The 72,089-nt window shown below is 33.8% G+C and overlaps 4 protein-coding genes across 6 annotated transcripts in view; 3 read left to right on the forward strand and 1 right to left on the reverse strand.

Moving 5' to 3' along the window:
• Positions 1-5,026: 5,026 nt before the first annotated feature.
• On the forward strand, positions 5,027-5,608 carry LOC116142582 (Werner Syndrome-like exonuclease). Its single transcript, XM_031428016.1, has one exon. The coding sequence runs from the start codon at positions 5,027-5,029 to the stop codon at positions 5,606-5,608; it is 582 nt and encodes a 193-aa protein (XP_031283876.1).
• Positions 5,609-11,150: 5,542 nt separating this feature from the next.
• LOC116142541 (inositol phosphorylceramide glucuronosyltransferase 1) lies at positions 11,151-30,714 on the forward strand. 2 transcript variants are annotated; one of them, XM_031427975.1, is made up of 10 exons: positions 11,151-11,569; positions 11,877-11,997; positions 27,107-27,292; positions 27,932-28,095; positions 28,642-28,749; positions 29,074-29,211; positions 29,319-29,456; positions 29,633-29,918; positions 30,063-30,186; positions 30,437-30,714. In XM_031427975.1, exons 1-10 carry the CDS (start codon positions 11,333-11,335, stop codon positions 30,576-30,578), a joined length of 1,644 nt encoding a protein of 547 aa, XP_031283835.1. In that variant the 5' UTR covers positions 11,151-11,332; the 3' UTR covers positions 30,579-30,714. The 2 variants fall into 2 exon arrangements, with proteins under 2 accessions (XP_031283835.1, XP_031283836.1); XM_031427976.1 differs by having other exon boundaries at positions 29,367-29,456.
• Positions 30,715-41,680: 10,966 nt separating this feature from the next.
• On the reverse strand, positions 41,681-47,889 carry LOC116142540 (bifunctional TH2 protein, mitochondrial-like). 2 transcript variants are annotated; one of them, XM_031427974.1, is made up of 7 exons: positions 47,473-47,889; positions 46,135-46,243; positions 45,258-45,548; positions 44,706-45,120; positions 44,352-44,618; positions 42,086-42,725; positions 41,681-41,983 (listed from the first exon to the last, which is right to left on the reverse strand). In XM_031427974.1, exons 1-6 carry the CDS (start codon positions 47,835-47,837, stop codon positions 42,313-42,315), a joined length of 1,860 nt encoding a protein of 619 aa, XP_031283834.1. In that variant the 5' UTR covers positions 47,838-47,889; the 3' UTR covers positions 41,681-41,983; positions 42,086-42,312. The 2 variants fall into 2 exon arrangements, with proteins under 2 accessions (XP_031283834.1, XP_031283833.1); XM_031427973.1 differs by having other exon boundaries at positions 42,086-42,728.
• Positions 47,890-70,086: 22,197 nt separating this feature from the next.
• LOC116142596 (B3 domain-containing transcription factor VRN1-like) overlaps positions 70,087-72,089 on the forward strand; it is a 2,150-nt gene continuing 147 nt past the window's right edge. The window contains exons 1-3 of the mRNA XM_031428025.1: positions 70,087-70,222; positions 71,092-71,697; positions 71,802-72,089. The exon at positions 71,802-72,089 is cut by the window's right edge and continues 147 nt beyond it. Coding sequence (XP_031283885.1) covers positions 70,139-70,222; positions 71,092-71,697; positions 71,802-72,053 — 942 coding nt within the window. The 5' untranslated portion in view covers positions 70,087-70,138 and the 3' untranslated portion in view covers positions 72,054-72,089. The remainder of the gene's footprint in view (positions 70,223-71,091; positions 71,698-71,801) is intronic.

The raw sequence follows: 72,089 nt of genomic DNA on the forward strand, positions 1-72,089 counted from the left end.
TAAATAAGAATAAATTCCACATGGTAATAAGTTATAATATTTCTAATTCTCGTTTTAAGGAAAGTTGTCTCCACATAGTAATAACTATTTGTATATTGTAAAAAAATATATGTTATATTATATTAAAGGTTTAAAATGAAATAAAATATTTATTTAAAGTTGTTTGGGACAATGATTTATACTTTAGAGTTGATACCACACCTTTTAACTTATGAGTACATTACTCGCTAGCATAAACATCTTCTTGTTGAAGCCAAAATATTTCTAATGTCTTAAGTATGTTTAGAGCTTTTTGGCACGAAATTTTTTGTATCCCCATACTATTATACTCATGATTATTTCCTTCTAATTGTAGTAATGATTTCTTCTTCAAATAAAACATATATGACTTGTTGTTTATTTGGATGATTGATAAACATATTAATATCCATTCGATTAGTGTGGTGAAGTTGTCGAATATAATCACTCAATTCTACTATGACTCTTTGATTCTCCTCTTCCATTTAATTTATAACTTGTAATTCATTGACATCAAGGGTCCTAATTTTGCAATGTTTAAAACAATTGGTAATTGTCTATAACTTCACATCAATTGACCATGCAACAACTAAATTTAATATTCTATTAAGGACATTTATATTTGCTAATTCCAAGACATGATCTTCTATCATTTATAAGAGTAGGCAATTAAAGCACTAAATTTGAAATCATAATACTATTAAAACATGAATTTAAATCCTAATACTACTAAAACATGAATTATAAAATAAAAAATTTTGGTAACTACACCTCTATTAAGTAATAACCTCATTATAGTAATAAAATTTATTAGTCACACCATTATGATTATAGAGAGGTTTTACTATAATTAGATTTAATAGGGCTAGATTAGATTTTGATTTCTTATATATAGACACACACTATTGATAAGATAAATAATATATATTCTTTAACCTTATAATAAATCAATATAACTTATAAACAAAATGAAAGCACTGTAGATCTTCCACACAAATGGCAAACGTGTAGATCTCATTGATAATTTGCTATATTCAAACTCACTTGGAAACCCTAAACCATTTCGTTTATCATAACAAACAGCCGCGCTCATTTTTTTAACACTAATCACCATCACAAGAGGCCACTTCCAAAAATTAGAGATTGAACAAGAGTTTCTTGTTCGCAATCACTTGACTCGGAATTGATTTATCTAGCGGAACCACGCCATAAAACAAAGTTGAGCACAAGGGAGACTCATGCAACCACCAGACCAACCAGACCAACCAGATCCACAAGCCCCACCAATCCCACTTCCCCCAGCCCCCCCACCCCGCCCCCCACTCCGCCCCCATGCCGCCCTCACAAACTACGGTGATAATGTTCCAGGTTCGTTAATAATGATTTAACTTTTATGACTCTCATCTCCGATATCTATGATCTTTTTGAGTTATTCTTATATATTTCCATTATTATCACTTGTTTTAAACATTCCCCATTATCATCTTGGGAAATTAGCATCCTTTCCCCTTAAATCATACATAAAGATAGTAGAAAACATAGCTTTACCAATAATTTTCATTCTTATTGATTCAATGTTACAACGTTATAACTTACCCCATTGAACACCATTAATTAGATCAGCCTTAAGAAAATGGATTTGATAAAATAGTGTAAGGGTCAGTTTGGTATTGATATAACTTATAAAACAATCACGGTTAACTGTGCTCAAGGAATAATCAGCTGTCATTGGGACAAAAATAATTCCAAACCAGTCTTTAGATGGAGGCCATGATTCAACAAAATTAGTATCTATAGTGTTAGTATCATCATTTTTTTTTTTTTTGGGTAATTTCTCTAAATTATTGTAGTATATATTCTTTTTTCATAAATTTGCTGGAGATTTCAACTCTCTTTTAATTTCCGCCATAAGGAACGGAGGACCAGATATATAAATTTTTAATGAAGGATGGAACAATGATGACGACGGAGATGATTTATAGCTCAAGTTGCAGAGAATTTTGGCTGAAAGAGTTTCTGTTGCCCATGTACAAACATGGTGACATGATTGTTGGTTTTGATACAGAATGGTCACTGAAACATTCCATAGATACTGGTGCCAACGAAACACAAGTTGTTTTGCTGAAGTTATGCAATCAAGCTTACTGTTTGCTGATAAAACTCGATATGTCTTCGACGTCGATTATCGAAGAACTCAGCCGGTTGCTCGTTAACAAGGATTTACTTTTTGCTGGTGTTAACATTCAAAAGGATCTTGAATTGCTGCGAAAAGGGTATGGGCTTGAAATTAAGAGCTATTTGGAGTTGAGTGAATTGGCAGCTCAGATAGTTCACCACCCGCCTCAGCCTCAAATGTTTAACCAGGCGCTGAAATTTTGTACCTACAGTATCAGAGGTTTGGCAAGTGAAATTTTGTCTCAGCCGCTGAGGCCAAGGCCGTTGTGCGTGGCGGAAGCGGACTGGTCTGGGAGTACTCTTACAGAGGAACAGATTGAGTATGCAACAGGTGATGCCTATTTCACATACAAGATTGCGAAGAAGTTACTGATAAATATTGGACTTAAATATTAGTGTTAAGCTTTTTACCACTCGATCGTAGTATTGAAGTCAAAGTCTTAAGTTTTTGAATCCTTACATTTCAATTGAATAAAGAAGAGCATCCAAATTTTATGTGAGAAGGTTTATTGGACTTTTTATTTTTTAAGTAATGATTGGGGGTGTCTAAATTAAATTACGCGTACCTTAATTAATTCCTAGGAACTTTGGAATTACCAACCGAGTAAGGGCTCTAATGATCATCTCTATTAGATATCGATGAGGGACTCGAACTTAAGATATCTTAAGTAATATACTTAAGAGTCTCTATCGAACCACTCAGTCACACAGAGTTTCGTTTATTGGACTTAAAACTTACTAGTTTAAGTTTTTAAGTCAATTAATAACTTTACAATAAGTTATCAGGAGAGGTAAAAAAAAAAAGCTTTATGATATATATTTCATTTCATGCTTGTTTGGAGATTAAATATCTGCATGTATATTGTGATCTTTTGGAATAATATTATGAAAATAATGGAGAACATGTATGGTGATTCCATTTTGAACTTGTTTTCAGTCCACTAGCCTTTGTTATGGATTATTTTGTTGAAGAGTAAAAGATGTGTTGAGCTAGAATTGTTAGAAATGATTATTTGAAATAAATATTGAATCTATATAAAGATATAAATTATTTGAGTTAACGACTTTTTCTCATCCAAGGTTGGCCTTAATTAACAACACTTTTCCACCTAAAAGGTTTCAAACTATCACTTTCTCACCCAAAGTTTATATTCCATTAACACTCAAAACACATTTTATTTTCTAAGCCGGTGTTTAGCAAGTTACCAGGAGTTATGGTTAGAGGAGTTTTGTAAAGTAGAGGTCGATAGATCGAATGGTGTGACCGATTGAATATTCGCTATCAGAATATATCGAAAATCAGATAAGAATAGGAAACCCTAGTTTTGCGGTGACCAACAATCGATAAAAAATCAAGTGTCACAATGAGATGAGTTTTGTAGAGAGGAGACCAGAGTTTCAAATGGTGATAATAGAGAAAATTTTCACCGTCGAAATCGGCTTTAAGTAGTAATGAAATATTATTTTGGGTGGAAAAGTGGTATTTTAAAACTTTTTGGATGAGATAGTGTCATTAAGGCAAACCTTGGGTGGGAAAAAGTCGTTTACTCAAATTATTTTGTACATGTTTTATATGCATGACAAGAGTTTTACATATAGGATATAATCATGAGATCCTTTTAACTCTATATTTGTATGTTTACAATGCTTTAATTTGAAGTTGAACCTTGGTCATCAAAATAAAACATTTGAATTAGTTTTTTAGTGCCTTTAAAATAAATTGATACCTATTAATACCATATTATCCTTACCAATTACCACAACACAACGTAATACACAGAGAAAGTTGAGGTAAAAAAAGAGCCACAGTCCTCTGAAATAGATATGTATTACATTGTAAATTCAAATTTAGATTGACTAATGTAAATGCATGCTTAGTAAATTGAAGCAATATGCATTAATCAGAGTTGGATAATCGAGGCTGACTCCAAGCATGCATGCTTAATTAATTAAAGCAGTAAAGGCACAACTTGTTGGAAAATCAGAATATGTTGTGATACTATGCTGAAAATCAGAAGAGTAAAAAAAAAAAAAACATTAAAATAAAGAACAAGAACAAAACAACTTGCAAAGGCACACGATATATTTAGTTTGGCATAACTTGTCTACATCCACGGATGAGAGTGTTTTCACTATAATAATATGAATATGATACAAATGTTTCATCATACCATCAACTTAATACCTTTACTTAGGTGTATATCTTATTCCTATGGTGTTTAATATCTATGTGGTATTTTCCCAATATCCTGTGGTACCCTTACATAAAAACCCTTTGTATTCTCACATTCTCTCATTCTTTACTTCTCTCTCATAACCTTGAATTGGTTCTAACTCTCCTATTTATAGGTAAAATAGGGCATTCTTATTCAACTAGAATTCATATTTCTATTCCTAATAAAACTTCTCTAATTTAAATCATTCTTCTATTTTAACTCAAATAAAGTCCTAAATCAATTATTCTTTCCTAATACATCTCACAATAAAAAAGGAAAACAATTATTCCCAATTATAAATTCTTAAACTAGAAATTTGCTTAAAACCTAATTTTTTTTCTTTCTTTTTGTTTGCCTTTTATTCCTGCTTGCCTTTTCTCTTTGATTTCCTTTTCTTCGTTAATTACCAAAAAAAAAAAAAAAAATGTTCATATTCCAACACAACTAAATATGAAGAGACAGACAAACAGACTGGTTTAGCATGAAAAGGAGAGACTCTTAAGCAGATCAATCGTTACTAATTCCATATAAATACTGAATGGTTTGTCTCATTAAATCACTACCTACAATACTGTCCTTCCTTCGTAATGATTAAAATTTTCGTTTTGGATCATAACATGGAACATACTTCTTTTTTGAATGAGGATGGTATAAAGATAGAGACAACAGTATTTTATGATGATAATAGCATCCCAGAAAGCTGCCTCAAAAGGATTTTTCAGAATATGTGTGAAAGCGGTGACATGATTATTGGGTTTGGCACAAAATGGTCGCATATGGAACCTCGTGTTGTCTTACTGAAGCTTTGCACTCAGGTTGGTTGTGTGCTAGTGCGGCTTTCAAGATACAATAGCGGTCCATCATACCTGAAACATTTCCTCAGTAACGAGGACATAGTTTTTGCCGGTGTTCATATAAAAAAAGACATCAAAAAGCTGCAAAAAGACTATGGGATTGACATTAAAAATGTTGTAGATTTAAGCGAATTGGCAGCTTCTGTACTTCACCAGCCCCGCCTACTTGCTTATAGTGTGAGAGGCTTGGCAAGTGAAGTTTTGTTACAACCATGGAAGCCAAGATCCTGGAATATGGTAAAGGCTGCTTGGTACGCAGTACCACTAATTGATCATGAGATGATTCAGTGTGCGACAGTTGATGTCTATGTTGCATATAAGATTGCCAAGAAGTTGATAGGTTGATTGTGGTTGAAGAAATGTTCACTATATTATGTCTCTATTGCCTTAATTTTTGTGTAACCTGCAGTCCATGTTTAAAGAGAAGCATTTTATTTTGTCATTGTTTTTACTAGTGTTCAGTGTTATTATGATTTTCTTTTTGCAATTTTCATAGTATCTCAAGCTGGCACATCATAGAAGTTGAGTTTTGTTATAACCTTTTCTCGTCACTTCTTTTTTTATTTGCATTTGGGTTCAATAATTAAAGATGTATATTTGGGGCTCACTAGCCAATTGAAATTGTGAATTTCAGCAGTAAAACGAAAAAAAAAACAAAGAAAATCATGCTCTTTTAGCTGTGGTACATGCATGTTCTTTAGAATTTATTCTTCAGAATATATTTCTCTTCAAGGAAAATAAGAACTTAGCTTTGCATTTTTTTCAACCATCTAATAGTTACTAGATATTATCTTAATTTTAATGGAAAATAATTAATAAATTAATAGCAATATATTTTCCATTTACCCTTCCATTAATTACCCTAACAACATAAAACAACATTATAATTTATATTAGATCTTGGGGTAGATGTTTGTATTAAGTTCTAAGAAGTCAAAATTACTCAATATTGATAATTAAGGAAAATGATAATAATTTGAAAAGTACTCTGGCTAGGTCAAACTTTAAATCTAAGTTGAGTTTACTGATTAAAAGAGTTAAACGAATTTTTTCCACCCAAATAATGGCCTAATAACATTTTTTCACCTACCGACTTTTAAAATACCACTTTATTATCAAAGTTTATATTCCGATGACTAATAGAGAGCAAACTCGGTCCAGACTATTAGGACTTTTAAAGAGGGGAGACCGATGAGTATTTTGATAGTGGAAGGTTGAATTTTGGTGGTTGAGATTGATCGAAATTTGAATTGGGAGGGGTGACTGTGTTAACCTTAATCACTTGATTATCGGCAATTAGCAGAGTCGAAGGGAGTAGGGTTTGAAAGGTTTTGGTGAGTGATGATCATGAAAAGAATAGCAGTGACGTGAAATTGCAACTATGCCGAAATCATAAATAGAATATAAATAGTAAGAAGTGTTTTAAAAGTCAATGGGCAAGAAAGGGTTATTAAGTCATTATTTGCGTGCAAAAAAGTCGTTTACTCGTGATTAAAATAATTGGATGCCACTGGGGCATGCATGAATCACAAGCAATATTATTAACATTGGATAACATCACTTTCCCACCCGAGGTTTGGTGAGACGACACTTTCCCACCTATTAAGTTTCAAAATAACACTTTCCCACCCTTTATCAGGTTCTGTTAGTATTTTTTATTAATATTTAACTAAAAAAATGAAAATAACATTAAATATTCTATTTCTTAATAGCTTCTTGGCTACTCTTTCATAATCTATTAAGATTTTCTATTTAATTAGTAAAAATGAAAAACATTATATTCTGAAAAACATTATAAATTTAGTAGATTATTGAATAATAATGATGAGATATTGATGACATTATTAATAAATAACTATTAACGTCATTTAACTTTAATCCATAACATTACTCTTAACTTTTTAGTTAGGGTTAACTATTTTTTCTTTTTTAACTTTTTAATATCAAACTTTTTGCTAATTAAAAAATAATAAATATTTAAAGGTATTTTCATCTTTTCAGTCAGATATTAACATAAACATAATAGAACTTGATGAAAGGTGGGAAAATATCATTTTGAAATTTAACGGATGAGAAAGTGTCATTTTGCCAAACCTTAGGTGGGAAAATGTCGTTCTCCCTACTAACATCCAGGAAAACATTCTATTTCTTTCCTATATGATTTTGATATATATTATTTGAAGAGTTAGAAGGGCTATGTACAATACTTGAGATTTAGGACCAGATAACAATGAGAATTTATATATATTGGACGGTCAGCTTGATCAAATCAGTTGATGCTTAGAAATGCATTTTTTCAACAAAATAATAATAATAATAATAATAAAAAAATCAAAGCTGTATTATTGGAATGGAAGCCACACGTTCATGATTCATGGAGCAAGAAAAACTTTGGAACAATGGAACATTGGGAATCAGCTAGATTTAATTAATGAGAGGCACTGCGATTGCAGTTCCCGGAAAGGAAAAGAATCCCAATAGTTAAAAACTCTGTATAAATATTAAGTTGTATATTATAGTCTCACCAGATCAAAGCTTTCAAGGCATTAACCTTCTTCCTACTTGATAAAAATGGCAACGCCAATTCATATTTATGAGTTTTTAATGGAGGATGGTACAATGCTATCGACTGAAATTTTTTACGATCAACCTAATGATTGGAATAGCAGCAAAAGCCGCCTCAATCTATGGTTGAAGCATATGTATGAGCAGGGTGAGATGATAGTAGCTAGGATTTGACACAGAATGGACGTTTAAGCATTCTGATATTTGTTATAAAATAGGAGTGAAAGTTGCCTTATTGAAGCTCTGCACTCAAGCTGATTGTGCGCTAATAAAGCTTCGGGATGACCTTGATACGAGATTACCCCTTAAAAATTTCCTGATTAACAAGGACACAGTGATTGCTGGTGTTCATATCAAGGAAGACATTAACAACCTGCAGTCAGATTTCGGGACTTACATAAGAAATGCTGTAGATTTGAGCGACTTGGCGGAAACTGTGCTTCACCAGCCGCGCCTCACTGCCTATGGTGTGAGAGGCCTGGCAAGTGAAGTTTTGTTAGAACCATGGAAACCGAGACCTTTTAACATGGCGAATGCTGATTGGTGCGCAACTCCTCTCTCAGACGAGCAGATTAATGCATATGCTGCATACAAAATTGCGAAAAAGTTACTCTCTTAGTTGCAGGTCAAGAAATGTATTTATGTTACAGAGAGAGTATTGTATCCAGCTAGCTTGCAGATGTTCAAAAATGGTTCTTGTCACATTTTGATCACTTCTCTCATTAGTGAATAACTATTTTCATTGAAAGATGGAGGCACGTCTTGCTGTCTAATGGTGCTTTTTTTTTTTTTTTTAATCTTTATCGTTGTTTTACCAATCTAATTATCCATTATTTTGATCTTCTTTCTGACTGCATATATATATCAAAATTCATTTTCAAGTGATATTTATTAACATTATGTCAGTTTATTCTTTTTTCCTTTTTCATTTTTTTTATGGGTAATAATTAAGAGGTGTATATCTCAGTGCCCACTAATTGAACTTGCGCGATTCAGCATTAAATTAAGATATAAAAAAAATCATGTGATTTTCATCTGTAGTATCTCTTTTAGAACTTAATTATTCCTTCATTTTTATGTTTCTTTATCACCTGGTTTCATGCACAATCATGGATCCCACAGATGTGGTTGAGGAAAAATTAACAAAAATAAAAAATAAAAAGGGGTTCCTGATGGAGGATGTTTACAACTTTAAACCTGCATGCATTGAGAATGATGCGAATTTCAGAGAAGATTTGGATCTTTTTGCTCCTAATCATAAACAATACGATGGGTTTACATATCCCAACCCTCTGATAATTGATTTGATAAATATTTTTTATTATAGACGATAGATATAGTGAATTAATTCCTCAATTCAACTGTCATACTATTACTCTGAAATCAGCATTTTAAAACCCGCCCAGCCGTTTGAACCAGTTGAACTAGGAATTGGGATTTGGGGCCTTCATCGGGCCATTACCAATTTTGATTATTTGTGACAAACCCTATAGATTAGGATGACGATTGCGAACAATTGTTGGTTGCGATGTTGGGGGTTTTAAAGAGGAAGGGCTGGTGAGTCGAAAGGTGGTGACGGGGTCATTTCCGATAAGTGAAACGATCTAAAATTAAAAAAACCGATCAGTGGTAACAACAAGCTATTGTCGACGATTGACGAGTTGAACGGGGGGTGGGTAGATGGGTTTTGGTCAGGAGCTAAGGTGAGTTTTTGTGATGATGGGGTGTGTTGTTAACGTTGGAACATGCCCTATTTGGCCAAGATTGTTTCCGCTGACGATGTAATTTGGGGTGTTTTGTGGGATTTCAAACCCTTGGACATGCTGACATCATCAATTTGACCAAGTTCAATCATTCAACCCTGAGACCCAACCATAGAATTTAAATTCAGAGTCTGAATTTAAAGGTCTATAGAATTTTTATGGAGGTCTAAGCACATGCATATTCTTAGGTTCCAATTCCATATTCTTTTCTTTTAAAACGCATTCAATCATGCAACTCACATGCAAAAGTAAGACACTTTAATTATGGATAACAAAAATAATTAAAATAATATAAGCTTTATTTGAAGCCTTTCAAACAAGATAAATGTTTAAATTTACTTCAAAAATTCAATTAAACTTTATTTTCTAGATTCTTACACTTCTTAAAACTTTATATAGGTCCGAGTTCTCATACAACAAAACAAAGAATAACAATTTCCCAACCCAAGGTTTAGCGTAATTAATTTTCCACCCAAAAAGTTTGAAATTTTTTCCATCTATCATTATTAATTAAGATCTATCTATTACTCTGTTAAGTTTTAACTGCAAAGGACAAAATGGTAAATTGATAAACCCAAACCTTTTTATTTTTGGGATCGACATGATGTATTGTTTTTCTTTAACAACTGACTGCGATGGACACAGCCACACCCGATAGGAACAATCTTGATCGAGACATTCTCACCTCAATAAGAGAATAGAACAAAACAGCTACAAGCTGACCACTTTTTTCTGAAACAAACAGTTGAGTTGCAAAAATGTTACAAGACGATGATATCTTAAAAGGCCTATTGGAACAACTACAAATCCCCCCACAAAACTCAATCCAAAGAATCCCCCAATGGTAACAATAAGTCACTCTCACTCTCTCCCCAACCCCAAAAACGACACTGAATCCTGCATTTCCCCTCCTGTTAACCACGAAAATCTCCAAATCCTATTACACAACACCCATCATCAAAATCGTCGTCACCTCCACCGCCGTCTTTGTCACTATCGTCGTGTTATTTGAGTTCTGAGAAGGTCGAGAATGGGTGGTTAGATTATGGGCTTTGAGGTTTTATGGGCCGAGATTTGTAGTTTCATTTCTTTGTTTGGGAATAAAGACGGTGCGAGTAAAGAAGCGTTTTGGACATTCGATCGAGTTGCGTGCATAGCTGTCTTGGTGATATGGTGGTGGTTGTGCCGACGGCGGCAGAATCAGAGAGAGAGAGAGAGAAAGGGTAGTAGAGCACTTGCAGTTGATTATCAGAGAAAAATGAGGTCAGGGTTAATTGGGTTATTATCATCTTTAAGGTTATTTTCTTCTTTACAGATTATACCATCTCAATTACCAACCGGAGGAAATTATTTTTCACAAACTGTTTGGGTGGAAAATAACTATGCCAAACCTTGGGTGGGAAATTGTTATTCCCCCCTACAACAAAATTCTTTTAAATCTAAAACTAGTGGGTTTCTGATAACGTGTCAACAGATCGTGGTGCCTTCCAGCAGTTTATATTATACGCGACCGCACTAGATCAGCATTTTTTTTTTTCACAGTGCAAAGCAAACGACGGCTAACGAAACTGAGGCGATCAAATACGACACACAACACTTTTGAAGAAGAAATTTCAAAACTTAAAACCTCTTTCAACTCAATAAATTATTTTTAAATTTAAAAAAAAAAAAAAGAGGACAAAAAGATCCTGATTTTCTCAAGAAAAATTTATTTATTTTCTCGAGAATTTGTGCAATTATAATGAAATTGACGCCATATTTTTCCAGTTTCTTACTGATCTTATTGCTCTCGGTTCAATTTCGGGCTTCGTTCGGATTGCACTCGACCGACCAGGCCTATGTGACGCTACTGTACGGCGATGAGTTTCTATTGGGTGTTAGGGTTTTGGGGAAGTCAATACGCGATACTGGATCCACGAAAGACATGGTTGTTTTGGTCTCTGATGGTGTCTCCGGTTACGCTAAGAAGCTTCTTCAGGTAATTTAATCAAGTGAATTTGAAAGTCGGGACTTTTTTGTTGATTAAAATGGGAAGTCGAAGGAAAGTTATTGATTTATTTCAAGATAGAGTGGCAATTTTTAATCTTTATCTGCATTTAAACTAGTTAAGGACTTTTTTTAACCAATTGATATTACTTATACTCTTTAACTTTCATTTTTTTTTTTTGTGGGATTTATTAATGAAGTTAATAATTTAGTTGGCTGATAAGTCAGTTATTAGAAAAATATTACTTGAAATTTAAGTTCTGAGCTTTTAACATATTACTTGGTGGAGAATTTTGCAGGCAGATGGGTGGAAGGTGGAGGAGATAAGTTTATTGACGAATCCAAATCAAGTGCGTCCGAAAAGGTTTTGGGGCGTCTATACTAAGCTTAAGATTTTCAATATGACTAACTACAGAAAAGGTATGGTTTTGTTTGTTTTCATGGGAATAATTGTGTGTCTGGTCTGTAGATGTAAAGTTAGAAAATAGGCTTTAGTTATAGGTTGTATGTGTTGTGATTGGATTTGCTTTGTTAGAATTTTCATTTACATATGAGTAGCTTGTACATAAATGGGAATAATGAGGAACCAGTGTTCTGTACAATGCCACTTGATATGACCACTGGACAGTCCCTTTAAATGTAATGTGTTCCTTTTTCCAAGAATCATTTGGATACTAGAACGCTGGATAATGGTCTGGCGGCGGGAGATCATTTTATTTGAAAAACTTCTATTTCTGTGGACTACTCTTTTTGGATTCCTTGTCTTACCTGGTAAAGTGATTACGATGTGTGGATTGTTTGGAGCATGTTCTCTTTATTTTGTTTTTCTGGGAGAAAGTTATTTTTCCTTAGTTTCTTTGTTCTATGAAAGAATAAGAGCATGAGCTGTTGTGTTTTACTGGATTTTTAAATTAAAGCATTTTGTTGATGCATGTAATTCAGTTTTCTTCTATGTTTATGATGGGTCTAGCATTTAGATTGTTATATATGAGGCTTTTCCCACATTCTTTCAGCAAAGAAATATTAGCTTTTTAATTTCTGCAATTTAAGTTTGAGTTCATCTATCTTTTTTACTTTTAACCAATGAGGTTTTTGTTTATGCAGTTGTTACTTGATGCTGATAATATTGTGGTCAAGAACATGAGGATCTTTTCAGATGTCGAAAATTCTGTGCTAACCTGAAGCATTCTGAGAGGCTAAATTCAGGGGTCATGGTTGTTGAACCGTCAGAAACAGTTTTCAATGAATAGATGAGCAAAGTGAACACGTTCATTCATACACTGGAGGTAAGGCATTTCTTGGGTGTTGTTGTGGTTATAATCCACTGCCTCTCTCTTTCTAGCAAATTTATGCTTTCATCCAATTTGTTTGGGATGGTTATTCATTAATTGGTTAATTAACCTTTTAATCTTTGTGTTTTTGCATTAAGAAAAAGCCTAAAAAATGTTGTAAAGTTACGAATTGACATTTAAAATATCTATGTGTAGCCAGAGTTTCCCAATTTAATTAGGAGGAAGAAATTCTGGTGAAACCTACGTGGTAACAGCAGTTATGGTGGTTATGTCAGCTGTATCCATTTAAGACAAAGCGAGTTGCAATATTTGTGTTTCCAGAATGTTTTCTAATGTATTTGTAATTGGGTTTGCATGATAATAATGTATTGTCAGTATCCTGATATTGAGCTTCACTATGTGTTAGTGTACGTTATGCAAATAACATATAGAATGAGTAAATATCAGATTACCATGGGTCTAGCTGTGTTCGTATTCAAAGTTGGCTATGGTATCCCAATTCGAACGTGTTGGTTGCCATTGCTTAACTTTGATGAAATGAAAGCTTGTGGTTGTTTGAGTTCATATTGAACAGTCTCTTTCTCTCTCTGTTTCTCTCTAATGTTCTATTGCAGGTGATCAGGGTTTCTAAATTCATATTCCCTGATTTTCCCAATGCACATGTTTTTGAGCCAAATTTATCCCCTGAGATGTTGAAGTCAGACCTGTTCCTGATATGGAGCGACTCTCTACTCTATACAATGCAGATGTTGGCCTACATGCTTGCAAATAAGGTATGAAAATTATAGATGTTAGGATGACTTATGTCATGATGCTGGTATAGTTGAAATATTTGATGCCATCATAGTAATGACTATTTCTCTTGCACTTTGATCTCATGTTTAAAAGCAAGTTAAGAGATGGGTGCAATTTCAGAAATGTTGATGACTTGTTTATTTTTTTAGGGTTTTTTTTTTTTTTTTTTTTAATTTATTATTATTTTTTAATTCTTTAACATTTTATCTCTATAATGGGCTTTCATATTCATAAATCATTGAAAATTTTGATTAAGCGTAGATAACCTATTAGCATGTAAGGATAAATTACTTCATACTTATAACTGGACACCAAGATCACGGAAGAAACTTAGTTTGAATGCTGAATAAACACTAACCTGTTTATGAAATTTCCTATATTTAAATTGTGAAGATCTTTCTGTTTCCGTTGTTGGTTGTTTATTATGGCATTCGTTAAATTAATAAAGCGAGGAATATATCTATTTCATTTACTTTTCTGATTAAAATATCCTTATACTTTTATTGAATTGTATATGCAGTGGATGGTAAATGGACTGACTCCGTGTTTATCACTATACACTCTGGTCGCTTAAACCTTGGGACTGGTGGACATCTTGGCTATTAAAACCTGTTGATGTCTGGCAGGTATTTCTCTCTACTGCTTTACCTATAATTGTGCAATTTTTAATATGTTTTTTTTTTTATCTGCTTGGTGTTTGTTGGGAAGAGAGGATTGGAGGCTGTTGCATTGTGGTTTATATAGGTTGCGTGCAGTTCTTACGTGATCATTACTGTTTTATTTTATGGTGCTAGTACTAACTAAGTCTGTATCTTTGTGTAATAGTATCGAGGTAGAAGTTTATGTTGTCTTTTAGTTTTATGAAATAAAAAGATACGTCTAATCAGTGCAGTTTCCTCCAATTTTATGATTCAACCTTAGTTTTTAATGCTGTAGGACGTCGAAATAAGGCTGAGGAAACTCGTCCTGGAACGGGAGGGGGTGGAAATCCAAATGATGATGTTTTGGTCAAAGTCCTTTTCCTGTTACCGCTTTGTGCTCTGCTTTTCTGTTACTACCGTTCTTTCCTTCAGGTTAGTGCTTACAGTTCTTTTTTTTTCCAGACATAAGCCAGTAAAATGTTGTCTTTTCGATCTCAAAAAAAAAAAAAAAAAAAAAAATATTTGGTGCAGATACGGGAGCACTTCAGCTCACTTTGTAGAAGTTCACTATGTGATCAGATTAGGCTACTTTACTTCAAAATCGATCTTGTGGAGCACTGGTATAGCAGTGTGTCGTCATCATCTGCTAATAATTCCAACCACCATGTTAGTTCCTCTTCCCCTAAGTAATTTTAGTTCATATTGCTTTAAGTTCTTTTAGTCAAATGATGTGCTCGTGACATTTTCAGTTTTGCATGTTGGATGGCCTCAGTAATTCTAAATATTGAATCTCAGTTTTAGTATGCTGAAACTCTTTATTGTGATGTATACAGTTTTCTAATGGTGCACAGTTGAAGGTGCCTGGCTATCGGGTGGAATTTCAATCTTCGTGTGCTTTATGGTTGCCCTGTTGTCCCTTGGCCTGTCTTTTGCAATGTGCCTCGGCAAGTGATGCCATGGACTGGTTTGCTGTTGGTATATGAGTGGACTTTCACACTCTTCTTTCTTTTATTTGGAGGTTTTCTCCATTTGATTACAATGGGGAAGGACAGTGGCATTCCAAGCAGGATCCTTCTCTTTCATAGAGACTCTTTTGAGATGACTCTGGAAAAGGTGTGTAATTTTCACTATGTACGAGGGGGGGTTATTGGGGGTATGGAATAAAAGATGCCAGTGCTTTTGAATGAAATACACACTGTGGTTCCTTCGTTTTTGTCTTAACTAGAAGTTGTTACTTTTGTATGTGTTTCAGGTCATCAGCGGCAGGCATCGGCTTGTGATTTTGTTACATGGTATTACGGAATCGGGATGGCATTTTTGGCTGTAGCTGTCCCTTCTTTACCATTTTATTTGGAACACGCTTTGTTTTTGAGGATTTTGCTTTGATAATGGTTTGCATTGTGATCTGAGTGTATGATTTTGTTGTTGTGGTTTGTTTAAACAATTGGAATTTGGAAGAAAACAAAATGTTGCAGGTTGCAGCATTGATTCCTGTAACTTGCTTGTGATAATGATTTCAGTGGGATGAAAACTTAAGTTAGGGTACTTTCTTTGGTCTTGTTTGATAGATTAAAGAGAACAAGAACTAAGAAAAGGTATTATGTCCATTTGAGCAGGTTAGGATTGATGGTTGCGGGAGGCATAGTTTTGGCATTTCATGACATACGCTTCAGAGCACTTGCAATTAGGTCATTTTTTAGAGGCTCGAAGACCGGGACTCCACACGACCAGGGATTGCATGTTTCTTATGCTGACAAAAGGTTCAAAGTGATTATGTAAGTTAAATGCAATGTATTTTTCCTGTAATTCATTAACATGTAAAATATTGCCGAATAATTTCAGTTAGATTGCCTTATTTCATCAGGGTTTTTTTTGTACTTTTCTAGAACAATTTTTTTTTTTTTTTTTTTTTCCCCCACAATCTCAGTTTTCCCTCAAAGAGTTTTTATTGTCCTTGTGAGTAGAATAGAATAGGTTAAGGTTGGTTATGATGAATTGATAAATGGGGTCAAATCATAGTGGGTGCACGCCTAGATTATTCCAATTGAAAGAAACTCCATGGAAAAAAAAAACAAAGAATGAATCATATGGAGTTGTTTGTGTCAGGTAACGTGACACTTTAATTGTGAAAACTACTAGCTGTTTTGGAAACCGACAATGGCTGCTTGTCTTTGGAGTTTTGTCAATGATATGCTTTGAAAGGATCAAATATAACGTGACATTTTTGTTTGTTCTTTATAAGCTTTTGGGCGTATGACCCTACCCATTGTTGTAAGAGTAGAAGCTTGGAAAGAGACTTCCAAAATCAAAAGCATTCTGAACAATAAATATCGGTAAATAATCTAATCTTATAAGTTTTTTCTCACAACTTCAACATGACAGTAACAGTCAATTAGATAAGAGGGATTTATTGTGAGCAAATGAGATCTAATTGTAAGTTAATCAATTGTGAGATATTACGTTAGAGTTATAAGAAAAAATTTGAGATTGGGTTGTAAGTGTAGTATTGTCCCATTCCAAAAAGATACTTACATTATACAGTATTATTCACACTTTTTGGCCTCCCATTTTAAACATTCAGCAAGGCACATCATTTCAAAATATAATCTTAACTTTGTTAACTATCGGATTAATATTTGAACATTTTAGGTTCTAATCAGTGGCGGATCCAGCCACTCATGGCCCACCTTCAATTTTTTTTTTTTAATATTAATATGTAAATTTATATATTTTGGCCTACCCTAAAAAAAAATTAATGGACAAAAATAGTAATATATAATAAATTTTTATTTTGGCCCACTCTAAAAGAAATTCCTGGATCCGCTACTGGTTCTAATCCTCAAATTCTTTACAAAATTAGGTTCATTAGCATATATAACCCTTCTCTATTATGCAAGTGTCATTCTCGGCCACCATTGGGTGGTATGATAATAAAAGAGCAAAGGGAGGTTTTTATGAGCTTTTGAGTTTGAGTTTTCTCATCCTTAACCAGTAATAGAGGTGGTCAGTGGCTATTGGGACTCTTATTTGACCAGTAGTTTTAACTTTCAAGACCTTGAAAGATTAGTTGAGGTATGCGTAAGTTGGCTTGAACAGCTCAAGTGATCAATCATTCTCAAATTTTATTACAATGTCTTATTGACAAATTACAAGTATATCACGTTATTTGTATTTGATACGATAAAACTATATAAAATTATAGATGCATTAATACCTGATATATGAGTAATGTTACAGTTACCGAAAGGAGCGTACCAAATTTATGCATTGAATGACGTGATGTAATTTTGACCATTGATTAATATTAATTCATAATTAATCAACGGTCAGAATTGTGTCACGTCATTCGATGCACTACTTTCTATGACTGTATTATTTTCCCAAATTATATAACCTCACAATCAATTGACCATCCAACTTAGCCAATAGCCACCACACTGGTGAAGTCAATGGAGGATGATAATTATTCTGTTGGTAACAGAATAAACGGATATAAAAAGCTTTCGGGTCACCTCCCTTTTTGCTTTACAAAATCAATAAAAAAACAGCAGCCTCCTCCTCCATTAGCAGCAATGCATGCACCCATATATTAAAGATTCAAAGTTTCTTCACAAACCCAATTTACCAAATTTTTTTAATCAATATTTTAGAAGGCAACGGCAACCCACAGCAAAAGAAAATAAATAATTAAAAATCCTAAAGTGATATCACCATTTCCACTAGTACTAAGTCAAAACTTTAAGTGGGTATCTAATTTTTCTTCGAAATCTTCTTTTTTATTTTTTTTATTTTGTTTATTTTATGATCTGGATATCCAAACCAGTTCATACATATTTTAACTAATCACCTGGGATAGTGGAACTATCGGTTAGGTGCGAGTTTTAGTGTCACCCTTAGTAGCAACTGTGGAAACCAATTTATGCATACTTTAACTAATCATCTGAGATACTGAAATTATCGGTTGGGTACGAGCTTTAGTGCCACCTCTAATAGCATCTGCGAAAACTCGAACTCGAGAGACCATGTTAAATTCTACTCTTGCTCTTTTACCCTCAATAAAATTTAAATTTGGGATATTATATTATATCATCCTCTTCCTCTTTTACTATTAGACCACCATTGATGGTTAAAATCTTTTTCTTCTTCTTCAGTTTCTGGTGAACTGTCGCTTGAACGAATCCGCACAATAGTGTTAAGACGCTTGAACGAATCCACCATTTTGTAGAATACTATTAACTTTGGTCTTTGATGAGTCATGAACCAATAGAAAATTACTAATTGATGATGTTAATTTTGTATTCTACTTTTTCTTTTTGAGTTGGACGTCGTTTTCCCACTGAACAAAGAAGACACATGTCAACTAACTCAAGTTGGATTAATTATCAAAAGAAAAAAAAGGAGACGATGAAAGTTGGACTTTAGTGAGNGAACGAATCCACCATTTTGTAGAATACTATTAACTTTGGTCTTTGATGAGTCATGAACCAATAGAAAATTACTAATTGATGATGTTAATTTTGTATTCTACTTTTTCTTTTTGAGTTGCACGTCGTTTTCCCACTGAACAAAGAAGACACATGTCAACTAACTCAAGTTGGATTAATTATCAAAAGAAAAAAAAAAAAAAAAGGAGACGATGAAAGTTGGACTTTAGTGAGCCCTCATCCTTATCCTGATGAAAAGATAATTGCAGAGAGCTACAAATTTGTACCTGTATTCAAGCTCCTTTTTTACATTGGGAAAAAAGATTCCATTGAAAAAACTTCATTTCTTCTATATATTCAAGGGGCAGATGTCCCCATTTGTTGACCAACTATGTCACAAACATGAATTATCTTCGAGTAAACGACTTTTCCCCACTCAAGGTTTGCTTTAATAAACTTTTGCACCCAAAAAGTTTCAATATATCATTTCTTCACCCAAAGTTTATATTCCATTAATACTCAAAATACATTTCACTTTCTCAGTCGATGTTCAGCGAGTTGTCAAGAGCCAAGTTAAGAGAGGTTTTGTAGAGTAGAGGTTAATGGATTGAGTGGTGGTGACCATTGAATATTCGTCACCGGAATCAATAGAAAATCAACTAAGAATAGGAAACCCTAACTTTGTAGTGACTGACAATTGGCGAGAAATTAGGTATCGAAGTGAAAGGGGTTTTGTAGGGAGAAGACCGGAGGTTCAATGGTGGTGTCGAAGAGAATTTTTGCCATCGAAATCGGCTTTGGGTATTAACAGAATATAAACTTTAAGTGGAAAAATGGTATTTTAAAACTTTTTGGGTGGGAAAATGTCATTGAGGCAAACCTTGGGAGGACAAAAGTCGTTTTACTTATTTTCTTCATCGTAATCTCTCTCTGCTTGCTTCATTGCCACTGCAACTACACAACACATAAAAATGATCACTTGATCATCAATTTGACTACCTTTTTGTTCAATCTCTAGCTAAGGTTATATAAGAAGGTAAATTAATGAGGATTTTAATACATTATCCCATAGATTTTCTCCCTAAGTATTTGGAGTCTGGGCCGCAGAAACCCGCCTTTAAGAGCAAGACACTTGTAATTTTCCAGGATACCGATGGAATTATCAGATATCACACTGCCCAGTTTCCCATTGGAGCATGAAAATTTGAAGTACCAATGAGAAAACGCACTTAAAAAAGAAAGTTACATATGTAATTCTGATACTTAGAGAAATCTTGAAGTTGACTTTTAATAGATGCTTAGATTCACCAATAAAAGATTTGGATAAAGAATATTTGCAGACTCCATAACATTAAGTTTTATTATCTGGATTGATGAGCTAGCCTTAAAACTTTTTTTTCCATACTTTTCAGAAGTCAGAACCCGCATATATTCTTCTACTGTTATTATTCTCCCCATATGAAATCTCTTACTTGTGCAGTTTTTTATAAACATTCCCATTTCAGGTTTTCAACTCTTTCCACTCAGACACCAAACTGGCAAAACAATTATGAGAGACAGCTAATTTGTAGATATATAGTTGAACTTTTTAAATTGCAAATTAATGCTCATGAATGTCGATTATCTTATGCAGCTGCCAGATAGATCAGGCGCTATTGTTCCCTCAAACAATTCCCACTGAAATAACTATAGCTAGCATTTACTTATACTTACCTACCAGCCAGAAACTAAACATCTTTGCTTTGTTATTTAAGAAAAAATGAAAGAAACCATGAGGTGTGGTCAGCTGGTAACTGGAGTCCAAGTGGGGTGAACTTACCAGCAATGTCAGGGGTTCAAACCACGCACTAGAAGCACCTTGTAGAAAGGGCCTTGGGGTACTTACCTGAGCCCTGATCGGGATTAGCCTCATACCTTCGGATATGGGGAAACTTGAGGCTTTCACCCAAAAAAATGACAGAAATTTAAAGATATATAACAAGAAAGTTAATGAATCTAAAGTAATAAATCTAAATGAACAAGGAAGAAAATTACCCTTATGTTTTACAAAGATATTGTAATTTCGTGTCTTACAATGTCGGAGCACAAAAGCTATAGAGCACTCAAAGAAAATCAATTTGTTTGGTTGCCCATATTAATATACTAACACACAAATATGGAAAAGAAAGAGAAATCCTGCAACTATAGAAATGGATTTCAAGATTCCATACCTTATTCTAATTAGTCTTATATCCTCCATGCATTTTCTTGGCTACCAAACAAGTTCTAAAGGGGAAAAAAAAGGGAAAAGGGAAAGAAAATGAATTAAAAAGGAGGATAACTGAAAGCCAAGCATCAGACTTGCCTAGAGATTAAACTTCTCTCCTGAATATTATTCAGGATAACCTTTGATTATTTCAGGCCATGGCTCCAAATTCTTCACCATGGAAGAAATTTCGCCATGAAATAATAATCTTCTTCTTCTTCCTTCAAACTCCGAACATGCCATGGATGTCATCTTCATGATCTTCTTCTTCTTCTTCTTCTTCTTCTTCTTCTTCTTCTTCTGCTCCACCGCTTAAACAAACAGCATGAGAACCACCATGCATATTTATATAAAACAAACAATATCAAGAAATTAAAAGAAGAAGAAAAAAACAATATTCAGAAACTTGAAAATAAAGGAAAAGAAGAAGAAGAAGAAGTGAAATATTATGGAGTTGTCGGTAACATATATAATGTAATGAGACTTATAACATTGCTTTGTTCTTGGAATTTTTTGATGGATTAAACAAGAATTACACAAAATAATAATCATTACTAATAAATATTAATATTAATATTAATAAAAGTTTACGTACATGGCAGGGCCTACTTTTACATATTTATATATACATTTAGATTAAGAAAAAATTTAAGATAAGAGTGGGAATCTAAGTTGAAACATCTAATTGTAGGGTCCATTAAACAAAAGATTAACAAATAATATTAGTGATTATAATGGGATTAGTTTACAAGTATTCAATTATTAATTAATCGGACATGTGGCCGACGATTAGGTCATACTTAATTTATTTTGCATCAAATGAGTTGTATAATCTAGAGAGATGGATGGTGATTTAGTTGTTAAGTATGATTATCCAGAAAATGAAAAAGTAAAGGTAAAGGTAGATGAGAAAAAAGGAAAAAGAAAATGAGATGAAAGAAAAAGAAAAGAAAAAACTTTGCAGGAACTTTTATGAATGCTGGATTGCTTAAATTGTTGGGGAAAGAAATCAATGTAACTTTAATTTTAAAATTAAACCATCTTCTGGGATAATTATGAGGTTGAACATGAGTCAATTTATCTTATGCGTTTTCTAAAAATGGATTTGATGTTTTCAAGATCAAATTCTAAACTACCTCTGAGTGATCGATTGTGATTCGATAGGGGTACTAACGTTCTTTCCTTCAGGTTAGTGTCAGTTCTTTTTTTTTCCAGACATCAAGCCAGTAAAATAGTTGTCTTTTCGATCTCCAAAAAAAAAAAAAAAAAAAAAAAATTGGTGCAGAACGGGAGCACTTCAGCTCACTTTGTAGAAGTTCACTATGTGATCAGATTAGGCTACTTTACTTCAAAATCAGATCTTTGGAGCACTGGTTTACCAGGTGTCGTCATCATCTGCTCTAATTCCAACCACCATGTTAGTTCCTCTCCCTAAGTATTTTATGTTCAATTGCTTTAAGTTCTTTTAGTCAAATGATGTGCTGTGACATTTTCAGTTTTGCTATGTTGGATGGCCTCCAGTAATTCTAAATATTGAATTCCAGTTTTCTATGTATGCTGAAACTCTTATTGTGATGTTATACAGTTTTCTAATGGTGCACAGTTGAAGGTGCCGGCTATCTGGGTGGAATTTCAATCTTCGTGTGCTTTATGGTTGCTCGTGTGTCCTGGCCTGTCTTTTGCAATTGTGCCTCGCAAGTGATGCCATGGACTGGTTTGCTGTTGGTATATGAGTGGACTTCACACTCTTCTTTCTTTTATTTGGAGGTTTTCTCCATTTGATTATCAATGGGGAAGGACGTGGCATTCCAAGCAGGATCCTTCTCTTCTCATAGAGCCTTTTGATGATGACTCTGGAAAGGTGTGTTAATTTTCACTTGTACGAGGGGTGGTTTAGTGGGTTAGAATAAAAGATGCCAGTGCTTTTGAATGAAATACACACTGTGGTTCCTTTCGTTTTTGTCTTAACTAGAGTTGTTACTTTTTGTATGGTTTCAGGTCATCAGCGGCAGGCATCGGCTTGTGATTTTGTTACATGGTATTACGGAATGGGATGGCATTTTTGGCTGTAGCTGTCCCTTCTTTACCATTTTTATTGGAATCACAGCTCTGTTTTGAGGTAATTTTGCTTTGAAATGGTTTGCATTGTGATGGTAATGTGATGATTTTGTTGTTGTGGTTTTTAAACAAATGGAATTTGGAAGACAACAAAATGTGCAGGTTGCAGCATTGATTCCTGTAACTTGCTTGTGATAATGATTTCAGTGGGAATTGAAAACTTAAGTTAGGTGACATTTCTTTGGTCTTGTTTGATAGATTAAAGAGAACAAGAACTAAGAAAAGGTATTATGTCCATTTGAGCAGGTTAGGATGATGTTGCGGGAGGCATAGTTTTGGCATCTTTCATGACATACGCTTCAGAGCACCTTGCAATTAGGTCATTTTTTAGAGGCTCGAAGACCGGGACTCACACGACCAGGGATGCATGTTTTATGCTGACAAAGGCTTCAAAGTGATATGTAAGTTAAAGCAATGTATTTTCTGTAATTCATTTAAATGTAAAATATTGCAGAATAATTTTCAGTTAGATTGCCTTATTCATCAGGTTTTTTTGTATATTCTTTAGAATCAAATTTTTTTTTTTTTTTTTTTTTTCACAATCAGTTTTCCTCAAGAGTTTTATTGTCCTTGTGAGTAGAATAGAATAGGTTAAGGTTGGTTATGATGAATTGAAAATGGGGTCAAATAAGTGGGTGCACGCCTAGATTATTCCAATTGAAAGAAACTCCATGGAAAAAAAAACAAAGAATGAATCATATGGAGTTGTTTGTGTCAGGAACGTGACACTTTAATGTTGAAATACTAGCTGTTTTGGAAACCGACAATGGCTGCTTGTCTTTGGAGTTTGTCAATGATGCTGAAAGGACAATATAACGTGACATTTTTGTTTGTCTTATAAGCTTTTGGGCGTATGACCTACCCATTGTTGTAAGAGTAGAAGCTTGGAAAGAGACTTCCAAAATCAAAAGCATTCTGAACAATAAATATCGGTAAATAATCTAATCTTTAAGTTTTTTCTCAAAACTTCAACATGACAGTAACAGAATTAGATAAGAGGGATTTATTGGGAGCAATGAGATCTAATGTAAGTAATCAATTGTGAGTATACGTTAGGAGTTATAAGAAAAAATTTGAGATTGGGTTGTAAGTGTAGTATTGTCCATTCCAAAAGATACTAATATACAGTATATTCACACTTTTTGGCCTCCCATTTTAAACATTCAGCAAGGCACATCATTTCAAAATATAATCTTACTTTGTAACTATCGGATTAATATTGAACATTTTAGGTTCTAATCAGTGGCGGATCCAGCCACTTGGCCCACCTTCAATTTTTTTTTTTTTATATTATATTAAATGTAAATTAATATTTTGGCCTACCCTAAAAAAAAATAATGGACAAAAATAGTAATATATAATAAATTTTTTTTTGGCCCACCTAAAAGAAATTCCTGGATCCGCTACTGGTTCTAATCCCAAATTCTTTACAAAATTAGGTTCATTAGCATAATAAACCTTCTCTATATGCAAGTGTCATTCTCGGCCACCATTGGGTGGTATGATAATAAAAGAGCAAAGGGAGGTTTTATGAGCTTTTGAGTTTGAGTTTTCTCATCTTAACCAGTAATAGAGGTGGTCAGTGGCTATTGGGACTTTTGACCAGTAGTTTTAACTTTCAAGACCTTGAAAGATTGTGAGGTATGCGTAAGTTGGCTTGAACAGCTCAAGTGATCATCATTCTCAAATTTTATTACAATGTTTATTGACAAATTACAAGTATTCACGTTATTTGTATTTGATACGATAAAATATTAAAATTATAGAGCATTAATACCGATATATGAGTAATGTTACAGTTACCGAAAGGAGCGTACCAATTTATGCATGAATGACGTGATGTAATTTGACCATGATTAATATTAATTCATAATTAATCAACGGAGAATTGTGTCACGTCACTTCGATGCACTACTTTCTATTGAAGTATTATTTTCCCAAATTATTAAACTCACAACAATTGACCATCCAACTTAGCCAATAGCCACCACACTGGTGAAGTCAATGGAGGATGATAATTTTCTGTTGGTAACAGAATAACGGATTAAAAAGCTTTCGGGTCACCTCCCTTTTTGCTTTACAAAATCAATAAAAAAACAGCAGCCTCCTCTCCATTAGCAGCAATGCATGCACCCATATATTAAAGATTCAAAGTTTCTTCACAAAAACCAATTAACCTAATTTTTTTAACATATTAGAAGGACGGCAACCCACAGCAAAAAGAAATAAATAATTAAAAATCTAAAGTGGATATCACCATTTCCACTAGTACTAATATCCAAGTCAAAAGCCAGTGGGTATCAAATTTCTCTTGAAAATCTTTTCTATTTATTTATTTTATGATCTGGATATCCAAACCGTTCTACATATTTTAACTAATCACTGGGATAGTGGAACTATCGTTAGGTGCGAGTTTATGTCACCCTTAGTAGAACTGTGGAAACCATTATGCAACTTAACTAATCATCGAGATACTGAAATATCGGTTGGGTACGAGCTTTAGTGCCACCTCTAATAGCATCTGCGAAAACTCGAACTCGAGAGACCATGTTAAATTCTTCTTGCTCTTTTACCCTCAATAAAATTAAATTTGGGATATTATATTATATCATCCTCTTCCTTTTACTATAGACCACCATTGATGGTTAAAATCTTTTTCTTCTTCTTCAGTTTCTGGTGAACTGTCGCTTGAACGAATCCGCACAATAGTGTTAAGACGCTTGAGAATCCACCATTTTGTAGAATAGTATTAACTTTGGTCTTTGATGAGTCATGAACCAATAGAAAAATACTAATTGATGTGTTAATTTTGTATTCTACTTTTTCTTTTTGAGTTGACGTCGTTTTCCCACTGAAAAAAGAAGACACATGTCAACTAACTCAAGTTGGATTAATTATCAAAAGAAAAAAAAAAGGAGACGATGAAAGTTGGACTTTAGTGAGTCCTCATCCTTATCCTGATGAAAGATAATTGCAGAGAGCTACAAATTTGTACCTGTATTCAAGCTCCTTTTTTACATTGGGAAAAAAGATTCCATTGAAAAAACTTCATTTCTTCTATATATTCAAGGGGCAGATGTCCCCATTTGTTGACCAACTATGTCACAAACATGATATCTTCGAGTAAACGACTTTTCCCCATCAAGGTTTGTTAATAAACTTTTGCACCCAAAAGTTCAATATATCATTTCTTACCCAAAGTTTATATTCCATAATACTCAAAATACATTTCACTTTTCAGTCGATGTTCAGCAGAGTTGTCAAGAGCCAAGTTAAGAGAGGTTTTGTAGAGTAGAGGTTAATGGATTGAGTGGTGGGACCATTGAATATGTCACCGGAATCAATAGAAATCAACTAAGAATAGGAAACCCTAACTTTGTAGTGACTGACAATTGCGAGAAATTAGGTATCGAAGTGAAAGGGGTTTTGTAGGGAGAAGACCGGAGGTTCAATGGTGGTGGCGAAGAGAATTTTTGCATCGAAACGGCTTGGGTATTAACAGAATATAAAATTTAAGTGGAAAAATGGTATTTTAAAACTTTTTGGGGGGAAAATGTCATTGAGGCAAACCTTGGGAGGACAAAAGTGTTTTACTTATTTTCTGCGGCGGGAGATCATTTTATTTGAAAAACTTCTATTTCTGTGGACTACTCTTTTTGGATTCCTTGTCTTACCTGGTAAAGTGATTACGATGTGTGGATTGTTTGGAGCATGTTCTCTTTATTTTGTTTTTCTGGGAGAAAGTTTTTTTCCTTAGTTTCTTTGTTCTATGAAAGAATAAGAGCATGAGCTGTTGTGTTTTACTGGATTTTTAAATTAAAGCTCATTTTGTTGATGCATGTAATTTCAGTTTTCTTCTATGTTATATGATGTGTCTAGCATTTAGATTGTTATATATGAGGCTTTTCCCACATTCTTTCAGCAAAGAAATATTAGCTTTTTAATTTCTGCAATTTAAGTTTGAGTTCATCTATCTTTTTTACTTTTAACCAATGAGGTTTTTGTTTTATGCAGTTGTATATCTTGATGCTGATACTATTGTGGTCAAGAACATTGAGGATCTTTTCAGATGTCGAAAATTCTGTGCTAACCTGAAGCATTCTGAGAGGCTAAATTCAGGGGTCATGGTTGTTGAACCGTCAGAAACAGTTTTCAATGATATGATGAGCAAAGTGAACACGTTACATTCATACACTGGAGGTAAGGCATCTATTGTGTGTTGTTGTGGTTATAATCCACTGCCTCTCTCTTTCTAGCAAATTTATGCTTTCATCCAATTTGTTTGGGATGGTTATTCATTAATTGGTTAATTTAACCTTTTAATCTTTGTGTTTTTGCATTAAGAAAAAGCCTAAAAAATGTTGTAAAGTTAAGAATTGACATTTAAAATATCTATGTGTAGCCATGAGTTTCCCAATTTAATTAGTAGGAAAGAAATTCTGGTGAAACCTACGTGGTAACAGCAGTAATGGTGGTTATGTCAGCTGTTTCCATTTAAGAACAAAGCGAGTTGCAATATTTGTGTTTCCAGAATGTTTTCTATTGTATTTGTAATTGGGTTTGCATGAATAATTAATGTTAATTGTCAGTATCCTTGATATTTGAGCTTCACTATGTGTTAGTTACGTTATGCAAATAACATATAGAATGAGTAAAATTATCAGATTACCATGGGTCTAGCTGATGTTCGTATTCAGAAGTTGGACTATGGTATTCCAATTCGAACATGTTGGTTGCCATTGCTTAACCTGTGATGAAATGAACGCTTGTGGTTGTTTGAGTTCATATTGAACAGTCTCTTTCTCTCTTTGTTTCTCTCTAATGTTTCTTATATGGCAGGTGATCAGGGATTTCTAAATTCATATTACCCTGATTTTCCCAATGCACATGTTTTTGAGCCAAATTTATCCCCTGAGATGTTGAAGTCTAGACCTGTTCCTGATATGGAGCGACTCTCTACTCTATACAATGCAGATGTTGGTCTTTACATGCTTGCAAATAAGGTATGAAAATTATAGATGTTAGGATGATTTATGTCATGATGCTGGTATAGTTGAACTATTTTGATGCCATCATAGTAATGACTATATTCTCTTGCACTTTGATCTTCATGTTTAAAAGCAAGTTAAGAGATGGGTGCTATTTCAGAAATGTTGATGACTTGTTTATTTTTGAGGGTTTATTTTTTTTAATTTATTATTATTTTTTTAATTCTTTAACAATTTTTATCTCTATGATGGGCTTTCATATTCATAAATCATTGAAAATTTTGATTAAGCGTAGATAACCTATTAGCATGTAAGGATAAATCACTTACATTACTTATAACTGGACACCAAGATCACGGAAGAAACTTAGTTTGAATACTGAAATAAACACTAACCTGTTTTATGGAATTTCCTATATTTAAATTGTGAAGATCTTTCTTGTTTCCGTTGTTTGGTTGTTATTTATGGCATTCCCTTAAATTAATAAAGCGAGGAATATATCTATTTCATTTACTTTTCTGATTAAAATATCCTTATACTTTTATTGAATTATATATGCAGTGGATGGTAAATGAGACTGAACTCCGTGTTATTCACTATACACTTGGTCCGCTTAAACCTTGGGACTGGTGGACATCTTGGCTATTAAAACCTGTTGATGTCTGGCAGGTATTTCTCTCTACTGCTTTACCTATAATCTGTGCAATTTTTTAATATGCTTTTTCTTTTTATCTGCTTGGTGTTTGTTGGGAAGAGAGAGGATCTGGAGGCTGTTGCATTTTGGTTTATATTGGTTGCGCTGCATGTTCTTATTGTGATCATTACTGTTTTTATTTTATGGTGCTAGTACTGAACTAAGTCTGTATCTTTGTGTAATAGTATCTGAGGTAGAAGTTTATGTTGTCTTTTATTGTTTTATGAAATAAAAAGATACGTCTAATCAGTGCAGTTTCCTCCAATTTTATGATTCAACCTTAGTTTTTAATGCTGTAGGACGTCAGAATAAGGCTTGAGGAAACTCGTCCTGGAACGGGAGGGGGTGGAAATCCAAATGATGATGTTTTGGTCAAAGTCCTTTTCCTGTTACCGCTTTGTGCTCTGCTTTTCTGTTACTACCGTTCTTTCCTTCAGGTTAGTGCTTGCAGTTCATTTTTTTTTTTTTCCAGACATCAAGCCAGTAAAATAGTTGTCTTTTCGATCTCAAAAAAAAAAAAAAAAAAAAAAATAATTTGGTGCAGATACGGGAGCACTTCAGCTCACTTTGTAGAAGTTCACTATGTGATCAGATTAGGCTACTTTACTTCAAAATCAGATCTTGTGGAGCACTGGCTTATAGCAGTGTGTCGTCATCATCTGCTACTAATTCCAACCACCATGTTAGTTCCTCTTCCCCTAAGTAATTTTATGTTCATTATTGCTTTAAGTTCTTTTAGTCAAATGATGTGCTCTTGACATTTCCAGTTTTGCTATGTTGGATGGCCTCCAGTAATTCTAAATATTGAATTCTCAGTTTTCTATGTATGCTGAAACTCTTTATTGTGATGTTATACAGTTTTCTAATGGTGCACAGTTGAAGGTGCCTGGCTATCTGGGTGGAATTTCAATCTTCGTGTGCTTTATGGTTGCTCTGTTGTCCCTTGGCCTGTCTTTTGCAATTGTGCCTCGGCAAGTGATGCCATGGACTGGTTTGCTGTTGGTATATGAGTGGACTTTCACACTCTTCTTTCTTTTATTTGGAGGTTTTCTCCATTTGATTTATCAATGGGGAAGGACTGTGGCATTCCAAGCAGGATCCTCCTCTTCTCATGGAGACTCTTTTGATGATGACTCTGGAAAAGGTGTGTTAATTTTCACTGTGTACGAGGGGTGGTTTATGTGGGTTAACGGAATAAAAGATGCCAGTGCTTTTGAATGAAATACACACTGTGGTTCCTTTCGTTTTTGTCTTAACTAGAAGTTGTTACTTTTTGTATGTGTTTCAGGTCATCAGCGGCAGGCATCGGCTTGTGATTTTGTTACATGGTATTACGGAATCGGGATGGCATTTTTGGCTGTAGCTGTCCCTTCTTTACCATTTTTATTTGGAATCACAGCTCTGTTTTTGAGGTAATTTTGCTTTGATAATGGTTTGCATTGTGATGCTAATGTGATGATTTTGTTGTTGTGGTTTGTTTAAACAATTGGAATTTGGAAGACAACAAAATGTTGCAGGTTGCAGCATTGATTCCTGTAACTTGCTTGTGATAATGATTTCAGTGGGAATTGAAAACTTAAGTTATGGTTACATTTCTTTGGTCTTGTTTGATAGATTAAAGAGAACAAGAACTAAGAAAAGGTATTATGTCCATTTGAGCAGGTTAGGATTGATGGTTGCGGGAGGCATAGTTTTGGCATCTTTCATGACATACGCTTCAGAGCACCTTGCAATCAGGTCATTTTTGAGAGGCCTTGAAGACCGGGACTCCACACGACCAGGGATTGCATGTTTCTTATGCTGACAAAAGGCTTCAAAGTGATTATGTAAGTTAAAAGCAATGTATTTTTCCTTGTAATTCATTTAACATGTAAAATATTGCAGAATAATTTTTCAGTTTAGATTGCCTTATTTCCATGAGGTTTTTTTGTAATATTCTTTCTAGAATCAAATTTTTTTTTTTTTTTTTTTTTCCCCCACAATCTCAGTTTTCCCTCAAAGAGTTTTTATTGTCCTTGTGAGTAAAATAGAATAGGTTAAGGTTGGTCATGATGAATTGATAAATGGGGTCCAATAATAGTGGGTGCACGCCTAGATTATTCCAATTGAAAGAAACTCCATGGAAAAAAAACAAAGAATGAATCATATGGAGTTGTTTGTGTCAGGTAACGTGACACTTTAATTGTGAAAACTACTAGCTGTTTTGGAAACCGACAATGGCTGCTTGTCTTTGGAGTTTTGTCAATGATATGCTTTGAAAGGATCAAATATAACGTGACATTTTTGTTTGTTCTTTATAAGCTTTTGGGCGTATGACCCTACCCATTGTTGTAAGAGTAGAAGGTTGGAAAGAGACTTCCAAAATCAAAAGCATTCTGACCAATAAATATCGGTAAATAATCTAATCTTATAAGTTTTTTCTCACAACTTCAACATGACAGTAACAGTCAATTAGATAAGAGGGATTTATTGTGAGCAAATGAGATCTAATTGTAAGTTAATCAATTGTGAGATATTACGTTAGAGTTATAAGAAAAAATTTGAGATTGGGTTGTAAGTGTAGTATTGTCCCATTCCAAAAAGATACTTACATTTACAGTATTATTCACACCTTTTTGGCCTCCATTTTACATTCAGCAAGGCACATCATTTCAAAATAATCTTAACTTTGTTAACTATCGGATTAATATTGAACATTTTAGGTTCAATCAGTGGCGGATCCAGCCACTCATGGCCCACCTTCAATTTTTTTTTTTTAATATTAATATGTAAATTATAATTTTGGCCTACCCTAAAAAAAAAATTAATGGACAAAAATAGTAAATATAATAATAAATTTTTTTTTGGCCCACTCTAAAAGAAATTCCTGGATCGCTACTGGTTCTAATCTCAAATTCTTTACAAAATTAGGTTCATTAGATATATAACCCTTCTCTATTATGCAAGTGTCATTCTCCCACCATTGGGTGGTATGATAATAAAAGAGCAAAGGGAGGTTTTATGAGCTTTTGAGTTTGAGTTTTCTCATCCTTAACCAGTAATAGAGGTGGCAGTGGCTATTGGGATCTATTTGACCAGTAGTTTTAACTTTCAAGACCTTGAGATTAGTTGAGGTATGCGTAAGTGGCTGAACAGCTCAAGTGATCAATCATTCTCAAATTTTATTACAATGTTTATTGACAAATACAAGTATATCACGTTATTTGTATTGATACGATAAAACTATATAAAATTAGATGCATTAATACCTGATATATGATAATTTACAGTTATCAAAAGGAGCGTACCAAATTTATCAGAATGACGTGGTAATTTTGACCATGATTAATATTAATTCAAATAATCAACGGTCAGAATTGTGTCACGTCATTCGATGCATACTTCTTAGACTGTATTATTTCCCATATATATAACCTCACAATCAATGTTACCATCAAACAACTTAGCCAATAGCCACCACATGGTGAAGTCAATGGAGGATGATAATTATTCTGTTGGTAACAGATACGATAAAAAGCTTTCGGGTCACCTCCTTTTTGCTTTACAAAATCAATAAAAAAACAGCAGCTCCTCCTCCATTAGCAGCAATGCATGCACCCATATATTAAAGATTCAAAGTTTCTTCACAAACCCAATTACCTAATTTTTTAATCAATATTTAGAAGGCAACGGCAACCCACACAAAAGAAAATAAAAATTAAAAATCCTAAAGTGATATCACCTTCCATAGTCTAGTTACAACAAAACTGCATGGTATCTAAATTTCTTTGAAAATCTTTTCTTATTTATTTGTTTATTTATGACTGATATCCAAAACGTTATAATATTTTAAATAATCACCTGGGATAGTGGAACTATCGGTTAGGTGCGAGTTTTAGTGTCACCTTAGTAGCAACTGGGAAACCAATTATGCATACTTAACTAATCATCGAGATACTGAATATATAGGTGGGTACGAGCTTTAGTGCCACCTCTAATACGATCGCGAAAACTCGAACTCGAGGACCATGTTAAATTCTACTCTTCTCTTTTACCTCAAAAAATTTAAATTTGGGATATTATATTATATCTCCTCTTCCTTTTACTATGACACCATTGATGGTTAAAATCTTTTCTTCTCTTCAGTTTCTGGTGAACTGTCGCTGAACGAATCGACATGTTAAGACGCTGAACGATCCACCATTTTGAGAATAGTATTAACTTGGTTTGATGAGTCATGAACAATAGAAAAATCTATTGATGATGTTAATTTTGTATTCTACTTTTTCTTTTTGAGTTGACGTCGTTTTCCCACTGAACAAAGAAGACACATGTCAACTAACTCAAGTTGGATTAATTATCAAAAGAAAAAAAAAAGAGACGATGAAAGTTGGACTTTAGTGAGCCTCATCCTTATCCTGATGAAAGATAATTGCAGAGAGCTACAAATTTGTACCTGTATTCAAGCTCCTTTTTACATTGGGAAAAAAGATTCCATTGAAAAAAATCATTTCTTCATAATTCAAGGGGCAGATGTCCCATTTGTTGACCAACTATGTCACAAACATGAATATCTTCGAGGTAAACGACTTTTCCCCACTCAAGGTTTGCTTTAATAACTTTTCACCCAAAAAGTTTAAATATCATTTTTCAAAAGTTTATATTCCATTAATACTCAAAATACATTTCACTTCTCACGAGTTCAGCAGTTGCAAGAGCAGTTAAAGAGGTTTTGTTAGAGTAGAGGTTATGGATTGAGTGGTGGGACCATTGAATATTCGTCACCGAATCAATAGAAAATCAACTAAGAAAGGAAACCCTAACTTTGTAGTGCTGGACAATTGGCGAGAAATAGGTTCGAGTGAAAGGTTGTTGTAGGGAGAAGACCGGAGGTTCAATGGTGGTGTCGAAGAGAATTTTTGCCGCGAAATCGGCTTTGGGTATTAACAGAATATAAACTTTAAGTAAAAAAGTGGTATTTTAAAATTTTTGGGTGGGGGAAAATGTATTGAGGCAAACCTTGGGAGGACAAAAGTGTTACTATTTCTTCATCATCTCTCTCTGCTTGCTTCATTGCCACTGACAACACACAACCAAACATAAAAATGATCACTTGATCATCAATTTGACTACCTTTTGTTCAATCTCTAGCTAAGGTTATATAAGAAGGTAAATCAATAAGGATTTTAATACATTATCCCATAGATTTTCTCCCAAGTATTTGGAGTCTGGGCCGCATAAACCCGCCTTAAGAGCAAGACAACTTGTATTTCCAGGATACGATGGAATTATCAGATATCACACTGCCCAGTTTCCCATTGGAGCATGAAAATTTGAGTACCAATGAGAAAACACATTAAAAAAGAAAGTTATATGTAATTCGAACTTGAGAAATCTTGAAGTTGACTTTTAATAGATGCTAGATCACAATAAAAGATTTGGATAAAGAATATTTGCAGACTCCATAACATTAAGTTATATATTATCTGGATTGATGAGCTAGCCTTAAAACTTTTTTTTCCATACTTTTCAGAAGTCAGAAGCCCATATATTCTTCTACTGTATTATTTCTCCCATATGAATACTCTACTTCAGTTATATTCCATTTAGGTTTTCAACTCTTTCCACTAGACACCAAACTGGCAAAAAAATTATGAGAGACAGCTAATTTGTAGAATATAGTTGAACTTTTTAAATTGCAAATAATGCTCATGAATGTCGATTATCTTATGCAGTGCCAGATAGATCAGGCGCTTTGTTCCTCAAAAATCTCCACTGAAATAACTATAGCTAGCATTACTCTATACTTACCTACCAGCCAGAAACTAAACATCTTTGCTTGTTATTTAAGAAAAAATGAAGAAACCATGAGGTGTGGTCAGCTGGTAACTGGAGTCCAAGTGGGGTGAACTTACCAGCAATGTCAGGGGTTCAAACCAGCACTAGAAGCACTGAGAGCCTTGGGTACTTACCTGAGCCCTGATCGGGATTAGCCATACCTTCGGATATGGGGAACTTGAGGCTTCACCCAAAAAAATGACAGAAATTTAAAGATATATAACAAGAAAGTTAATGAACTAAAGTAATAAACTAAATGAAAAAGGAAGAAAATTACCCTTATGTTTTACAAAGATATGTAATTTCGTGTCTTACAATGTCGGAGACAAAAGCTATAGAGCACTCAAAGAAAATCAATTGTTTGGTTGCCCATATTAATATAAACACACAAATATGGAAAAGAAAGAGAAATCTGCAACATAGAAATGGATTTCAAGATCCATACCTTATTCTAATTAGTCTTATATCCTCCATGCATTTTCTGGCTACCAAACAAGTTCTAAAGGGGAAAAAAAAGGGAAAAGGGAAAGAAAATGAATTAAAAGGAGGATAACTGAAAGCAAGCATCAGACTTGCCTAGAGATTAAACTTCTCTCCTGAATATATTCAGGATAACCTTTGATTATTTCAGGCCATGGCTCCAAATTCTTCACCATGGAAGAAATTTCGCCATGAAATAATAATTTCTCCTTCTTCCTTCAAACTCCGAACATGCCATGGATGTCATCTTCATGATCTCTTCTTCTCTCTTCTTCTTTTCTTCTTCTTCTGCTCCACCGCTTAAACAAACAGCATGAGAACCACCATGCATATTTATATAAAACAAACAATATCAAGAAATTAAAAGAAAAAAAAAAAAACAATATTCAGAAACTTGAAAAAAAGAAAAGAAAGAAGAAGAAGAAGTGAAATATTATGGAGTTTGGTAACATATATAATGTAATGAGACTTATAACATTGTTTGTTCTTGGAATTTTTTGAGGATTAAACAAGAATTACACAAATAAAAATATTAATAATAAATATTAATTAATATAATAAAAGTTTACGTACATGGCAGGGCCTACTTTTACATAATTATATATACATTAGATTAAGAAAAATTAAGATAAGAGTGGGAATCTAAGTGAAACATCTAATGTAGGGTCCATTAAACAAAAGATTAACAAATAAATAGTGATTAAATGGGATTAGTTTACAAGTATTCAATTATTAATTAATCGGACAGTGGCCGGCGATTAGGTCATACTTAATTTATTTTGCATCAAATGAGTTGTATAATCTAGAGAGATGGATGGTGATTTAGTTGTTAAATATGATTATCCAGAAAATGAAAAAGTAAAGGTGAAGGTAGATGAGAAAAAAGGAAAAAGAAAATGAGATGAAAGAAAAAGAAAAGAAAAAACTTTGCAGGAACTTTATGAATGCTGGATTGCTTAAATGTTGGGGAAGAAATCAATGTAACTTTAATTTAAAATTAAACCATCTTCTGGATAATTATGAGGTTGAACATAGTCAATTTATTTAGAGCGTTTCTAAAAATGGATTGATGTTTTCAAGATTAAATTCTAAACTACCTCTGAGTGATCGATTGTGATTCGAGGGACTCTGAGTGTATTATTCAAAGTCCTGAGTTTGAGTCTCTCCTCGTAGTGGGGACCGAAAGATTTTGCCCAAGGGGGGCCTTGCGGTTTCGCTATTGTTCAAACAACTAGTGAAAACTTTAAAAAATATCAAAACCTAAGCAAAGAAATAATACATATCAATATCTAAAGAAAAATAATCAATAACACAATATTACTACTTGAATAAATATCTGAGAAGGAAACCTTGAGAAATTATGTGAAAATAAATCCAATTCACAAGGAAACACAAAAAATTTACTTGAAAAAACCTCTTCAATTAAGAGAGCAAAAGACTACGGAATTAATGATTCACTAAATTCATATAATTAAAAGAGTTACAACAATAATCCACCAAAAATGTTTACACAAATTTCTTATTTCTCCTTTTTTTTTTTTTTTTTGACTTTCAAAGATTAAATATAAAATTTCGTGACTTTGATCAGGCATACTAAGTTAAAGTCAATCAAAACTTAAATTAAGAACTTGCCTTGATTTTAATAGAATTAATAAAAAAAAAAGGAAATTTTCTAGTATAAACATAAATAATAAAAATTCTTTAATAATTTTGAGCACCAAACGGGACACTGAAATATAGGAAATGATGGGTGAAGGGTGAAGAATAACATTCAGTAAAATATAGCTAAGGTTTAATTTGGGAAAGCAGGAACATTCTTAAACATACACACAAACAAACTCACAAGATCCGTGCTTTTTTCCATCAATTAGAATAAAAAACCTTAAAAAAATAAGCTGATCAACCAAAAAAAAAAACTAAAATGAAATAACAATACATACCTAAAACTGATAAAACAAAAAACGAACCTAATTGTGCATTGATTAGTAAAGCTCAACAATTTCAGTCTTTAAAAGTTTAAGAAGAATAACATAGAGAAAGTGAAAGAAAGAATGAGAGAGTAAAAATTTTAGATAAAATCATAAAAAACAGGTGGATGTATAAAATAGTGGAGAGAGTTTTAAACTTTTAATATGTGTGACATGGAATATATATATTAATGCAAGTTTTATGAGTCTGGATATATGTATAATATTTTTTTTTTTTTTTTTTTAAATTTGAAGGGAGGCGTGATATATATATATTAATAGAATTTTTTATGGGCATATATAAACAATTTTTATTGGCATATAAAAAATTTTTAAAAAAATGTGAGGGTAGGGCAGGGTCCGCCCCTGCTCCTTGGTGACTAGTAGAGATAGTCATTGGAGTTTTATCCAGCTGATAGTTTTAGGGTCTCAAAGATAGTTGAGATGGATAAATTGGTTGAATACCCGTTATTTAAAAAAAAAAAAAAAAAAAAAAGATCAAATTCTAAAAATGGGAAGGATGAAATACATGGTTAGGATTGGTTTTTACAAGATATACAAAAACATTAAATGGCGTTTTTGAATTTCTTTTATAAGTTGAAAAACAACTTTTCTTTGCTCAAAAACGTTTTTTTCATTCACCAATATATATCTTTGTAATTGTTTTCAGACTTTCGAAAATAAAATAAAAAATTTCGACTTTAGAAGCACTCAAAACATATATAATTTCATTAAGAAACAACGAGAACCTACAATTATAGAGTTGTATGTTATTATTATCATTGTTTGTATCTCTAATATAAGATGAATCGGTACTCACTTCCTCATTAACCAGAAAAATTGATGGATCTAACTTTAATTATATAAAAAAAGGTGGGATAAGATATTTACCTAAGCCGAAAAGGTGTATTGATAAACCCAGGTGAATTCTCTAATAGCAAAACTTATGTTGTGATTATATATCTAAAATTTACTCAAACAAATAAAAAGTGGGATTCAATGGGTAGATTCTACATCTACTAAACTAGGAACATTCTATAACAAAAGTGTACGTGTGATTACAATGTAGAATTATTTAAATAAATAAAAAAGGGGATTGAGAAACTCCTCATCAAAAATTGAAAGTGGATGGATCTTATGACTAAGTTTTCAAACTCCTTCAATCCAGACCACTTGCTAGGAGGAATACCTTACCCCGACACTAGAATGCGAGTATTAAATTCATACATATTGCATTAATGTATATATTATTATTTTTATGGGAGTGTCTGGGATAGTTATATGCATTAATATTCTTTTAAGACTTTGAAAACTTAATCAGATACGAACTTCAATACCTCAATATTAACAATATAGGGACTCGAATTAAAGACTAATCATATTATTATTACGCCAAGTAGGTCTCGACATGGGAGCATAATTGTTGTCCACTTTTCCAGTGGTGCAGCATTAACATATATGTGTGATAAACGATGAAGAATAATTTAGTTTTATTAAATAATAAAAAGCAGGATTGAACTCCTCATTAACCCCAATATAAAATCTAATAAATCCTATTAAAGGAGGAAGCTTTTTTTTTTTTTTTTTTTTTTTTGCGTAAAAGAAAGAAAACATTGGAGAAAATGGTCAGATAGATCAACAATCGATCCATGACTAGCCCTTGACAATGCAAATATTGAAAATAATAATAAGAAAAAAAAAATTTCGTGGGGTAAAGTCTAGTGGATCAACAAAATTAAATCCAGTTTAGAAGTCAAATAACACTTTGATTGGAGAATTAAGATTGATTAGATTTGATCCAGTGCTAATCCGACTAAGTTTTAATCCTTGCTAGCTATACCACATTTTCTTTTTATTTATTAATGGTTTATGGAGATCAAAGCACTCCATTAATTACACTAATCACAAAGTTTATTACACAATAGGACAATATTTTCTAGATTGGCTGCTAACGGCTGCAAGTTCTGTATTTTAGAAATTAAATGGATGAATTTATTGTTATTTTGTATGGAGTTAAGGACTTTTTCTCACCAAATAATAGTTTAATTACACTTTCCATCGACAGACTTATTAAAATACATTTTATTATCTAAATTTATATTTCGTAGCAAACAAAGAGCAAACTCGATCTATGCGTTATCTATTCGTTTACTCTTATATTTATATTTTCATTAAATAGAAATAGTTTATGAGTGGTTTAGAAGGTTGGGAAGCCTATTTAAAAAATACAATGAGGTTTGAAACATCACTAATTAAATTTATATTAAGTGCTTTCAAGAAATATTCTAGTGCTTCTACTTTCATTTTAAATAAATTTGGTATATTTAACTAATATATTATAATATAGATAAAGGAATAATTGTGAATTATAATTTAATTATGCATAATTAAAAACACTAAATGACCAACAATTTTCTATCACCATCTTGGTTGCTAATAGAGATAGTCATTGAAGTTTTTATTGGTCTGTAGTTTCAGGGTCAGAGATTAGTTGAGGTGCGTATAAACTAGCCTAAACACCTGATCATAAAAAATAATAATTCTATCACCAATTATAAGGGTTAAATAAGATAATATATTGTTATAAAAAAATTGAAGCTCTTACTTGGCCGGTAATTTTAGGGTCCCAAGAGATTAGCTAAGATGAATAAGTGGTCCGACACCTCGATCATTAAAAAAAAAAAAAAATCTATCACTAATGAGGACCAAATAAGATAATAATTATTATAAAGAAAATGGAAATAGATATTGTTATAATGTTATCTAGAGTATGATTTGATAAATTTGCATACATGTGACACGCAAGAGACACCAAAAACCAGTGTTTAGAAAGTGCTTATTTTAGTGGTGATAATGATTTAATAAATTTAACAGTAATTAAAATCATGGGTGTAATAATAATATGGAAATTAAGCATAATTATTCTTTTCTATAGGTAAGACATTTGTCGACAGTCGTCCCCACCAGATCATTGCTGCCACCAAACAAGATTTTCCTGGACACCTAACCCTAATTTTTTTTTTATATAATATTTTTTCTTTTGTTGTTGTTAGGAGCCAAAAGCTCCAGAGTGCTTTAAGAATGGCAAAGCTTCAAAGCAATTATTCTTCCAAAAATTAACTTCCTTTATTTTAGGGAAAAACTTTACAGGTTATCTTTCAATTATTAGTGTTTGTGTTGTCGTGTACTCTTGTTTTGTTTTTCTTTTTGACAAATATCACCCATGATCCTTGAGTTTTAGGCTAATATCAATTATATGGTTTTAAATTTTCAATAGTATCAACATTATCCCATGCATTTAAATGTCAATGTGAGTTTTACAGTTTATTTCACGTACCTTGTAATATCGATTAATACTAAATATATCCACAATTGTTAGAAAGTATTAAAGGAGATTTATTTTACTTTTATATGAGGTTTTGATAATCTTAGAAGGTGCTTTTGGTTATCCAACATAAATTTTAATGATTCTAGGAGATTATAATACTTTTTGATAATTACTTTTGGATGGTCGAATGATTCGATAGAGATTTTTGAATGTATTACTCAAAAGGTCTTGAATTCAAGTCCCTCATCATTGTTAATAAAGGTAACCACTAAAGTTTTTACCTAACTAGTAGTTTTAAGGTTCTAGGAGATTAGTTGAAGTACATGTAAGTTGGTCTGGACACCTCTGGTCATATATATAACAGATCCATTTGTTTAACCTAAAAATCTTAATAATATACCATAAATTTTAATACACCAATATTCACAAGTAAAAACAATTAAGAAAATTGGGGTTTTCCAGCTATACGAGACTTATCATTAATATTTTTGAAACTACAAGGAGTTTGGTTGATATTTTTGAAACTATGAATATTATTATGAAATCAATCAAAACTTGGGTAGTGTGGATAATCTTTTCCCTCTAGTTCTAAAAATTATAATTTAATAAACTCCATGATGACATATTGTGGGAACTGGGAAAGGTGGTGAGAAAATCTGTCTTTGAGTGAAAGCACAAAGTGTGTAGTCAACAAGGCTTTCTAAAATTCATAATTGATTTGAGTGCTTGTCCTATGTACAATTAAAGAATTTTAAAAAAAAAAAAAAAAAAAAAGATTTGATTTTACACTTATTTTGACCATATCATCAAGGATCAGATGCCCACATCTCAATTTCATGGAATCATAATTCTCCAGTTTCAAAAAGCCACTTAAAATTCTGCACAAAATTTATTCTTCACAGAAGGGATGCAAATTTGGATTATTTTAGTGCATCTCAAATGGGTGGAAATGAATAGAATCAGAATACACACTGTGCAACTAAAATATATAGTCGGTCTGAGGTTTAACCAAGTAAATATTATCTGTTTTAAGTCTTAACGAGCATAGTTTTACTTACTTTAAGATATTAAACAAACATCGTTCATCGTTCCACCCAAGCCATAATTACTTAGTTGAAGAGAACCCAGAACTTATAAACTGACTCACTCACGAACAATGTAAGATGTAACAAGCATATAACATTTGTCTTCTGCATTTCAAGTTTGGTTCATCCATATCTAACTAATCCAAACAATAATTTGAACTGAAAAACCAGAGATACATTCATATGAGTTAATTGGACGATCTGTCGATCCTTTTATACTAAGTCAATCTTACAGAATTACTCAGAGGAGAGCAGTAATGAGATTATAAAATGTTCAATCATTGAGCAAGGCAGAATTACAGCTTATCTATTAAAGGAAGCTGCAGGATTAATCAATAGCCAGCAGCAACCTCAGATGTTCACAGATGCAAATAAAAGATCCATAAGTTTTTCTCAAAATTGCCATTCCAGCCATATATGAAACATTCATAGCCTATAGAAGTAGAAATACATTACTTAATGACATTTATATGGACAAATTAATCAAACTCCCTCTTCTTACAATTCACTGCAGCTTGAAATCTCCAGATTCCTGGGAAACAAATCAAGCAAATGTACTTGCATCAATGCAACAATATGTCAAGAAAGAATTATGTCATTACGAAAATAAGGAGAAATAATAGAAGATAGATACCTAGTTTACAGCATTCTTCAGACAATAGATCCAACATTACACTTTAGAATGGATGACCTTCTGTAGAGAGAAAAAAAGGGAAAGGGAATAACAGCAGATGTGGCCCCGAATAAAATCAGCCACCAATTTGTATCTTTGTGTTCCATTATATATATGAATGGTTTCTTCATTTGACCTAACTAACATGAATGAGTGGTGAGAGCAAAAAGGAAAAAAAAAAAAATTCTCTACCACCCCAAAATGAAGGCATGTACTTCAGCCCAACTTGAGACTGTATAAAGAATGCCAGATAGCCCCTTCCAATTGCCGGAGCTTCCTTCAACGTATTGCTTCTGTTTCTTAACCAAGGCAGGGTACAATGGTACAAAAGAGACACCAAATTGACTTCCCACTCTCCTTAAGCTTGAACTAGATCCAATCACAATGCCTATATCGGCCTTAAGCAGACATAGTAAGTCACCCACTGAATCTACAATATAAACAGTCAATTTCTTTCTGTCACTGCCGTAGTTCTGTACTATATTGTTGAAAGCTCGAACCTTGTCTGTGGGAGACTCCACTTTCTTAACAATTTCGCCGGTGGAAAGGGATTCTTCAAAAATGAACTCATTTGCATGTATATTCAGAAGATTTAGACCCCCTGCTTGATTAAAAGAAAAATTCTAATAAAAAAATGTATTGAGTGTTTTAACAAACCTCAGAAGGAAAAAGATTGAGAATTTACACACACACAAAAAAAAAAAGGGAGAGAGATCGTGAAGATTATAAGCAGATGTTTAAGAAATCAAATAATCCGTAAGCTGCAGAACACTTGTGGAATTAAACTAAAATATAACTGATGACAAAATAACAGGCAAATCAAAATGGCATAGGATACACATTCAACCAACTACTGATGTAGTTGAAAAGACATCTCCGATCAGCAATGATGTCATCATCGAAGTTTTATAGGAGAAAAATAAAATTCTACTGATCCTTTTGACTAAAAAAAAAACTAGCAAGCAGATGGAACATGGACATAATGGAAAATACAGTTGAAGCCCATCAAAGAATTGCAAAGCAATATAAAATTTTGTAAAGCTCTTCAGATGATATTACTTAGGTAGTAAATTCTTAGTAAAGAAAAAAAAAAAAAACTAGTCTTCTTGTGTTGGAGTGTGTGTGTCCATCTGCATGAATGTATGTATGTTTAACATAACTAAACAGGTCCATATTAAACGACTACCTGTCCCAGCAAATAACTTTTTTGCAGAAAAAAACCAAAAATACTGGTCATTTCAAAGCATTATGCATGCCAAATACAGAATTGACACTAGAAGCAGTCTGATTCATATAATGTTCAATATTTTTGGGTATAAAGTAAATGAGTTATGAAGAAGGGAGTTGAAAAACCTCTAAACCACAAAGCAATGCTGGACTTACGTTTCTTGCAAGTTAAAATGTTCCTAATCAAACAACTTATTTCAATTTATTTTTGTATTTTCAGTTTTTTAAGTACTATTCCATCAAAATTCTATTCAATCTCACAGAGCCAAGAAGCAAGTAATTTTGGTAAACCAAAATGACTCCATTTTAAGGACAAGAGAAACTGAATCAAAAGTATTGGGAGTCCCATCCCTTAGCGTGACTCAGACTCACTAATATCTTTTAAGCATTATGTTCACAAGTTTGAACTTCAGGTTTCCACCAGTGAATAATAAAAAATAAAAACTGCAGCCAGAGCGCATATATATATATATAACCTTTGCAACATCTTTTAGCCTGTCTGCATAAAAGTGGAAAAATCATGATTTCTCCATTTTCCTATTTCTTTGCTTGGTAGGGGGGTGGTTTTGGGCTTCTAAGTAAAGAATACAAACTTATTTCAGTCCAAATCTTATACTAAAGCAAAATAATAATGATATAAATAAATTATAGAGAAAAAGAGACATGGAAACTTTGTGGTGGAATAAGTTTATACAGTGGGCTTATGGTAAGACAGACAAACAAAGACCAATCTCAAAGTTATTTTTTACAAATGGGATACTAGAGCAGTAAAATATAGCACTAAAAACGAGAGATTGGGTTTTCTCTACTAAGTTGCTAAAACTATTTTTAACTGCAGAAGGTCAAGTATCTACGTATTAGCATAAATAAGCACAATTAAGTGAGCAAAGTCCAAAAAGATAAGCAAGTTGAACTTTCATAATCTTAACATAGCAAATTATGGCGTCACTCTATATGTCATGAATTCTGCATTCCAAAATTCTATATGTTTAATGTATACCTGCTGAAAAAGCTGCTCTGATGAGATCACCACACCAACAATATGAAAGTACGTGGACATTTGCATTCAAATTTTCATTCTTTACAATTTTCTGAAAGAAAGTAGTACAACCATCTTGAAGAATCCGGCGTTCACCAGCTCGTTTAATGTCTTCAAGATTTACACCCTTCAGTACTCCAGACTCACTCACTCTAGAATTCGCCCTCTTCTCAAAGTCTGAGAGTTGCTCAAGAGCGTTATATAAAGCTTCATAGTTGAATTGCTCCACTGCAAAATCCCACAAAGTCAAACCCTAATACACTAAAACCAGAAACTTCATCCAAGAGTTGGATGTTAAATTGTCATGCAAAATACCTTTCATAGAAGGAACAATGCTTTCAATGCATTGTTCATACTCTTCTGTGTACTCTCTGGAGAGGTCACCCCAAGTATTCCTCAACTCAGCTGATGACATCCGATCAAGTTGACTTTCAGGTTGATTTTGGTCAGATTTTGGGGCTGTCACTATTGCGATCTCTGCCAAAATGGCAGAAGAATCAACAACAGTGCAAGTCAAATCAAAATCAGAAAATATAATAAGATGATCTCTGGCAGGATTATGCTCCTTAATGAGAGGAACTACAGTGGGCTGAGCAAGTGGCTGTGCATTGAAGAACTCAATTTCAAGTTTCATGGCTTGGTGATAAAGCTTCTCTATGATGTCTAGTTCTTCGCCTGTCAAAGAGACACTAAGTTTATCCAGCAAGTCCTCGTTTTGCAGAGCTGATGCCTGAACTCAAAGAATACAATATTTGAAATGAAGAAATAGTGCCATCTAGGTAATTCATTTTCCTCCAAGCCTAAGCAAACTATTATCAGATTCCCCATTAAGTAAAAAATGACATTACCATTCAAATAAAGACATACCTGAAAACTTTCAGAAGAATAATTGTCAATCCACTTCTGGTAAGGGTGATTGCCTTCATTAAGATCTAGAAATTCCTGGAATTCCTTACCAAGGAAAGCATACAGCCTCATGCAAGGTGACATAGCACCCAATGTATAAGCTGCAACTTTTGTTCTTTCAAATGGAGTTGCAAGTTTTCCAGGACCTTTGACACCTTCAACTTTCCCAGATGCTGTTGCCAACAAGAATTCCGTATACTTTACTGTTGCAGAGTTAATAGAAGCCTCTTTAGCAAGGTCCAGACCCCACTCCTGCAAGACTCAAAACATTCAGAAAACGAAAATACTATACTCCATTACATGAAAAGAAATAAGTTTTACTTCCATAAATCAAAATAAAACCATTAGTAGACAAACTTCGTTGTAACTTAGACAGCATTCGAAGGAAAAGTTCCATCTTCTTAGAGAAAATCCAGAGCATATCTTTCGTAATAACAAGAAAAGGTTGCCATTGAGTCAGGTAAAGTGCCACTCAGATCAAAATTGTTCATTTCTTTTCAAGCAAACTGTCAATACTAAAAACAAAAACATCCAAAAGATTGTATCTTGGCAGTGTCTAAAAAACAAAACAATTAACCATCCACTAAAACCAAAATCCTATGCTTTGATTATGGTTTAAGATCTAAAATCAACATGAAAAAGGCATCACTTTTTATGCAGCAATGAATGCTAGGACCATTGAAATATTGTAACTATCAAAGCCAACTGGATGTTTAGTCCCATAATAGTTTGGGCAGTTAACATTCCATAAATTCACAAGCCAATTACATGGAAATATAATCTTCAGTATTCAACTACATTCTTTACCTAAACTTTTAAATGAATTATTTTATATTACCTTTACAAATGAATTGTGCATTTTTAACTCCTCCAGAACACTCTTCCTCAATTCAGAGATTGAAAGTTTTGCATCATCATCATCTGCACACTCCTCTGCCAATTCATACCTGAATATGCAAACAGACCCCAAAAAAAAAAAAAAAAAAAAAGTGTAACAGCCACCAATAGATACCTAGCCCTTTAATTCTATATACACAGCGTGAGAGAACTATATATAAATATTCTTAAAATGCAAATCAGATGTTGATTTAAGCTTTAGAAACAGAAATAAAGTAGTGCAACGATTTTCACCATCAATAAAAGTCTAACACTTCATTTGGTTGCCGAGAAAGCACACTAGAAGAAAGTGGGGATAAAAAGCCTTCAATCATATGTTCGATACTGCCCTTCTTTCCACAAACAATAAACTCAACCTTAAAAAAGGCCAGCCAAGTGAATTATGTAAATGCACTCGCAGTAAAGCTTCAGTATTCTCAAGCAATGAGAAAACCTAGATATTTTTTTCTTATACTTGTGGTACTATCCCAATCATCTCTTTTAATTAATTCAAAACTAGATTTACAATATCAATTCCTATATATTTACAATGATCTATCTCCAGCACCAAAACCATATCCATAGAGCAAACGTGCCAAAATTCCTACATATTGTAATTATATTTAACATGCCAATAGTTATATTTTCTCATTCAATACATTTATACTCAAACCAATCTTTTTTCTTTTTTCATATTTTGGATAACCTAGAAATTTCTAAATAATCAAATCAGTCCATTCACTCTATCATTCTATCAACAAATCTTTTTGTTGAAACCACTGAGTGTACATAATCAATCAATTGAACAATTTTTCTTTTTTAGTTTTCCCACACTTCGTCAGCAACAAATGCTACTCAGCAGATCGTATATCAAAACAGAATATTAAAATTTCATCAAAAGGTCATACTAGACCTCCCAAACGATCAACCTCTCATATATCAAACACAATTTATGAAAATTCTAATTTTCTAAATCTTTCTTTCTCAATTTCTCAGCAATCAAACATTCCCCGATAATAAAAATCTAATACTACTTATATTTCTTTTCTTTTTCCTATAGTTCCGATCTTAGATTTTCAATTTTCTCTTAATGTGCCACATTTTCTCGGATTCGAAACATTCCTAAATCACAAAATTCAATATACACAACATTATCCCTCTTCCTAGACCTTGCAAACACTGAAAGAAACACAATTTGGATCTCAGATTCTCACAATCTTGCCCATTTTCCGACATTTTCTCAGAAAGGAAACAGACCAATACGAGACGAAAACCAAAAGAAGTCCAAAAACCCACTTACGCTTGAGCAAAAGCTTTAAGAAAGTGAACATCTTGGGCGATGTAATTCCTGAAGGTGTCAATCTTTAGATTTCCAGAAGCTAAACAGAGCGTAAAGGGAGTGTACATAGCAAAGACGGATTCTCTCTTAAACTTGATCCAGAACCTTCTGGCGAGTCCCTCCTCCTCGGCGCTCGGCGATTTCGGAGGAATCGCCGCCATCGAGAGTGCCGATCTTTGAGTTGTGAAAGAGGGGGGTGAGTCGACTCGGAGGAAAGACGGGAGCAGTGAGTCGGAGAGGCCGTGTCGGATTGGGAGGAAGTTAGAGCAGGAGAAAAGATGGGAGAGTAATGGGGTTTTGATTGGGTTTGTGAAGAGCGCACGCATCAAAGAGACAGAGAAAGAGGAAGAGAGAGAGGGATGAAAATCAAAAAGTTTTTCTGTTGAGTTGGAAGTATGTATTATTTTGGTATTTGTTTTTGTTTTTGTTCTGTTGTGGATGGGAATGGGAATGGGGATGGGGATGGGGATGGGGATGAAAAGGGAGGGAAGTTTTTATCAAGTGGGCTTTTTTATTATTGGGCTTTTTAGTTTGGACTTATTTCGATTGTTGTTGGGCTTCAATAATATTACGATTTTCATGAGCTTTTGTGTTCTAGTCCTCCCAACCACTAATAGGGGTGGCCACTAGGACTTTTACCTAGTTAATAGTTTTAGGGCCTTAAAGGATTAATTAAGGTACGTGCAAACTGATTCGAATACCTTGGTGATAAAAAAAAAGTGCAGTATAGTAAAATTTCTCTATAATCATAATGGTAAGATTAATTAATTTTATTACTCTAAGGAGGTTATAACTTAATAGAGGTGTGATTACAAAAATTTCTTTATAATTTATGTTTTAGTAGTACAGTATTAGGATTTCAATTGATGTTTTAATACTATTAAGATTTCAATTCAACGCTTTAATTGCCTATTTTTGAAAAGGATAGAAGATCGTGTCTTGAAACCAACAAAGATAAGTGTCATTGATAGAATTGTAAATGCAATTGTTGCATGGTCAAATTGATGTGAAGTCACAAACTATTGCCAATTGTTTTAATCATTACAAAATTATGCAGCAAATTGATGTAAAGCCACATATTATTGCCAATTGTTTTAATCATTACCAAATTAGGACCCCGATATCGATGAATTGCAAATTACAAATGAAATGGATGAGGAGAATCAAAGAGTCATTGTAGAATTTAGTAATCAAATTCGACAACTTCATTACACTAATCGAATGGATATTAATGTCTTTCTCAATCATCCAAATGAGCAATACGTCATGTATACTTTAACTAAAGAAGAAATCATTAATACAATTAGACAAGAAGATGAAGGAAATAACCATGAGGATGATAGTACGGAAATACAAAAAGTTTGTGTCAAAAAGCTCTAAACATACTTGAAAAACTAGAAATATATGGCTTCAACAAGAAGATATTCATGCTGTTAAGAAATATGGGTTATTTTGTTTTATTGTTTATTAAGGGTAGATTTTTCTTTTCATTATTTTCTTTTTTTAGCCTTTATATATTTCTTTGTATTTAGGTTAAATCATACTTTTTGTATTCAATTGAATTGTGCAATATCAATGAAACCCTAGCCTCCTCTTTTTATTATTTTCTTTGGATTGTTTAACATGTCTCAAGCAAAGTTTCATGGGACGAGCTTAATCTTAAACACAAGGGTATCGTTGTCAGTTTCTGCAATCTGATATTTCGTTGGTATTCATTCAATTTCGGCAATCTGGTATTTCGTTTTTTCTTTCTTTTGCATTCTGGTTTCTTTGTTTTTTTTTTGAATATGGCTACTGAAAGAGACATTCGCTTCAGTCTGTAAGTGTGAGGTTAGATGACAAGAATTATTCGTATTGGATTATGTGATGAGAAATTTTCTTAAGGGTAAAAAGATGTGGGATATGTAGGTACACAGTTAGGTACACAGTTAGCGATTATGAGACAACAAAAAGGTTTAGGATCATCTACAAAAGTTATCTACTCAGTCAAATTTTGCAAAGCAGTATCAATTGGAGAATGACATACGAGCTCTTCGCAGAAATATGAGTGTTCATGAGTTTTATTCTGCTATGACAGATCTTGGGATCATTATGGCTCTTACAGAATCTGCAGAATTAAAAGCATGTGGTGCCTATATTGCTCATAGGGAGCAGCAACGGTTGGTACAGTTTTTAACGGCACTTCGTAGTGATTTTGAAGGACTTAGAGGTTCAATTTTGCATCGTTCTCCAATGCCTTCTGTTGACTCAGTTGTCAGTGAGTTATTGGCTGAAGAATACTTCTTAAGTCTCATTCTGAAAAGGGAATTCTTCTTCGACTTCTAATCCTTCTGTGTTAGCAGTACCTTCGAAGCCGTCTTTAATAATCAGAATAACCTTACACACGGGTTGCCTTCGACGAGTGCAGTTTCTGTAAGCAAAAGGTCATTGGAAGCTCAGTGTCCTAAGTGAGACAGCAGAATCAATCGCAGCAGCAATCTCAAGCTTGGAAGCCTGGCAAACCAGTCCCAATCAATGCTCCATAGACCACCTCGGGGTTACAAACCACCACAGTCTAATACTGCCGCAGTAGTTTCATCAGCGTCCTTTCACCGATCCTAGTACTCGGCTGAGCAATTTCAGAAGTTTCTCTCTCTTACAACCACAAGCTATGTCTGCCTCTTCTTCCTTAGGTCAGTTACCTCATGTTCTTCAGGTATGTCACATTCTGTATGGTTTTGGATTCTGGTGCTTCACATCATATGTCTCCAGATTCTTCATCTTTTGCTTCTGTGTCCCCTTCGTCTTCTATTCCTGTCATGACTGCTGATGGCACTCCTATGCCTTTAGCAGGTGTTGGTTCTGTTGTCACACCTCACTTGTCTCTCTCTAATGTTTATCATATTCCAAAACTTACATTAAATCTTGCTCTGTGGTCAGTTATGTGATTCTGTAATTTAGTCACCTTTTCCTCTTCTTCTTGTTAGTGTGCGATCTACAGTCTCAGAAGCTGATTGGGAGGCCGTAGGAGGGGGGACTATATATTTTGGATGAGTAAAGTTGCCAGTTGCTTCGCTTGCTACTATGCGGATGCCTGCCGCTACTAGTGTTGACTTGTCTTCTTTTCGTTTGAGTCCTTCTTCTTCTAGTTTTTATTTATGACATTCTCGTTTAGGTCATGTTTCGTCTTCTCGTTTGAGATTTTTGGCATCCACAGGGGCTTTAGGAAATTTGCAAACTTGTATATTTCTGATTGTAGTGGATGTAACTGGCAAAATTTTCAGCTTTACCTTTAATCGAAGTATTTCTGTTTCTTCTCTCCATTTGATTTGATTCATTCTGATGTATGGGACCTTCTCCTGTTGCCACAAGAGGAGGTCTCGATATTTGTTTCTTTTATTGATGACATACTCGTTATTGTTGGGTTTATTTAATGAAACATCGTTCTGAATTTTTTGAGATATATACAGCCTTTCGAGCTCTTGTCAAAACTCAACATTCTGCTATTATCAAATGTTTAGGTGTGATTTGGGTGGGAATACACTTCTAATAAATTTTGTGAGTTGCTTGCATTAGATGGAACTGTTCCCCAAACCTCGTGTACAGATATTCCTAAGCAAAATGGTGTGGCTGAAAGAAAAATGGCACATTGTTGAAACTGCTCGTTCTCTGTTATTGTTTTCCTCTGTTCCTAGTGTGTTTTGGGTGAAGCTTTTCTTACTGCTGTAGGTTTGATTAATACAATTCCATCTTCTCCTATTCAGGTTTTTCTCCCTTCGAAAAGTTGTATGAGTATGCCCCTGATTATTCTTCCTTTAAAGTTTTTGGTTGTACTTGTTTGTTCTTTCGTCCTCATGTAGAACGCAGCAAGTTGTCCTCTCGATCTGTTATTTGTGTCTTTCTTGGTTATGTGTGAAGGAAAAAGGGTATCGTTGTTTTGATCCAATAACTCAGAAACTTTATGTGTCTCGTCATGTTGTTTTTCTTGAGCATATACCTTTCTTTTCTATTCCATCCACTACTCATACTTGACTAGATCTGATCTAATTCGTAAGATCCTTTTTCTGAGGATTCTGATAGTTTGCCATCTCAGGTCCTAGTACGGATCATCTGCAGGTACTGACACTTTTCTCTCTAGCACACCTGAACTCCCTCTTCTCCCATGGTCACTCAAGCTTCGTCTGAGATTGTGGATCCACCTCTACGTCAATCCATACGCTTCGTAAGTCCACAAAGTTACCAGATTTGCTTATTCTTGTTATTCTTCATCTTTTGCTTCTTTTTAGCTTCTTTCATTGTCTCTCTGAGCCCTCTTCCTATAAGAGGCAATTCTTGATCCTCTTTGCGCAGCAAGCTATGGATGAGGAACTTTCTGCTTTACATAAGACAGTACTTGGATTTGGTTCCTCTACCTCCTGTAGACTGTTGTTGGTTGTCGTTGGGTGTATAAGATCAGACTAATTCTGATGGATCTATTGAGAGATACAAAGCTAGGTTGGTTGCAAAAGGGTACTCTCAACATATTGGTATGGATTAGAGGAACATTTGCTCCTGTTGCAAAAAATGACCTATTCGTACTCTTATTGCGTATCTCGGTTCGTCAGTGGCATATCTCTCAACTTGATTGTTAAAAATGCATTCTTGAAGGAGATCTTCAAGAGAATTTATATGCGCCCCCCTCCTGTGTTTCACATGATTCTGGGTATGTTTGCAAGCTGAAGAAAGCGTTATGGTCTTAAACAAGCACCTCGTGCTTGGTTTGAAAATTTTCTATTGTGATCTCTTCCCTGGATTTGCTCTAGTATCATGATTCTGCTCTTTTTTGTTAAGTGCACTGATGCAGGTCGTATCATTCTGTCTTGATATGTTGATGACATGATTATTACTGGTGGATATTGATGTATTTTAGTTTGAAGACAAGTTAGCTCAACGTTTTGAAATGAAGGATTTGGTTCTCTACGATATTTCTTGGGTATGAGGTAGCCTACTCACCTAGAGGTTTCTTCTCTCTCAGTCGAAATATGTTGCAGATATTCTTTGAACGGGCTAGACTTATTGATAATAGAGTCGATACTCCGATTGAGGTAATGCAAAATATTCTTCTCTCTGGTTTACCTTTGTCAGATCCTACTTTATACCGTACTGTTGTTGGGAGTTTGGTATATCTCACTATTACTCGTCCAGATATTGCATATGCTGTTCATGTTGTTAGCCAGTTTGTTGCTTCTCCTACTACAGTTCATTGGCAGCTGTTTCTTCGTATTTGCGGTATCTTCGGGGTACAGTCTTTCAGAGTCTTTTACTTCCATCCACCTCTTCCTTGGAGCTGCTGCATACTCTGATGCTGATCATGGCAGTGATCCCTAGATCGCAAGTCTGTTACTGGTTTCTGTATCTTTTTGGGTGATTCTCTTATTTCTTGGAAGAGCAGAAACAATCCATTGTTTCTCAATCTTCAACCGAAGCGAATATCGTGCTATGGCATCTACTACCAAAGAGATTGTTTGGTTACGTTGGTTACTTGCAGATATGGGCTTTTCTTTTTTTATCCCACTCCTATGTATTGTGACAACCAGAGTTCTATTCAGTTGCTCCAACTCGGTTTTTCATGAACGACTAAGCACATGAGATCGATTGTCACCTTACTCGTCATCATCTCAAGCATGGCACCATTACCTTGCCTTTGTTTCTTCTTCTTTGCAGATTGCAGATTTCTTTACCAGTCGCATTCTATTTTCCCGTTTTCGTTTTCTAGTTGGCAAACTCTTGATGCTTGTAGCCGCCGCATCGTGAGTTTGAGGGGAGTTAAGAAATATGGGTTATTTTGTTTTATTGTTTATTAAGGGTAGATTTGTCTTTTCATTATTTCCTTTGTTTAGCCTATAATATATATATATCTTTGTATTCGGTAAATTCATACTTTTTGTATTCAATTGAATTGTGCAATATCAATGAAACCCTAGCCTCCTCTTTTTATTATTTTCTTTGGATTGTTTAACACATGCTAGCGAGTAATCTACCCACAAGTTAAAAGATGTAGTAATAATCCTAAAGCATAAATCATTATCTCAAACAGCTTTAGATAAATATTTTATTTCATCTTAAATCTTAATGTAACGTGTATATGTATATATTTTTTTTTTTTTTTGCAATATACAAATACTTATTATTATGTAGAGGTAACTTTTCTTAAGATGGGAATTAGAAAAATTATAACTTATTACAATGTAGAGTTTATTCTTATATAGAGTATATTACTATAGAGAGGTTTTACTGTATTTATCATAATTCATATGAATAATTTTATTATATTCAATTGAGTGAATATCAACAACACTTCCAGGTCCCCAGGGGATTAAATAAAGTGTGCGCAAGTTGACTCGAACACCCCTAATGATAAATATAAATAATTTTATTATATTAAATTGAGTGAATATCAACAACACTTCCAAGGCCTTAGGAGATTAGTTAAGGTGCGTGCAAACTAGGCCAGACACCCCCAATGATTAAAAAAAAAAAAAAAAGATTAATTAAGTGTACATAAACTAACCCAAATATCCCCGGTAATAAAAAACAGAGGTGTAGTATTACTCTTAACTCATGTGAATAATTTATTTATATTAAATTGAGTGTATCAACAACACTCAAGATCTCTTTCTTACTATATATATACACGTTCAGCAATAGGCAATAGCTAGCTAACATTCATAGTAAAGAAACAAAATTTATATTATAAAGGGATGAAAACAATAAGTCCATCAAATATATATTACATAACATAATGACTATCCTTAGATTGAATTCATAACATATAATCTAATCACATTTATCTAAAACAAAACACAACTTTGAGCCTTGTGACAACATGTCTCGAATTCGAAACGACCAAAGTCGAATCATTTTCCCAATTTCTAGTCTATTATTTGCATCATCTACCACCTCCTTAAACCAAGCTCCGATGATATTATAAACAAAAGTGCTGCTCATTCTCCACTTCTTAAACGTGAGTTCCACCTTCTTCTCACATGGTGTAAACAGTAATACCTTAATCTCATTATTTTCCTTTGCATCAAGTATGTCCTTGTCCTCACTAGTAAGAAAACTATCGGTTTTGATTTGTTTCTTCGGTAAAGATAAACGATTATTTTGCTGCTTTAAATCTGTCTGTGTTAATTCTTTTTGTATAACAAATCTAACNTTTTTCCATTAAAACCCGTACTGTAAATCAAGCATAACTTTTATTATAAATAGAATCTGTTTTCGATTTTGATGTCATTGGAATCCTTGTTGAAAAAGCTTTCCAACGGTATATTATTTGTCAAAAACGGAGTTCTGGATGCAAAGTTATGCTAGTTTAAAGTTTTGGTTAGAAATTATGTTTGGGTGTTTTCAGAAGCCATTTATGGCATTGATTTAGGATGAAATTGTCATTTGGGATGTCACTGATATATGTTATATGTCCACATTCAAGTTTCCCATCGAAAACGCCGGAAACGGGCTGTTGAAAATCTAAAAAAATTGGGTAAAAGTTGCAGAAAACGGGTAAAGAAGAACCGACCCAATAGGATAAACGGGTCAAACTGACCCGGTCAAAGTCAAAAGTCAAAGCGGGTCAAACGACCCGGTCAACCCAGTCCAAAACCCGTTAGTCAACCCAACCCGATCAACAGTCTAGACCGGTCAATGAACCGGTCAAACGGGTCAAACCAGCCGCTGAACCGGTCAACGGTTCAGACCGGTCAACGAACCGGGCCAATGGGACAAACCGGGTTAACTGACCCGGTCAAAACGGGTCAATCTGACCTTGGTCAAGACCCGGTGCGTGCAGGCGCGTGAAGAACTAGTGCTTGCGTCAGGCGCGTGAGGGTGCGTGTTTGGGCGCGTGCAGGCGCGTGAAAGGACTGTGGTGGCACGTGAGAGTGTGTGCTGCCTTCTGGTGGCACGTGGGGGCGCGTCCTTTAGTCACAGTGGCGCGTGGAAGTCGGTGACAGCTTGTATGATGGTTTTTTTTTAATGTTATATATTACCTTGTTATGCATAAATAATGTATTATTCTTGTATTGATTTGTGTTATATTATATAATTCATGTTATAAATTATTTGATGTTTTATGATCGTATATATTTNGTTTAATTTCATACCACTGAATTAAGTAAATAAATAAAAGAAAAGGGAAATATTAATGTAGAAGATGGGTATACAATTCTCAAATTTCTCTCCCTTGACCAGTCATTTAGTGACAGTTTAATAATAACTTATGCTCCTTTTACTAATTTGATACTTTATTTATAGCTCTTTGTTTACATTTAATCCCAGATATACTATACAGTTATTGATAGTGGAGAACTTTTACAGGTTTGTTTTATTTCATTTACAAGTTTAACGTTCAATGTAACGTCTTAGTATTTCATATAACTTGTTTATATAAACGAAGTGACTTTTGGGCACTCTAAATATTCTTTAATAAATCATTCAACAATTTCCCTATTAGTAAATAGAATAAGATAGTTTCGAAAAAATTGTCAAAAAGAGCATAATATACAATATTAGAGATTATGATCAAAGTTAGTATCCCATATATGTTTAGTGATGACATGAGAAAAATAACTAAAATCACGACTGCTTCGAACAATTGACTAGCTAATTTCGAAACAATGACCAAATCATCTTATACTAATTTCACAATGTGTTACCAATAAAGCAATCAGTTCCAAGACTGATAAAAGAGAGACAGAGAAAAGATCCAATGCCACTAGCTGGATGATGTTCTATTAATACTTATATAAATTAGAAATTATCTCTACGTATACTATTGTATAAAGTCGTATAAGATACTTTTACTTGTAATGGCTAAGGGCATAAACTGCCTAAAAGATACTCCAATATGACAGTCAAATGGGGGACATTCAAATGGAGAATTGTCAATCAGAGGAAGATCAAGGAGGGGGAGGGACACATTTCACATCCATTTAATAGGAGGGGCTGTAACAGGGAGAAGCGTTTTAAAATAGAATCGGTCAATTTTTAGTGATTTTGATGTTTATCATAGTCATAATTAAGGAACCACGGAAGTTTTACACTAATCAAATTGGGGACATAGAAAGTCTTGAGTATCGTCTAAAAAAGTTGGAGGAGAGGGATGAAGTGTTGCAGTATTGGGTAAAAAAGAAGAGATCGAGTTGCATTACACTTGATAACTGGAAAATAAGATAATATGTTCCTTAGACAACTTTTCTTCTCTCTCTCTCTCTCTCTCTCTCTCTCTCTCTCTCTCTCTTGTTAATGATTTTTGGCAAGGTTTTTTTAAAACCACCCAACCCGGGGTGAAACCCGGCAAAGTGGTCGGGTCTCAATTTGAACCGGTTTGACCAGCGGGTCAAATCGGTGATGTCAGCGTGTAAAAAAGTTTAAAATCTAACAAAAACTCCCCTAAATTTTATAGGTTCCTATAGGTTTAAAATGTTGCAAAAAAACCCCTAATTTAAATGGGCAATCAACAACCCAGGCCAAATATAACTTATTTCCGACATCGAAAATACTCCCCATCACCATGAAAACTCTCCCCTCAACCTCCTGACTAAAACCCATCTCACCTCATCCCCGTTCACCTCGCCAATCGCCAGAAACAGTTGTTGTTGTTGTTGTTGCGCGATTTTTGCAATTTTCGGTCATTTCACTTACCAGAAATTGCCTTCATTGCCATCTTTAGACTCATCGGCCCTTCCTCTTCAAAACCTCCAACATCACAGCCAACAATTGCTCGCCAATCATCGACAAGCTACTGCACATTTTTGTGATTTTCGATCATTTCACCCACCAGAAATCGACTCTATTGCCACCTTTAGACTCATCAGCCCCTCCTCTTCAAAATCCCCAACATCCTAACTACCAATTGCTTGTTGTTCATCGTCCTCCTCTCTCGAGTTTGCCATGAACAATGGAAATTATGAATCCAGGTCCTGATTCAACCGATCGAGCCGGGCTAGGTTTTAAAACCTTTATTAACACCATGTTCCCAACCACCTGAAGTTTGCCCTAAAGATAAATTACCACCCAAAAACTTTCAAAACGACACTTTCTCACCCACAGGTCAATTCCACCAATAAATACCATTATAAAGAGGGGTAAGATGGTCAAAAATCCATTATGAAGAAAGACAGCATGGTCAATTTCAAAGTTAATAATGTCTTTTTTTTTTCTGTGGAAATACATAGTTTCGGATAGAAAAGTAGGGGGCTGTATGACTGGTTGAATGATATATTGACTGAAGGAGTATTGACTTTCTTAGTGCTAGAACAAATCCGAGAGTTATTATATATTTCTATGGTTGTTTTCGAGTACTTTCTGATTCTTATGCTGAAGCAGCAGATTATGGGTTTTGATCTCTTATTTTCAGGTCATGGTTAATAATAACTTTGTATTGGCAGTTGAAATAAACAGTGTTGGGCGGAGAAAATGCCGCTCTATGATTGTATGTTGCTGGTGAAGCCCCATGTGAAAATAGAGTTGATATATACTTTTTGCTTTTTTTTTTTCTTTTTTTGTTCTTTTATTTTTTCAGGTCATAGTTAATAGGCATCAGCTGCACATTTGTTGTTTTTGGATTTGTTAAATATGGAAGCCTGAAACAGCGTCGTTTAAGGGATACTAATACGGCGTCGTTTTAGGCATATTAACTTGGGCGAATTCAGACCACAGGATGCGTTTCAGATTGAACGATCAGGATCACTCAAAGAGTCAAACCATATATAAGCATATGTTCTTTCAGTTTCAAGGGAGAGAGAGATAGACAGTGGCTAGGGTTATTTGAGTCGTTTCTTTTTCTCTGTGTTAGGGTTCATATTCTACATTCTAGATTGTGTGTGTATCAGTTGAGTGATTAGGGCTTTAATCATTCAGGTGAGAGTGTTGTCCTCGCGGGTTGGGATATTCATCGGGTATCTTGTAAGGCTGATTGCCGTGTAAACGGGGAGATCTGGTGAGTGTTGAATCTGTGTAATCTTGACTGGTTTCTGGTAATCGAAGTGCAGCGAGCTCATACCGTTCTTGAGCTCAACGTGGATGTAACTTATCCATAAAAGGATAAGTGAACCACGGTAAATCGTTGTTTGTTTGTTTGTTTGATTTTGTGGTATTCTTGTGTTTCTTGGTTTGTTTGTGTTGCGTGATAGATCAGTTTTTGCTATTATAGTATAACAGGATTGTTGCTTGTTTGTTTAGGATTGGAGCAAAGATATATAATTGTACTATGTTTTCTTATGCACCCACAAGTTATTAATTAATAGACTGAATTCTTCACTGTTGATAATGAAAGTGTTGTTAATTACATAATTAATTGTGGTGGCAGATACAAGATATACGTAGAAGGATGGGCATGGTCTGTAAGCGAGGAATACATTCTAGCTTTTGATGCAATGACCTTGATGCTTGATAGTAAGACCTCATTATCATGATTTCTTCTATAGAGCTATGCACATCTTTTAAATTAGTAGTGGAATGGGGCAACAACCACATGGAAAAGGCACAAGCCATTGGAGAAGTAGGTTTTGAATACTGAGAAAGCAAAGGAAAAGCAAGCTTCATGGAGCTAGAAAGTGGAAGGGTCAAAGCAAAACTTTTTCAATTTCAAGAAATGAATGAGAAAATTTCTTTGTTTTGAATTCCCTATTTTTATTGGGTTTGAATTGACAAAATTTCTTAATATATATAAACTGTAATTTTACAGTCCGGATCCTTATTTAAGCAAATTTGTAATGCTAATACTTAGTTTTATTAGGTTTAAATTGACAAAATTTCTTAAATATAAATGTTAGTTTAGAGTTGCAGCAACTAGGGACAAAATGGTAAAGGTTTCAAATTATAAAAATAAATTGGTAATTTATATTATCGAATAAATTAGTAATTTCATATTTAAAGAGTGTGTTTATAAGTAATTGATTTTGTTGATATGACATAAAATAATAAATAAGTATAAAGTCAAATAGTAAAGGGTATTTTTGTTTTTATAATAAATATATACGATAGTTAATGGAATTTACTAACGGAATTGACTTGTGAGTGACAAAGTATCATTTTGAAACTTTTTGGGTGGTAACTTGTATGTGGGGCAAACTTTGGGTGGGCAGATGTCGTTCGGCCATGACTTTATTATCATATCATCATCATGATTAGAAAAAAATTGCCCTAAACCTAAAAATAAGATTAATGTATTATGGATAAAAGGGTATATATAACCTGAAGTATAAATAAAGATAATTATTAATAATCCAAATGTTACAAAACAAAATTTATATTATATATAAGAGGATGAAAACATCAAATCCATCATATATATAAACACACAGAATGAATATCCTTGGATTGAATTTATAACATATAATCTAATCATAATCTAAAACAAAACACAACTGTGAGTTTTGTGACAACATGTTTCGAAATGACCAAAGTCGAACCATTTTTCCGACTTTCAGTCTATTATCTGCGTCATCTACCACCTTCTTAAACCAATCTCCGATGATATTATAAACGAAAGTGTTCTTCATTCTCCACTTCTTAAACGTCACTCCCACCTGCTTCTCACATGGTGTAACCAATAATACCTTAATCTCATTATTTGCCTTTGCATCAAGTATGTCCTTGTCCTCACTAGTAAGAAAACTATCGGTTTTGATTTGTTTCTTCGGTAAAGATAGACGATTATTTTGCTGCTTTAAGTCTGTCTTTGTTAATTCTTTTTCTATAACAAATCTAACATCCGAACCATTCATACTTTCAACAATAGCTCTGAACCTTTCTGGCATGGGAGGTTCCACCTGTACCTCCAAAACCAGCGGTCGTGGATGTTCAGATTGTTCCTTTCTCTGCTTTTCTTCCTTCTCGTCTTTCTTCAAGCTACTTAGGGTCGAACTACTACCCTTATCAAATACTACAGGTTGTGTCCATTTGAAGCTTCTTGTATCTTGTTCTGAAGAATCAGTTGTTTTGTCTACCTGTGCTATGATCACTGATCTATTTTGCTTTGGCATAGACAAAGAATAAAAGAAGTCTAAAGTACTACCATTCTTCTTCTTGGAAAGCTCTAATTCTCTCTTAAGTTTTGCTACTCCAGGATCCTCGCTAGCACGTTTAAGAAAACCTTTAACTATGGTCTCCACCGGTGGAAGTTCAGATTCTGATAATTCTTTATTCATATATTCTTCGCTCATTATGTCTTTCATGTTCAAGAGAATCTAAAACAACATAAATAACTACAATGTTAAAAAATAAATAAATAAACAAAGCTTATTTTTTTAAAGTTTTGATAGAATTTTGAAAAAAAAAATAATAAATAAACAAAGCTTGAATGCACGAAAAAATTAAAAGTTGGGTGAATGATTTTGTTATAGAGAAACACATATATGTATATGACTTTAAAAAAACAATTAAATATGATTTTGATTTTGATTTTCTTTCTCATAGTTTAAGTTTGATTTTTAAAAATATCTTATCTAATTTATTTTCTTTAAATTTTCTGTATATTTTATTTTAAATAACAAAGAATCTTGTAGCTAAACTAAAGTGAAAGTATGGCAGTATATACATACCTACGACTGAACAGAAAACAAGAACAAAGAGAAAGAATTTGAAAAAAGTGAAGAACTTACCAGTGACTTTCGGAGAAGACAACTCAAGTAGAAGACGAACTTTGTAGAGCAATGAAAAAAACAGTGAAGAACTGAAGGCAAGAGTGTTACGAATTTATAATAAGAATTGAACAGTCCTAGTCCTGTCCAAATTATGTTTCCTAAATCAATTTTAAATTAAGTGACCAATTTCAAGTGTTTTAAACTTCTTGTTTCCTAATTTTAGTTGACGTCTAATTGTATATGGTTACTTGTACGTTCAATTAATTAACGGTCACTGATTCGAACTATTAAGTTCCCGAAGTTTAATTTCATAGCACCGAATTGAATAGATAAATAAATAAAAGAAAAGGGAAATATTAACGTAGAAGTTGGGTATACAAATTTCAAATTTCTCTCCGTTGACCAGTCATTAAGTGACCAGCATATGGCCATCGGGTGAAAAGAGTGCAACTGCCTGTTTCTGAAGTAAAGTCAAGGATGCAAAATGAAATAATTTAATAGATTTGGGGTTTGCAGACTATAACGGAAAATTTAGGGGTCAGAGTAAATGTTGATTGTCAGGGCTAATGAAAATATTGTGAAACTACAGGGGGCAAAATAACTTTTCAAAGTCAACTCCTTATATTGAACTGAAATCGATGTGAAGAGAAGAGAAAGAAAAAGAAAGAAGAGAAAGGAGAGAAAGAAATGAAAAAGATAAGGAAGAAAAAGGTGAGAGAGGAAGAAGTGAAGTAGAAAGGGCGATTAAGAGAATTGGAGGAGAGATTACACAATTTCTCACCGTAGGTAGCACATGCATGTTGAAATTATGCTTGATCCATCTCTTAGTATTTTTAATTTTGGGATTCTAAGCCTATTTTGCTATTTTGGTTCAATATGGGGAGAGGAAGTTGATCCTTGAGAGATCACACCAAATTGAGTTTGAGCATTAACTAGTGAGTGGCAAAAACTAAAATTTCCTTCAAATTCAAGTTTGCATTTTTTAATTGAGATGATCATTGCAATGGATTTGAGAGTTTGGTTTATTATTGAGTTTTTCCTTGAAAATGTGATGGAATTTACATGCATGAAGTTTAGATTGCATTCAAATGTGTGGACTCAAGGTTTGCCTGTCACATTTTAAGGTTATTAGTTTCGAATTCTTGGATTTTGCCTTTTTATTGAATGCTCGGCATTGTTCTTACATGAGTAGAAATGTTTTGTTGGTTGTTGGAAAGAAGTTGGAGAAGAATTTAGTGATGTATTGCAGAATTTTCCTTTCAAATTTTCTATAAAGGTTGTAAAAATTGCATTTCCACCCCTGTGTTGATTTTTAATATCATGTTTTAAATGTATGCCTTACAAGTCGATAACTGATAGTTTTTAAGTTAAAGAAATATCAGAGTATATATATAAGCTAGTCATGGTTTTCAAACCGCCCGGCGAAGTACCCATCCCCCAAAGTTACAAAATTCAAACTTCATATTATGACTCTGCGCATGCATGGGACCGATTTTAGTGCTCTACCTGAGCGACGAGCTTCTGGCCAGGTATGATAGATACAGAGGCTTTGCTCGTTCGATGATAAAACTTATCGGGTATGACAGGTTAGTCTCTTGCTCTACCTGTGTGTGGGACGCCTAGTAGCGAATCCAAAAATTTCTGTTAGAGTGGGCCAAAATCCAAAAATTGTATATATTAGTATTTTTTTTTTTTTAAATTGAGGGTGGGATGGCGCACCCTCAACAAGTGCTGGATCCGCCCCTGGGGACGTCCACCAAATAGATTTCTCTTGAGTACTAGTTATGATGAGAGTTTCCAGTATCAATTATAAGCTATAGTTTCAATATGAGTTTCAGAATATTAAGAGAGCTTTCGATATTAGTTTACAGTGTCAGAATATATAAGATATCAACTTATAGTTTTCAGTATTAGCTTATAGTTTTCAGTATCAGTATCTACTATTGGTTTTTTAGTAACAGTATCAAAATAAGCGCTGGAATTAACTCTCAGTTTTAGAATGTTCATAATCAGACTCAGTTTTCAATATCAAAACAACTATAGATTATTTACATTATAGTTATATGAAATGTTTCAGATATTTACAACATGTTTAAAGAAGTGTTGTTTTCAATAAGGCATAAAAGTTTATTGCATATTTCTTAGAAAAGAGTTTTGAGTATGTTGTTTTCAGCTCACATGAAAGGTTTAGAGAAATTACAAACATGTTCATTTAGACGGGTTCTTAGTAAGCATGAAAAATTGGTGCATACTGTTATAGTTTCAGCATGAGCTTTAGAATATTAGAACAATATTCAGTTATCAGTTTAAGGTTTTTAGTATTCAGAAAAATTAGTCCATAGTTTCAGTATCAATTATCAGTATCAGTTATCAATTATCAATTATCAAATATATAAACATACATAATGAATATCCTTAGATTGAATTCATAACATATAATCTAATCACAATCTAAAACAAAATTTATATTATAAAAGGATGAAAACATCAAGTCCATCAAATATATAAACATACAGAATGAATATCCTTGGATTGAATTCATAACATATAATCTAATCACAATCTAAAACAAAACACAACTGTGAGTTTTGTGACAACATGTTTCGAAATGACCAAAGTCGAACCATTTTTCCAACTTCTAGTCTATTATCTGCGTCATCTACCACCGCCTTAAACCAATCTTCGTTGACATTATAAACGAAAGTGCTGCTCATTCTCCACTTCTTAAACGTCACTCTGACCGACTTCTCACGTGGCATAAACAATAATACCTTAATCCCATTATTGGCCTTTGCATCAAGTATGTCCTTGTCCTCATTAGTAAGAAAACTATCGGTTTTGATTTGTTTCTTCGGTAATGAAAGATGATTATTTTGGTGGAGTAAATCTGTCCTTGTTAATGCTTTTTGTATAACAAATCTAACATCCGAACCATTCATACTTTCAACAATAGCTCTAAACCTTTCTGGCATGGGAGGTTCTACCTCTACCTCCAAAACCGACTGTCGATAAAGCGGGACTATCATCTTCTTGGAACTAACTTTTCTCCTTTTTTCCTTTCTTTGCTCTTCTTGCCCCTCGTCTTTCTCCAAGCTACTTAGGGTCGAACTACTGGCCATATCAAATACTACAGGTTGTGTCCATTTGACGCTTCTTGTATCTTGTTTTGAAGAATCGATTACTTTGTCTACTATGATTACTGATCTCTTTTTCTTTGGCACAGAGAGAGAATACGCGAAGCCTAAACAAGTACCATACTTCTCCATGTAAAGCTCAAATTTTCTCTTAAGTTTTGGCACTTCAGGATCCTTGCTAGCACGTTTAAGAAAACCTTTAAGTATGGTCGCCGCCGATGGAAGTTCAGATTCTGATGATTCTTCACTCATATATTCTATGGAAGAATCACTGCACTCGGATTTCATCACGTCTTCAGAAAACATCTTTCTTCTAATGACGTATTTTCTTTTCAAGAGAATCTGAAACAACATAAACAATGAATTTATAATCTGTGTAATCCGTTTGCTGCTTAATTAAGTACTATGAATTAAACTTCTTTTCCTAAATAGAAACCTAACTACATTTTAATTTGCTTTCCTATTTTTATTGTTTCCTAATTCCTTTTAGATATATAAGGGTTAATCCAACGGTAAATAAGTAATTTCAATTCAAAGCTGCAAAATTGATATGATGTTTAAGGTCATTGTGCTATTGCTTTGCGTTTAATAATATTTTTGCAGTATTATTAGCCTATTACTTCTAAAGATATTTTTATGTATCCATGTTTTATATCAAAAAATATATATATTTAGATCAATGCTAGTTTATTTAATTTTGAAGACTTTTATGAATTAAAAGATACTTGATAAACTATTTTCTTTTTAGTTCTGATAGAATTTTGAAAAAAAAAAACAAAATAAACAAAGCTTGAATGCACGAAAAAATTATAAGTATATTCCTTTTAAAAACAATTAATTAAAATTTTGATGACAAGTACAAAGAGAAAGAACTTAAAACAAATCAAGAAAAAAGCATGAAGAACTTACCGGTGAATGACAAAGAAGACGAACTTTGTAAAGCAATTAGAAAAATAGTGAAGAATTGAGGACAAGAGTGTTACGAATTTATAAGAAGACTATGTTTCCTAAATCAATCTTAATTAACTGACTAATTTAAAGTGATTTAAACTTCTTGTTTCCTAAATGGACAGTAATTTTAGTTGATATCTAACTGTATATGGTTTCTTGTACGTCAATTAATGAACGGCAACTGATTTGAATTTGAACTACTAAGTTGGCGAAGTTTAATTTCAAGTGATTTAAACTTCTGGGCTGTCCTTACTTTGTTTAACAGGCTTCAGTATGAGTTCTGTGGCTACCAAAAGAAATCAGTTCCGAGACTGGTAAAACGAGAGAGTCATTCCCACTGCCTTGGATAGCTGGATGATGTTCTATTAAAATTTTTATAAATTAGAAATTATCTCTACGTATAATATTGTAGTGGGTAAGGGCATAAACTGCCTAAAAGATACTCCAATATGACGGTCAAATGGGGGGGCGTTCAATTGGAGAACTGTCGAATGGAGGAAGATCAAGGAGGTGGAGGGGACACATTTCACATCCACTTACTAAGAGGGACCGTAACAGGGTGAAGCGCTTTGAAGTCTCCAGGATCGTCTAAAAAAGTTGGAGAAGAAGGAAGAAGTGTTGCAGAATTGGGTAAATAAGAAGGCATAGAGTTGCATTAGAAAAAATTGCCCTAAACCTAAATATGAGATTATCGTATTAAGGATAAAATGGTAAATATCCAAAATCACAAGGATGTACAACCTTGCCAAACAAAACCCAGACGAAAAAGACCAGGTGTAGGCAAAGACGAAAGCTGGCACCAAACATAGCTCCAGATGTATCTAATTGTTAATTATCCAAATTTGACGAAACAAATTTTGTGGTGGTGCAAATATATCTATATATCTAATTGTTTGGTCTGTGCATTTTGTATCTATATTGAAATGTATAGGTTGTTAATATTGGATATGGTGTAAACTTCTCTTAATCTTAACAGATTGTCTACCTACGACGACTTATTAGTTTTCTATTATGTATTTTTCTGTAATAGTAAAAAATATAAGATGTGAGAATAGAGAGAAAAGTGAGTTGTCGATACTGTTTTTCTTTGTATTTTGCAATTTTCTAATACTCAATAAAATCTTTTTATTTAAATGCTGGACGTAATTCCTTAAAAAGAGAATGAATTGGGATAAATTATTGTGTTCTGTTATTATTTTATACTTTTCTTGTAATGTGTTTGCTTTCAGTTTCAACAGTCAATTTATCAGATTTCATTATAGAAGGTCTATTAGGATCTTCATGAATTCAAAACCACTAAGCTTGATTCGTGCCAGAGAATCATATTCGTCCTGAAAGTATAAAAGTTTTTATAAAACTCATTAGAGGAACTGGGGAAGGTCTCCCTGTTGAGTCATGTTTGATTTTGTCTTATAATATTCTATATTCTACTATTTGATGACATCTGTTTTCTAAGTGTTTTAAACGTGTTGAAATCTCTTAAGTCGTAGTCTGTTTATCATTAACTTTAAGAAGAATTTCAAAGGAACTGATTTTTATATAAATTTCATTAATAATTCATTAAACTTTTGAGGTTGAACTGATCCCAAATCCACGAGAGATTTCTCCATGAAAGACAGTAACAAGTTCAGAATGAAGAAAAGTAACACCAATAAAGAATCTGAGACCAACTTGATAGAATTTGAGGTGAGTTTGACTCGCTCATCCAATAAAGCCTTGTTGAATGGGAGGATTATCCTCTCTTATAACCCAATAGGTTTGAGCGTATCTAGTCGATGTAGGACTCCAACACTCTTTGTCACGGTTAAACCCATATGTTGGGTCATGCCTGTTGATAAAGGTAGTTATTGACTCTAACTCCTCACCTGCTGGTTAAATATTTAGCTAAACTGAACCTAGACTCTGATACTATGATAGAATTTGAGATGGACCTGACTTATCACCTAATAAAACCTTGTTGAATGGGAGGATTACCCCTTCTTATAACCCAATAAACTTGAGCGTACTTAATCGATATGGGACTCCAACACAATTTTAGTCAAAGTATATATTCTTTCTTTCTTCAACATTATCCAGAATGATTTTCAACACCCCATCGTTTCAATCAACACCGTTCATTTACATATCAATATAAAATATATAATAGATAACTAGTGATGTAGAATCAGCATAATAAAAAGTTTAAGATTCTTTCAGGTGTGTTCTTCCATATTTGAGCCGCAGAGAAACGAAAAGTTGTTTTGACTGCTTAATTAATTAGTTAATTAAATTATGTTAAGCTCACGTAGTCTTAATTAATACAATGAGCGTACCCACAGAACTAAACTGGGCTATTATTATCTCATGTTTTTTCAAAGTGAATGTGGAATTTATGCTTTTTTTCTTTCCTTTCCATTCACTGGGATCTCTTCGGTCTCCTCGATTTTGTCAATCCTCCTTTTCTAAATTGGACTATTTTTATCGCATGTTTCTTTAAAGTAAAATGGAATTTATGCTTTTTTTTTTTTTCCTTTCCATTCACTTAGATCTCTTCTGTCTCCTCGATTTTGTCCGGATTCTCTTTTGCTAAAATAAGCNAGCTGAATTGTTCAAGTCTGATCATCCTTTTTTCAGGGTTACCTTGCGACAATATAACACACGTAAAGGTTTTGTATATTTGGTGAGGCTTTTGATCTGAATTCCTTAAAAACACACAAATTTTCAGTTTAGTTAAGTAGTCTGTGCTTTAAAAATTGAAAATATTTTTGTTTTTGCAGCATGTTCCAGCCACATTTGCTCGAAAGTATCTAAATGGTTTCAGAGGACATATCACACTTCTGGATTCAGATTGCAACCGCCAGTGGCTTGTCCAATCTCGTTCTAAGGATCGTAGAGTTGATTTGTACAAGGGTTGGTCTATATATGTAAGGGATAATAATTTGGAAGAAGGTGATGTATGTGTCTTTGAACTGATTAGGACAAAGGATGTTGCTCTAAAAGTCACCATATTTCGTGCTCTCGAACACACAGAATCCATTAGTAGGCCAAACTAGAACAATTACTAATCAGATGTTTGGTTGAGGTGAACAAAATTCAAGAAACAACATTTTCATGTGAAATTTTGCTGTGCATTGTGTCTCCTTTGGTTATGGTTATGTGCAATAAAGAAAATCTGATGTCTTTAAGTTCTTAACCTGGTTTCATCCCGGGTTCGCTGTATCAATGTCACTCTGCACATGTTAACTGAACTTTTCTGGTATTCCATGTTTTAATGCAAGATAGTCCGTATACTTTTTTCTAACTTGGTGAATGATACAAGCTTTGTTACTAAACTAAGAATTCATTGAGTTCCTAATTCTGAAAATTTGACAACCATATTGACAACAATTGATTAAAGTTAAAAAGTATTGCATCTTTTTGATATTGGGATTTGCATTGGACAGTGTTGATGCTTGATTTTTACACCGCATGTGTAAAGTGTTAAGTAGCTCTTAGAAATTACATGTGAATAAATATGATAATCTTATGCAAAGATTGAACTATAAATAAAAGATGATTTTTAAAGTGGTTTGGATGCTTAACGCAAGTCCTACGTTCACTGTTCTTTTATATATGAGAGATTACAAGAGATCGCAAATAGAGAACAGTGAGCAAAGGTACAACGATTAATTATTCAGATAGAATATCAAGTCAATCTCGTTCTTGTAGGTTATCTTTGCTTTGAAGATATAGATTACAATCAAAGTGTGAGTTTTTTGTATCAGAATCCCAAAAATAGAGGGGGAGTGCTCTATTTATAGTAGAAGAATTCAAGGTAATGATTACAAATCTGCAAGTGGGTTGGTGTCATGCAAGTCCTTTCTTGCCTCCCATTAGCTGATAATTTAGGATATATCCTCAAGTTACTTGGGGATTGGACAAGTGTGTGGCTCCCATTCACTTATAAACAAAACCTAAATCTGTCAAGTTGGTGACAGCCGTATTCTCTTTATCTTGGGGCGACGTGACAGCCTCTGGACGATGCAAAGCCTTCCTGAACTCTGATTGGAGCTAGTTGATGTAGACTTACATTAACCCTGATTTTTTAGGCATAACAGACAGAGAAATGTTTTAACAACCGCATGGAATGATAAAAGTAAATATTATCAGTAAACCTTTGATGGATTGAAGTCTATAAGACATGAATGTACTTCCAGGGGAAAATTAGCCATTACCGAATCTATTAGAGTTTTACTTCCAGGGTCAAGCCAAATTAATAATGTAAGAAGTAATGAAACCTCATTTATGTGCAAGATGGTTGGAAGGAAAGTAAGAATTACAAATGTTGATAGTGTGTGCTTGGAGATCAAATTATGAGTTTTAATTTTTGTGATTGTATAATAAGCAAAAACATGGTTTTAGGTTCATAGTAGTGTTGGTAGTGATAAAATTTGAGGTGGGTTTAACTCTTTATCCAATAAGGCCTTATTTGGGGAAAGTTGTTTACTTAAAAAAAATACCATGATAGAATTTGAGGAGTCAAGGCCTTTTTAAAAACCTGGCTCTAATTCCTCACTAGTTGGTTGAGTACTTAGCTCAATTGAACCTGACTCTGATAGAATTTAAGGTGGGTCTCACTCCTCACTCAATAAGGCCTTGTTAGGTGAGATGATTACCACTTCTTATAAACAGTAGGCTTAAGCGTGCCTAATCGGTGTGGAACTCTAGTAGCTAAGAAGATATGTATTACTGGTTTCTAACATTGATATATTTGAATTAAACTTATGTGTTAAGAAACCCTAAAAAATTGACAAACATAAAAAAAGAAAGTGTATAAAATAAAAAATAAATATAGAATTTAATTCTTCTAGAGGGTTATGTTTATATGAGCCGACCAAGCAAACAAATACTGTGAGGCATAATAAAAGTGAAAATCTGAACGCTAAACAATTGGCTTGTTCCAGGAGATCACAGCCAGTCATGTCCAATGCTTTAGAATTGGAAGAGACGCCCTCCCATTTTTTCAAGGTCATCCTCTCCTCTACCCTGGAAGATAAGAAGCTGGTAATTCTGATTCACAGAACTTTCTAATCTTCCTTGTTTAACAGAGATTTTTTGGCTAAAAATATGATCTGGGGTCTAATTTTTGTTGTTGTTTTGGTTAATTATGTGCTTCTGGGACTTACAAAGTTTATGTCGACTCTCTAGAATTGGTGTTGGTTGATTTTGCAGTCGTCTATTTTGTGATCTGTTTGAACAAGTAAAACAACATTCTTTAATGCTTTGGTTTCATAAAGATTTGTCTTTTTGTGAGCTTTTGGTACAAAAAAAGTTCACTTTTTAATGTGCCCTTTAAGGAATAGGTCAAGATTTTTACTTTCTTGAGTTCTACCTTTGATTGTAATTGCTAGATTGCCATCACTAGAGAGAATTGCTTCAATGTTTACAATGAAAAATATTTCATATGAAATCTCTGTGCGGACTAGCTGCACCTAGATAGAACGACCCTATGAAGCTTTACTGTTCCCTGGGACTGGCTTTGGGCTTTTCCTGCGCAGCTTAGGTGGAAGGCGAAGAAGGCCTCCTTCCTGGGGGGCCCGAGCCATCAGCGAGATACCACTCTGGAAGAGCTAGAATTCTAACCTTGTGGTGTGGTTCCTCTACGCCTAGGATACCAGAATATCGAACCATGAATGAAGAAAGGCATGTGAGAAAAGCATATATTGGCGTGGTTTTGTTGCCTACATTTGCTTCACAACTGACAACCAACTCTTTTTAGTAGCATCTCTATTCAGTCTCAGCTGATTGCCAAACACTTTGATTGTTTACAAAACTAAAATTTTGAACTGCAATTTCAGGGAAGAATTTCTTGAATTGCTAAGAATTTCGCTTGTTTTCTAATTGATCCTCTAGCTTTATTTGTGTTACCGCAGATGATTCCAGGAAAGTTTGCCAGGAAATTTTGGAGTGAACTTTCTGGTGTTGCTAAACTGAGAGTTTCCAGTGGCCTTGTTTGGCAAGTGGGGTTGACAAAATATGCGAGAAAAATTTGGTTCAAGGATGGTTGGCACAACTTTGCAGAAACCAATTCAATCAAAATTGGGTATTTTGTGGTCTTTAAATATGTGAAAAATTCAACATTCGATGTTCTTATATTTGATACAACTGCTTGCGAGATTCAGTATCCAAATAACCGTGGAGAACCAGGAAATAAAAAGCAGAAAATGAGCCATAAAGCAAGGCCGTCTGAAGCTTCAGTTTGGAGCTCTAAGTTTAAGCAAGGCCATGAGCCACCACCAAGAAAGAAGAGTAAAATGGAAGAGGAGGTGATGCAGAGAAATGAGTCAATGCATGACGGGAATGAACACGACTTTATGAATTTACTTGAACACATGGGAATCTTTTTGACTGAAAAATGTAGAGCTTATGTTTCAGCCGAAGAAAGAAAGAGAGCAATCAACATTGCCAGATTGCTTAAGCCAAAAAATCCTGCATTCATGACTATCTTGCAGTCAAGTTACCTTTATACACAAAGGCTGGTAAGATTTTAAAACAATTCTGATAGCAGAACTGCTCTTTCATTAATTTTAGCCTTCAATATACAGCTTAGTTGTAATTCTCATTGCTTTTTTTATTTTTGCAGTATGTGCCAAGCAAATTTGCTAACAAGTATTTGACTAGAGATGTCAATTTTGTCAAACTACAACTTCCGAATGGATCAGAGTGCATGATAAAAATCTGTTGGAGACTTTTTGGGGGTTTCAATTTAACAAGAGGGTGGGCAGAAATTGCAAAGACCCTGAATTTGGAGAAAGGAGATATCTGTATCTTTGAGCTAATCAAGAAGGACGACTTTCTACTAAATGTTTCAGTATTTTATGCAACTAAAGAGTAAAAACAAGTGATTAGGTGGCATGCTGAATTGCAAATT

Source organism: Pistacia vera, unplaced genomic scaffold (genome assembly GCF_008641045.1).
Source record: "Pistacia vera cultivar Batoury unplaced genomic scaffold, PisVer_v2 Contig412, whole genome shotgun sequence".
NCBI classification, from domain to species: domain Eukaryota; kingdom Viridiplantae; phylum Streptophyta; class Magnoliopsida; order Sapindales; family Anacardiaceae; genus Pistacia; species Pistacia vera.

Excerpts from the sequence above, each read along its gene's own strand:
- LOC116142540 (XM_031427973.1), bottom strand. The coding sequence starts at position 47,837 with ATGCGTGCGCTCTTCACAAACCCAATCAAAACCCCATTACTCTCCCAT. Across the intron at positions 45,549-46,134 it reads TGCACAATTCATTTGTAAAG|GAGTGGGGTCTGGACCTTGC; the intron begins GTAATATAAAAT and ends TGAGTCTTGCAG. Across the intron at positions 42,729-44,351 it reads CAGAGCAGCTTTTTCAGCAG|CAGGGGGTCTAAATCTTCTG; the intron begins GTATACATTAAA and ends CTTTTAATCAAG.
- LOC116142582 (XM_031428016.1), top strand. The coding sequence starts at position 5,027 with ATGGAACATACTTCTTTTTTGAATGAGGATGGTATAAAGATAGAGACA.
- LOC116142541 (XM_031427975.1), top strand. The coding sequence starts at position 11,333 with ATGAAATTGACGCCATATTTTTCCAGTTTCTTACTGATCTTATTGCTC. Across the intron at positions 28,096-28,641 it reads TTTACATGCTTGCAAATAAG|TGGATGGTAAATGAGACTGA; the intron begins GTATGAAAATTA and ends TTATATATGCAG. Across the intron at positions 29,919-30,062 it reads TGATGATGACTCTGGAAAAG|GTCATCAGCGGCAGGCATCG; the intron begins GTGTGTTAATTT and ends TATGTGTTTCAG.